Here is a 69,886-nt window from a genome sequence, read left to right on the forward strand (position 1 = left end):
TTCATCGGTCCAGGATCTCTCTCGGATATCGGCCCTTTACTCCAAAGTTTGTCCCCTTCAGTTCGCGGCCCTGGTTCTTCACCTGCTCCTTCTGTTTGAAGCTGATGAACTTGTCTACAATGGGTCTTGGTCTGCTGAAGCCTGGCGTGGCGCATCGTTAGCACATGAGGTCACTCAGAGCACACGGCATAGAATTACACAAACAGATCTGCACCTATGGATCTGGCCCATTGAAGAAATTTCTTCAATATCGGTACCGATACTGATACCAATAGCGGATAGGTGCATCCCTAGTTTTGGTTTTACTTTAAGGAACATGTTGCGCTGCGATAGCGTCACGCTAATCGATCACTATCTTTCTGATACTCTGGCTCTCAGGTAAGGCTACAGTTGGCTGCAAAAATGCAACGAGATTACAGTTTACAAATCAGATCCGCACCTTTACTGCCCTACTTTTCCTACTAATTTTGAAGTTTATCTAAGACTGACCTTTAAATAAAATCCCAGCTACCCAAAGCATATTTTATATATGTATATATATATAAATCCACAAGGTAACGATTAAAATAAATAGAATAATAACATAGTTGGTCGTTTTTTATTAGGACTGGAAATGGTGGAAAAATATGAATTTATAATGTTTTATAGCAGTTTTTGGAAGAGGACTTCTTTGTCCTCTAATGAGCCAAAATCGTAGGAAATGAGGGTCACTTTTCATTTCCTACAAGGATTTAAAGGACTTAGAACGTGGCATGGTTGTCGGTCTGAGTATTTACTGGGTTTCTCACACACAACCATCTCCAGGGTTTCCAGAGATGGTCTGAAGAAGAGAAAACATCCAGAGCAGCAGTTGTCTGGACCAGGATGCAGCAGAAGACACACCGGGTGCCTCCTGCCAGCTAAGAACAGGAAACTGAGGCTACAATTCACACACACTCACCAACACTGGACAATAGAAGATGGAGAAACGTTGCTGGTCTGGTGAGTCTCCATTTCAGCTCCACATTCAGATGCTCGGCTCAGAATCTGCTGGAAACATCATGAAAACATGGATCCATCCTGCCTTGGATCGAAAATGCCAAACAGCTGTTGTGCTGCCTGGGCTTGTTGATGCCACAGAAACAGCATCTCTAATCTTAAACTAGGATTAGCAGTGACAAAAATATAAGCCTGTAATGGGCTATTGTGGAAACCTCAATGGGAACATGTGAAAAGACTTGAAATGAAAACAGACAAAGGTTACATGATAATGAGTTAAATTTATTCTTATTATTGGTAAAGTACACTCATATTCATGGAAAGGTAGAGACAACATTTAGAATGTAAAAAAGTTTCCAGATACATGGTTTCATTTCATGCAACCCCATAAACTTAAAATACTTTGGTAAAAACCTGGTCAGAAAAGCCTGAAACGTAACCTAACCTAACTTCCTGTCCAACATGGTTGGTGAGTGAGTAAATCCCTAAAGAAGACCCAGTCTGATTTTACCTTACAGACGTCAACATTTACAAATTCTAAAACCTGGTAGTGAAAAAAACCCAAACAGCAATAATTTTGATCTCGATGGTCGCCATGGAAACCTAGAAGGATAACCAAATATAAGTTATGGATGCTCAATAATCTGTAAAATGCAGATGGTTTTTCTATAAACTCATCCATCCCATGATCATATTTTACTGACAACTATATTTTTTTCTATACCCAGCCACAGTGAGGGCACCAAAATATCTACTAAAACATTTGCGTTTGTGATGTTAAAAGAAGTGGTGGTTACTTTCCAGGGTCTGCCTTGGATTCCCTGATACGAAGTCTGAATGAGTTCTTTTCATGTTGGCATAACCAGTTAACCAGCATAAACTTGCACTAAACATATGACAAAGACAGAATTATATAGTCTTGATAATATAATCTGATGGTCTAAGTAGCCGTCTTTTATGCTTCTGATTTTGATTTTAAATAGTTTGGAGACTACATTGCAGACATTACACGAGGTTCAAAGTTCAAAGAAACTTTATTCCTTGAACCTTAACCCTTGAACCTGGTGTAATGTCTGGAGTGGTTCTCAAACTGGGGGACATGACGGGGCAACGCATGGGATTGGGAAGATGTATCAGAGGAAAATGTTCTGTCAACTCAGGTTTTTAGAAACAGTCTGGTCCACACTCCACACCAGTTGGTGGAGATAATGCACAAAATTGTTTTTGCCAAGCAAAGAAGAATGAGACGGAGAAACGAGAGAGAGAGAGAGAGGGGGGGGGGGGGGGGGGGGGGGGGATGATGGAACTGGAATAGATAGATAGAAGTACTTTATGGAATGGCCGAGGGTAGAAACCTTTGTAAATGTGTTAAAAGACGTTTTCATGAAACTCCGTCTGCAAACTTTATGAAGCCCAACAAATTAAAAAAGAGACATTAAATTGAGACATAACATCCCTGTCATGTCCATAAGCTCCTCGAGTTTTTTAGGATAAAACTTTTACGATGGAAATCTGCTTGGTTCCCACTAGATTATAAAATTTGCACAAGCATTAGGAGTTGACACTAATGTGAAGGTCTGAGACCAGCGCAGTGGCAAACCGCTGAGGGATCAGCGACTGCTGGTGGGGAGTGGCTTTGGTCGTTTTAGAGCAGCGACAGATCATCTAGGAAATGCTGCTGTTGTCTTGCAGCTGGAGCAAATTTTTGCCAAAATACCTGCACTTACCAACCTGAACCCATACAACTTGTAACTTGTATTTATTTCTTTCTTTTAGCTCATATTTCCATCAGATGGTAAATGTCTCAGTTTCACCATCTGACATGTTGTTGATATTCTACTGGGAATAAAATATGGGTATGCAAACAGTTGCATTCCTTTTTGTTTTGTTTTGTTTTTACTGAAATTTTACACAGCACCCCCACATTTTAGGACAGTTGTTTTGGACTAATCAAACTATGGCTTTCTCTGCATAGTGATAACCAAGTTGGTTGCACTCACCTAATAAGTCCAGGCCACAGAGATGAAGGCAGAGTTTTTATCCAAGTACTTTGGTGCAGCAGACCGGCGCCGTCTATGAGCCTGGCTGCAACTCTAGAGAGTGGTTAAATAACACAACCTGTTTTCAGGAATGGTTCAGGGTTGGGTTCATGAGATCCAACAATGGTCCAAAAAGTGACCCTTATCAGACATACCTTGATGCAGGTATCCTCATGTTTGACACAAAGCTCTACTTTGCAATGCAAATAAACTTCACCGTTCTTTCCAGAGAACTGGAATGTGTTAAAAGAAAAGTGGTTGGACATTCCCATGCCGTTTCCTTCCACCGTCACTGTCTCATCATTAGGGTTGGGACAGCTGCTCAGACACATCAAAGCAAACATGGCAGGGATTGGCCGTGAGCATGAATGCAGGTTAGCACCGTTAGCATCACTGTGAGACTTACCCATCAATGATGAGGTCGTATCTCAGGGTTCCAGCTGGTAAAGGCTGGTTGGTCGCCCAGCAAGAGTCCGTTACCATAGCGAGCATATTTTCATCTAGCCCATCTGCTTTAAGCTCCACCCACAGTTTCTCATTCAGTGCAATGTCCGTGTTGGAATCAACAGGCTCCGTGCGGTCGGGGTTCGTGTAGGCCTCCAAGGTCAGATTGTATTTCCATTCTCCAAAAGAAATGTGTTGGATGACAGAGCTGGAAAGCAGAGAACACATATTTCATGTCTTAAGGCTTTACTGTGCACAGAAAACCAGTCTGACCCCTCTGGAGCCACATGCAGGTTACCCACCTGTGTCTGAGCCTGATGGCCAAGCTCTTGACGTCTGGCTGAGTGTAATAACAGGAGAAGTCCATGTGCACGTTGTCGTGACGGACGATCATGTCTGATGTGGAGAGGTTCTGTGTCATGATGGTGTTTTTGTAGATGATGTGACTGCTGTTCGCCTGCAGGTTCACATGGACGCAGGTATCGTTACTGCACATTCAGGTGTGCCTTTATTTTTTATCTGATTAGATCCATAAGGGAGCTTTAGCTTTGGTTTATCATTTGATTACTTTACGTTGTTCATCTAGACCTTTTTTATTTTCCCGTTATTTATCTTAGTTCTACTACCTGTTTTAATCTGACACAACTTTGCTTCCATTTTATTTTTAATTCATAACTGTGTCTTGTTTGGTTATGTTTCATTTGATGTGATTTGACAGCAGCTGTGACCGTTTATTGGACAATTTTCTTTTTAAATTCCCAGAACCTTCAGGTTTACCTTTAGAAGCACAGTTTTATATACTAAGGATCAGAGTTTCTGTGTTTCCCTCTTTCCTCTGATACATGACTGTATGTAGGGCCACCAGTGTAAAGTCATGCTTCAAGGCACCTCATGGTTGCGCTGCGTCATTGCCGTGGAAGGGTTGCTGATTTGCTATGCATGAGTGTGCAGTGCATTATGGGTAATGTAGTGTGAAGTCGGTGTAGCACAGTGGAAATGTAGGCAGAGACTGCTGCAGGACCTCACATAACCTAAACAAGTTTACGTTTTTTTTTTTTTTTTCAAATACATTTTGTTCAGTTTAACGTTCACAGAAAAACAAACGTGTTTAACGAACTTGTTCATGCATGACACTGGAGGCCATCTACAAACCTAATGAGAGGATATGTTTGAAATTGTTGAGTTTTTCTGTGTTTTGGAAAGAATCTGAAAGCTGTGATGGCACTAAGAACCAAATGAGGATAACTCACCATGATAACTGTTCCACAGGCGTTCTCGCTGTTGGAGCTAAATGTCACCATGTGGGTCACGTTGTCCATCTCACCTCTGCAGGTCTGGTCATTGAGTGTTAAGATAGAGTAGTCAATGCCTTTATCCTTCAGCAAGCAGTTAGCCAGAGTCACTGATGCAGACTTCTTCTCACAGACTATCGGCTCACCTGAACACCAAAAACAAAATATATAGGTTTTCTTAGTACTGTGCACGATACAGAAACCTGCTTTAAAAAGCTTAAAAACATTGGGAACATGGTGCAGTGTTTGAGGAGGTAATGTTTTCATTATTGCACCACTAAACAAGCAGCAGAGCAGCTGTGTGATTGGATCTGTTGAACATTAAAAATGTTAGAGGTGCTGATTACGACAGAATAGGAGGACATGGATGGAAATGACAAACAACATCACAATCCATACATCCATCGATTCCTTCCAAGTGTTTGTTGTTGTTTAGAATTTATTGCCAAGAAGCACTGTTACCAAGAAAAAAATCCACCGAGTACTAATATTCTTTCCATACTGCATCTTTAAGGACATCACTTTCAGATCCTGTTCATCTCCTGTAAATAGTTTTTAGTCCTGAGTCTTCCAAGTTTAAACTTTAAACAAACTGCTTCTTTGCTAAGTTGTCTGTTATATGTCGACACAACTCTGCCTTTTATCTTCCTGAATGATTAATAGGTCAGAGTTAAGTTCCTCTGAAACTGGTCCAGTACCAGGACTGGACTAAAAATGTGGGGAAAAGCAGAAAAAGTCCAAAGAAAATCTTTGAAAGACCTTCAGAAAGCTGGAGAACTATTGATCATGACCAGTTAGAGATGAAGCAATGAGAACAGGATTGGGAGTTTAACAAAGCATGGTATTTTAGAAAGCATACAATTAAACAACAATTGTGTTTTCGTTGTTCTTTAAAGATGGTTCTTTAGTGTATTACTGGAGCAGTGTTTTGGTCTAATGCTCCATGTGAGGATTCTCAAACAAGAAATCCTGCTGTGTCTGCTGATAGCTGTTCAGACATCTCTGACCTTCTTGGATTGCATCCAACTCACCATAGCTGTTTGTTGGTTTGTACTTTGAGGCAAAAATGGCCCTGCAAAGACAGCGGGTTTCCCCAGTAATGCTGTCCACCCCACAGAACTCGTGATCACTGCAGAACTTGTCCCGACATATGGCCTGAAAACCAGCAGCTGCAAACATACATGCATGAAGAAAACATTTTTATCATCCTAAATATTGTGCTGATGTTCGTTCATTCACTGCAGTGCTATAGTGTCACAAACTATTTGAAGAGGACTTATAGAAAAATACACCTGGGTGGTCACCCCCCCCCCCCACACACACACACACACACACACGCACAAAAAAAAAAGATGTTTATACTCTAAGAATTAAAGTTTGGTCATTTTTCAAGCATAAAGAGTTGTGAAAGATAGCCGTACAGCAGCCAGTCTGTGACCTCCAGCCCTCCACTGTAACATCTCCGTAGTGCCTGCAGGTCTGGGCGTAGGCTTCCAGGAACTGGCACTTAAAGTCGTCCTCTGGAGGGTGTTCACACAAATTTTGTGTGCAGCCATCTATGAAGGGTTTGGGGTCAACATATGAGTTACATGCAGCGAAAGGACCCTCCTTCAGGAGATTACACCTGTTCCAACAAAGCAAAAAGGAGAGTGTGTGAGTGATATTGAATCTGTATTAGATTCCAAACAGCACTGTGCAGCAATATTCATAGACTGAGCAAAAGCCTTTGAGTTTGGGATAATTCAGTTTTATTACAAAGACTAGACTGTACTGGAATCTCTGATCAGTCTTTGCAGTGGCTCCCATTACCTCTCCAACAGGATGCAACAAGTAAAGCTAGATCTCCATCTTCTTTAGTGCCTTCATCAGATGTCCCACAGAATTCAATTCTTGGTACAACACTTTTTGCTATATTTACAAATGAGCTGTATTCACCTATATGCTGACGACACAATCTTATACACCTCTGGGCCTTCTTCAGATGGAGTTCTTAAGTCTCTTTAACATTGTTTTTAAGAAATACAGCAGGCCTTTACAGACATAAAACCTAGTCATAAAAAGTTACTTGGTTTGGTCATTAAAGATCCCTTTTCCACCACAGGAAAAACTGGGAAGGGCGCCTGAATATTAAATCCGGAATATTCAGTTCAACCCATCCTACTTTTTTTTTAACTTTCCTTTGGGGTCCCAATCTTACTGAGCTGACCCAAAAGGCCCAAAAGGGTAGGGCCATGACAACGTCTGCAGACAGTATCAGCACCAAGTGCCACACACTATCTTCATTTTATCACGCTACACATCAATAAGCCTCTGTCTCGCTGTGGACAAGCATCCTTTTCATTTGCTGCATCACATTACAGGAACCTGTTACTGAAACTGAAGGCTTTTATATTCCTAAAGATTTACTGAAATGTATGTATATTATTGTTCAATGTGTTTTCTTTTTCTTTTCCCCTGTCCTACAAGTGTTTTCTGGCACTTGCCAAGCTAACATTGTAAATAAGAATCTGTTTTTAATGTTTTACCTGGTAAAAAAACAAAACAAAAAAACAAAGGTTAAACAAAATTAAACAAAAAAAGTTACCCCAGTCAAAGTTACTCTCAGTAGTATTGTGAAAGTTAATTATCTGTGTTTACCATGCAGTTGTAGAGTGGCAGTCAGTTGTACTGTCTTCATATTGTGTCCCACAGCTGTGGGGCAACAAAGAACATAAAATAAAGAATCCCCGCCTACTGTTGCTGTGAAAGGTAGCAGAAGTCCCTCAAACATGGTGTATGAGGTCTTACTCTGTGGTGCTGTGCTTAGTAACTCTTTCTTGGTTCAGAGTTGCGCTTGAATCGGCACATAAACCATGCATCGCTGCTCCAGGTGGTCCTACAGAGCCAAGAGAGAACGTAGGAAATTACAAGAAGCTTCATACAAGGATGTGCACTTCAAGTATCAAGCTATTTTTATCTGGAGAGAAAGCAAGTCATAAAATTAGGGATAACATCTTGTATGACAGCAGAACATGAGCTGAGCATTACTGATATTGAGGGGATGGAAAGCTGGGAATCTAAGCATCCGTGATCATCCCGTACAACTAAACCACGATGCATCACATTGCTACTTTCTTCATTAATGAATGCAGTCAGTCAGATAATTATGAACTCCCTGTTTATTTTTAATTATTTGAGAGATCAATCTGAATGTCCTGATGTTGACAAACATCATGAACGTCTAAACAATTATGCTATGTTCAGCTTCATTTTTTAAATTTATTGTTCCATTGCCAGAAAATCAAGAGACATCACTACTGTACTGTGATGTACTGCTAATAAATGGCTTCTCCTAGTTTCTCCTCTTCAAGCAAACCACACAAACAAAGTGTCAGATGAAAGCAGAGACTGAGAGAGAAGAGTCAGCATCAGACTGACTTTTACTATGCGGAGAGATCTCAGAGAAGAGACAGAATGAAGATGATGCTGAATTAACTTTGTTAGGGGGCAACTCAGTGAGAAAATCTGCCAAAGCTCAGTTTTGACCTAAAACACTCTCGTCCCACTGAATGTTATTTTCAAACTTCAGATGCAGTTCCTTCTACGACCACTAGAGGTCACATGACTACATGTCTTTACAGCCTCCATGGACTTGTTTTTAGGGGAAGTCCAGTCTCCTGGACTCCTGTTCTAGAGTTGGGTGTCAGCCTGGGTCGCCTTCAACATGATTAGCTTAATTTGTGCATACCTGTCATGTGGATGATGGCGGTGAAGCCATCAAAGAGGACCGACAGGTTGTAGTTGGAGTCCGTTATCTTTACAGTTACACCTGTCTGGTCTTTAGAAAGCTCAACACCGTGGACCAACTGAGCCGTGGCATTGAGCATCAGCAGAGTGTCGTCCAGCTTCATTACAGCAGGGAAACAGAGAGGAGGACACATAAGAAGATAAATGAGCTTTTACTTGTTGTCAAATGCACATAGTATCAGTAACCATACATCATGGTAGTGTTCAGAATCTCACTCTGATTGTTTTCTCTAGCAGCATTTGGTGGGTTTTACTTTCTATAACAGGGTTTCTATAACATTATTAATCTTACACTTGTCTTTACCTGATCTATTATGTCTTAATTTTTTCTGACTTAACCACAAACACAAACTTAAACATGATACCGGGCCTGGTTCAAATCCTGTAAGTTCCAGGTTGGCTTAAGGCGGCTTTATGCTCGCGCAGCCTCTGCATGCGGTAGGCTATGGCGTAGCTGACGCTGGTGAGTTTGCTCTCGTACTCGAGCGTAGGGGTACGTGTCGTTTTGGTGTCGTGTTGCAGTTTTTTCTTCTAATCTGAAGGTGGCAACAGGGGCGGTATCGGCCGGTAAACTCACCAGGTCGGAGAATTTTGATGGTTCGGTAGGTATTTTCTGTTTTAAAACAACAATGGCATCCAGTATGGTTCAGTGTCTTTATTAGCTTGTGGAAAAAAAAACTAAGAAATAATTCTATCAGCCTCTCATCAACTTGATCCACTAGTTATTGTTTTTAAAAATGGTGGTTACCACACAAATTCAGCGAGAAGATCCAGATATCTGGCAACATGTGATCCTGGACTGATCACAACGGAGTACCTCCACGAAACCGTCTGCGTAGCAGGGGTGCACGACAGGTCTGGAGCAGTCACGGAGCTACGCAGAGCCCATGGCGGTCATATACGTCCTCTATTTTCACACTTCACAGTGAGAAAATAGAGGACGTGCAAACCTACAAATTTTTTGTTGTAAACATGGGTGGTTGGTGTGAAATTTGGGTATTTGGTATTGGGAGCTGGCACTAATGTGAAAAGTCTGTGACCATCCCACAGTGGTAAATCGCTGAGACTGTTGAGGAAATGGCATATGATCAGTCATTCAATTCGATTTTGTTTGAGGCATTAAGCTACTTTTTGTTTTGTTCTTTTTAGTAAAGCCAACATGTGAGATTTTAGTGTAGCACACGCCCTACATACAGCCTAACCAAGCCAAGGATCTTTGTTGCATACCATCCTTTGTCTGCTGAAGAAAGGCTTTAGTTTAATATAATTTATCACAGTCATATCACAATTATGTCCAACCTCGCACAAGTTAATTGTGCTGCTGGAAGTTATACTAGCTGAAATCACTGGACACACAAACATACTTATACTGATACTTTGCATATTTATAGGTTTTACTCATATCACCTCCTAATGAATCTGCTCTGTTCTGTCTTTGGGTTTCAGCTTGCATCGCTTTGACTAAACAAAGGCAGACACTGATATCTAACATTACGCACATACTATGCTGCTGTCAGTCCAAACATGGGAGATGCTTCTGCTTTTTTTCTCTCATATAAGCACTGTTAATCTGCCTTACACCCCAACCACTTAGAACACCAACAAGCACATTGTTCAGGTTGTTGGAGTCATTAACTCACCTGAACTCTGTTGCCTTGCTCCATAGAAATCTCAACGCCTTCCCCATCCAGCTGCAGAATCACCCGCTCCAAAAAACTCACACTTTTACTTCGTCTTTCTTTGAAAACTCCCACCACCTGAACTCCAGAGAGGGCGGGGGACCTCAGCAAGGCGTAGCCACAGCGATCAGGTACAGGCTGATGTCCGCCCATGAAGTCAATGACGATGGAGCCGGCCACAGTGCAGACGGCGTTCAAGGCACAGCTGGAGGACGGGAAGCATCATAACAACAAATCCATGAAATGAAGGTTTGAATCTACACTGTAAAAAACAAGGTGCTGTGAAGTGAACTTTAAAAAGTAAGGCAACCTACTTTCAGAGTAACTTGGTGTAGAATCTTAACTCTAAGTTAGGAGAGATATTTAATTCTAGTCATGTCTGAGCTGAAACAAGTCATCATATTACTCCTGTCTTGGCCTCTCTGCACTGGCTAACTCTGCATTTTACAACACATTTTAAAGCTTTAGTTCTCACATTTAGAGCCCTATCTGATCATGCCCTGGCAAACATTACGGGTCTCTTACAAATTCACACCTTTTTTCGCAGTCTGAAGTCAGCTGGTCAAAGACCGCTAGAAGTTCAGGAGACAAGTGGACAGGGCTTTTAAAGATGTGGCCCTCAGACAGTGGAACTGTGTCTTTACGCTGCCTCGGTTATGGTCTCTTAAAAACATCAGACCCATATCTAATTAAAAGTCGGCCTAAATAAAAGGGTTTAGCTGCTTTTTATGTCTTGTTTTATGCTATATTTTGTGTTTCCTCTTATATTTGTGTTTTTATGTACAAGTTGTGTATGTGTTTTTCTGTGTTTTATGTACAAGTTTTGGACACACTTTCCTATCAGATCCAATGGGAAATTGTGTCCAAACTTTTAACTGGTGCTCCAGTCATTGCTTTTATTCTTTGCTTTCTGTAAAGCACTTTGTGGCTTTTGTGAAAGTGCTATTTAAATAAAATTTACTTAAAGGCAACTTGTATTTATATAGGCAATGTTGCTAACCGCCACAGCGCCGTACAGCCCAGGAAGTCTGTGTTAAAGGAATAAAACAACTTCAAAATCATCTATTTATTGATTACAACTAAACATTTTGATTGCCACATCATCCTAGGCTTTTTTTAAAGCTATAGTCAGTTATATCAGCTAACAAACTGTCCTTTAGGGCTCAAAACCCTGGCTGAGTGGTGGATACAGGTTCATGAACAACTGTTGAACTGCCTCAAAAGTGAACTCCAAGTCCTTTGGATAGTCCTGATTTAGAGCATGTGTAGGAGAAACCTGTACCTTAAGTTGTGTGTAACCTTTTAATGCCTTATGTACCATATTTGATATAGACTTGCAGCTGGTTACCTTGCTTTAAGTTCATTCAACTGTAACTTTTAACACTGTAAAAAGTATTCCATGACAAGTGGTAAAATATAGAAAATTTTCCATAAAAAAAGGAAAACTTTTCCACTCACATATTTACTGCAATAATTGAGTTAGGAGTTCAGGTTTCTATCAATTTTTTGCCTCAGAAATGTTCTTTTTGGTGGTTGGTGGTGGCTCATTGGCTGCAGTCCCTCTATGTCCTGGTCGTGGGGGGCGGCCTCTCCTGGCCTGTCTTGCCCTGAGGGACCTCCCGGGGAGCAGGGCTGCCCAATGCCACCAGAGGCTCAACATCTTACTTACATCCCTAGACCCCTCTTCTTTCCTGCTCTCTCTCTCTCTCACACACACATGTAGGGACTTGGGAGGCGTGCATGGCATGCGGGGTGGAGCAGAGGAGGCCATTTAGTGGCCTCCTCTGCTGCACCCTGTGGCGACTCGCCTCTCAGTTTTAATTGCACTTAGACACCAAAACACAAGAAACACAACACACAAACAACATCTGGGGGGCGTGTCATGCAGTACATGTTGGGCGGGGCCACTTGGGCGGGGGGTGGGTGGGGGTGGGTTGCTGGATGTGGTGGTGTGGACTGTGACTGGGGCTCGCTGCCCTCTGGTCCGCCTGGGACGTCCCCCACGGGGCATGGTGGGTGAGTTATGTGTGACAGGGAGGGGGGGGACTGGAACATCGGGGTGTGTGCTGGCCCATGCCAGGTGGTAGTCTGGGGGGGCCTGGTTATCCTAGGCATGGTGTGGGCCCTTTACCTCCTTTACCTTTGAGGGCTGGGGGGGCCACCTCTGGGCTCGGGCCACCCTGGATGGCCAATCCCTGGAAGGGCCGGCAGCTGCCAATCTTGGGCCACAGGGGCCTTTGCCCCAAGACCATGGGGGGTTTCTGGCTGGGGCTCTCCTTTGCCACCCTCCGGGTGGGGCTGGAGTCGTCTTAAGGGTGGGGTAGCTTGGGTTAGTGCTCCTGCGTTGCTGCTGAGGGCCCGGGTCTCTGGGCTGTCCTGGTCTGCCTGTTGCCTCCGTAGAGGCGTGGTTGCATTTGCACGATCTCACTCACCACTCCTCATCACTGATCACTCCTCTTCCTCATCCTCTGCATGCTGACACAGTCACTGAGTTGTCCAGTGGGTTTATATACTAAGAGATAATTCTTCTTTTTATTCTGAGTTAGTATCTGGTTGTTGTTGTGCTTTTTTGTGACATGTCTTTTTGATGTGGTTATTATTTAGGAACTCTTAATGACTAGCAGGTCTGTTTTTCAGTAAAAGCCGTAGGAAACTTTCTGCTGTGTTCATGTACAGGTGTAACAGTTTGTTGTCTGGTGTGGATTGAAGGGTTGTTTCCTTCTGTCTGTAGTGTTTTTGTCTCCTCCTTTTTTCTGCTTTACTTTTTGCTTTTTTTTGCTGTTTTCCTTCTTTTTCTGTTCCCTCCGGTCAGGTGCAGCAAGATTACATAGACTCCATGATTCAAAGTAAATAAATAAATAAATAAATCAGAGTATCACGAGGAGCCTTACCCACAGGCCTCCCCTTGGCAGAGCAAATTTGTTCGGCACAATACAGTAACCAGACTGTCATCATTCTGCTGCTATGATGCTGGACAGGACAGGTTAAAAAAAAAAATTTATTGCAGGATTTCTCTGCTATGTCTACCTGCCGTTGCCCTGGCAACGCTCCATGGAAGCACAGCCGCTGACTGCTGTTGCGACTCCACTTGCCTGACAGGTCACCGTGGAGCAGATGCTCGGCTCGTAGACCGTCGTGTTGGTCTGATAAACCATACCTGGGAGGATGGAGGAGCGAGTTGGTTCGATGACAGCTTTTTAAAATCTGATTTTCTTATTGAAGCATGAAACCACACCTGCGAATCTGCATCCGCTCACATCTGCGATGACACCACTGTTTGTTTCATTTGTCTGGAATATGTGGTTGGAAACGATCAGACCGTTGACCAGAGCGTCTGCAACCTGGAAAGTATCAGAAAAGAGTCACCTCCTGCAGCTGTTTCATGTCATATTCGGGGTTTATGACCTCAAACCACAAGCGTGTGCATGCATCTCATATGTGCTATTAAAACATTCTGTTTTGATTTGGCTGAAACTGTCTCATCATTTGGAAAAATGTCCCACTTACTGACATTAGTTTACTGTCTTATGAGAAAAAAATTCAGATTTTATTCATTGATTTATTCTGGCATGTCAGGCATGTATTTTTCAAGTAATTCCTGGTGTTATGGTTCAGTCCTTCATCCTTCAGCCTGTCACCCTGTTCCCGGCTCCTCCGCACCTGTTCCCCATCTGATGATCATAATCATGTCAACCTGCAACACCTGTGTGCCATTGTTTCCCTGGTCCTTATAATCACCAGCACTTCTGTCAGTCCCCGTCGGACATCGCTACACTCTGATGTTCACCCTTCTGGACTCACTCCCTGTTTGTTTCTGTATGTTTACCTGCATGACTACCGGTACCAGTATGACCTGTCTGATGTCTACTTCCTGGTAATAAAGTCCGGTAACTTACTCTTGTCTCTCTGGAGTCCATCATAACACCTGGGTGGAAAAGGTCTCCTAACATTTGTTTTAACAGAATACATTTAATGGATCTAACTATTATTAAATTTTATACCATGGTCTGGGTGAATATTCGATTCTAAATGGCTGTAAGGTGTCAATAAAAAATGAAAACGGACACCTATATAAAAAGTTCCGGACAAATTGCCTTATTGTTGAAAATGATTGTGATGGCTAAAACACTAGTTGGTAACCGTGGCAACAGAAACTCAGAACATACGTTATTTCACCATTTATTTTTCACAACGCCAATCCCTCCACTGATCAGGTCTAATACAACAGCTGTGGCCGACCGAGCGCCAGCTTCTGTCAGAGCCGGTTACCTTGGCAACATGTCACAACAAAAGATATTAAATATTTCACTCAGCCAGATTTTAACTGTAAAAAAACAACATTAACGTATTGTTAATTTATTTCTTTCGTAAGTGACCATGGTGTAAGCTGGATAATGCCCTTCGAGGTATCCATTATCAGAAATGAATGGACAAATTTGTATACGTGTGCGTGTGAGTACAAAATATTGGGATGAGTTGGGTTAAATGACGATGTCTGTTGGAAAGCCGGGTCTTCAATAGGGTTGGGACTTAATTTTGATGAGTACACCATGCAGCCTATGATATACAAGGACAGACTTGGATCATACTAGATCATTAGACCACAGTGGAGCATCTTCTGATGCTACTTCCAGCAGGATAATGCACCATGTCACAAAGCTCAGATCATCTCCACCTGCTTTCTAGAACATGACGATGAGTTCACTGGACTCCAACGGCCTCCACAGCCACCAGATCTCAGTCCAGTAGAGCAGCTTTGGGATGTGGTGGAACGGGAGATTCTCATCATGGATGCAGCCGACAAACCTGCAGCAACTATGTGATGCTGTCATGTCAATATGGAGAAAACCTCTGGGGAAGGTTTCCACCACCTGCTTCCATCTATCACACCAGGATTAAAAAGGTCTGACCCGGTACTGGAAGGTGGACTATGAGTCTAGACTGAGCTTTTACTATTTACTAACCATTACTGTACATAAATAATGACTTTTCAGTGGTGTTTTGCTGAATCGCAGGTTTGTGGCAGTGTGATGTTCTAAAACTGATACGTACCACACTGACATTTGTGTATCCAGAATATGTCTTGATGGCCACGAGTGACTGCATGTCAAAGTTGGCAAGTTCAACTTGATGTATCTGGCAACAGGAAATGATTCCATGTTATTTCCATGTTTCAGTAAACATTTCTGTCATTCTGAAGCAGATTTGAACACAGGAAGAGAGGGAAGCCTTACTTGAGACAGCTGACTGTCTTTCAGCGGTATCACGTTGACACATTTCCCAGGATGCTGCAGGTTTGGCAGAAGTTTGTGAACTCCAGATCCAGTTGGTATTTCCTTCATGAGCACCATCAGCTCACCTCTGTCAGCCGTCCCCCCCGACATCAGGATGCAGTCATTGCTCGTTCCAGGTGTGTATGAGCCTTTGAAGCAGACAGCAAATCTGTTTGCACTGAAGCTCACCTGTTGAGCAGGAGGAGAGACAAGAAATAAAAACTAGTGAATGTGATATTTAAACCCAACTACTTGCTGTTCTTTATCACTAAATGTTTTCATCTCTCATTTTAACAGATTCATTGTCACCTAAATCATCCCTTTTCCCACTTTTTCTAACTTGTTCCTGTTTGGGAAGCTGCTACTGCAGGCTAATGCTAAAGGTATCAATGGTTACAGTAACATCCATATGACTAACAAAGGGCAGGTTCTCCAACCCTCACCTGGTAGTGGTTTTCATGTTTAGTGTTAAAGAAAAAGGCTATTTCTTTAATATGCTGCTCCAATGTGCAACTGTGGGTTAATGGTAGAAAATCTTCATTTCTATTTCATTTTTATTTATTTAACCATAAAACACAAAGGATAAAAATGTGGAGATTTAATAATTTATTCTACTTATAATAATATAATATAATATAAAATAATATAAAATAATATAATATAATATAATATAATATAATATAATATAATATAATATGTATTGTAATCTGTAGTGGTGTTAAAAGCTGCTGTTAGCATTATGCTGATGACATTCAGCTCTATTTTACTGTCTCACCAGGGGACTCAGGTTTCAGGCGGAGCTTCAGTTTTTGCCCAGATCAAATCATACATGGATGTTTCAGAATTTCCTTCAGATACATGAAGAAAAGCTGAAATTATTGTGTTTGGAATCAAAGATTAGTGTTCAGCATCAGTCAGCAATGTTTAAGCCGATGGATCGATCCAGAAATCTTGGTGTCATTTTGGACTTTGAGCTAAATTTTAACATCCATATTACAGCAGGAACCAAACAGCCTGTTACCACCTGAAGAACAGATCTAGAACAAATCTGACTGATGGCTTAGGATAATGAACTTCTTCTTTATCTGTTTTCAGTAGTCTTGACTACTGTATTGGAGTTTTTACTGGTTGCACTCTTTTGCACTCTGCTGTAATGTTTTTGATCTTTTATGTAAAGCATGAGTGGTCTTGCCTTGCCAATACGCCACCAAAAACTACTGATCTAATGACAGAATGATTGTCATCACTAATTAATAATAATAATTTATTATGATTATTATTAATTTATTAAATAAATAAATAATGCCCCCTAAACAATCATTTGTCGAACAAATCCAGAGCCAGGCTTCTGTGGCCCCGTGGGGCCATCAGGGTGAGGTTAAGCCTTAAAACAGTTTAACATGTGACTGATGTGGCGAGGGATTCATCTTTTGATAATATTTTTATTTCAGGATTAAATCTTGTCTTAGAAGCTGGTTGCTGGTCATCTCAGAGTCCACCTGCTCCGGGGGTCATCACTAATTTCAGATCTCTCACTCATCGCTGGATGTTGTATGAGGACGTTGGAAGGTCTTTAGTTGTGATAGATTAAGACACTGGACAAGGCAGCTGTTGGTCTTCATCTTCTTGGGGTCCTCTCATCAGTCCCCAGCATGAGAACAGAGATGGAAACAAGGGGGAAACTAGAAAACTACCTGAAGCTTCATGGCTGGATGCTTTTAAGAGGAAGCTGGACGACTGGAGGCAGATCTGTTTGCTCTGATTGATCTTTGGGGTTTTTATGATTGTAGGTTTTTAGCTGAGCTGCTTTCTGTTTGCAGAATTCTGTTGAATAAGGGATCTTTAATCTCAGTGAGGATCTTCCTGGGTAAATAAAGGTTAAATAAAATATATTAAATTTTATAACTCTGAATTTCTATCAAACCCCCCCCCAACAGTGAGGGTGATTTTTCCTCTAAGGGATCAGTTGATGCTAATATTTGAAAAAAGGATTATACATAGTAAGGTCCTGGTGGATTATCTCTGAAGATAAACACTAAGGTTAGTTTAAAATGTACTTACGTATGCTTTGTCATATCTCTGTCCGAAGTAAGTGATGGGGCACAGGGTGATGTCCATCTCTCCAGAGCTGGTAAAAGGCTGGTTTGTTGTTGCTGCACCTGGTCGTACGGAGACAGACACCTGATCTTTAATGTCTTCTGTGGAGCCTTGGTGACAGGCTGGATGGTTAATCTAACCCAGACACTGACCACCAGCCGTGAAATTAACAAACCCACCTTCACATTTTCTCTGGTATCACACGCAGCTTTTACTGGTAAATGTGAGCTTTAAAACAGAGAAAGGATGTAGGAGATTTTTTACCTGCCAGCAGGCTGAATGCAGCCAGGTAAAACCTGAACATGTCCGCTGGCCTGAAACACACAGAAAGCACATGGTGATCCACATTTCTCCCTTTTTATACTGGATTTGTCTCATTTTACAGAATATGACTTGATCAGTTCTTTGCAATTGTGATTCAGGGATGTAACTCAGGAGCAGGAGCAGTCATCGACCAGTCAGAGCAGACTATGGGTCAAAGTCCTCTTGGGGTAAGAAACTGAACCTGATGTTGCCTCTGATGTGTCCGTTGGTGTGTGAATGTGTGTGTATGATGAATGAAAAGCATGTGGAAGTGTGTGATTGAGTTCAGTGGTTGAATGAGACTAAAAAGTGCTTTATAAAAAGACTAATCATTAATTACTGATGAGACCCTTAATTTTAGAACAGCAAAATAAGCTGTAAATAATTCAAACTCTGTTTGTTTTAGTATAAATTATCCAGATGTTTACATGTAATGATCAATCCTTTTAGAAAACATCATGAACAACCAGAAATTTATGGAGAAAATTAAGTGAAAAAATAATAAGTGTCTCAGTTACACATTTACATAGTTTATCTGTTTGATTCCAATTATTTTTATTTACATTGTTTTATTTATTCATTTTATTTAATATTTCTATTCTAGAAATATATCTAAATGTTTTAGGTTAAATTTATAGTATTCCCGTATTACCTACACATCCCTTTATTTCTTTTATTAGCTGGAGATTATGCAGCAGCTGCTCTTCCACATTCAACAAGCATAACATGCAGCATCAGTAAAACATGAAAACAATATGGAACACACTTAATATAAAAATAAAACATGCATATGATTATAACATATCAGTATGTGCTGCACAAACTGCACCAAATCACCAGAATTCCTCAAAAGTCTTCAATTAAAATCATAATGTGTTTTTAGTAAATTCTTATAACTGGCTTTATGTATATGTTAGTCATGATAACGTTTTAAAAGCTGAGCTTAAAGTTTCTTACCTTGTGGAAACTCTGTGTCTGAGGAGAAGATTCAGCTCTGGTTTATCTGCCTTATCACGCAGTGGAGAACTTACAACACTCAGCTGAGGGGTAAATCTACATCTACAGCCAACAGAGCAAAGACGTTCTCACACTTAGCTGTTTCACACTTTTGTCCTCCGAACCTGCCTTCTGTCAGGGAACATTCCAGCTGCAGAAGACTGTAATTAGACGGACTTATTGATGGAGGTGGAGGTTACAGCTCCACGGTGTTGTGTGTTATATTTATCAATGCACTGGTATGTATGACGTATGTTGTCAGGCTGCAGGATTACACTAAAACTCCCACAATGCAATGAAATTTCATGTCCTAAGATGTTGTGAAGAGGACAGTCTGAGGTGGGCTGATCTTGGGCTGAACTTGCTTGGACGTCCACTCCTGGGAAGATATCTAGAAGATTGGAGACTAATGGACTCCAGATAGTTTAGAAACAGACCTTATAACCCTCCCAGACTGATGAGCAGCAGCAGTTGCTTCTCTAAGGTCATGGCTGATGTCTTTCCTCCTTGGATTTGTGTTCAATGCTGCAGCTCACACTGATGATATTTATTGAATCATATTAACAATCTCTTTTTTTTTTAACTTGACTGTAGTTAACTGGTTGGACATGTGCTGTGTTTTAAAAGCAGCACATAACAAAGACAAACATCCTGGAGCTTAAAAGGGTCAGCTTAAATTAAGAAAGATGTGGTCTGGAATGTAACAGGGCAGGAATGACTTTGACAGTTTCTTTGTAAATGTTGTCACTGATGATTTTTTACCTCCAGGGAAGAACAGACAGGTCAGGTGTGGCTAACCACCTGAAAGATGAGCTCAAACTAAGTAACAAAACTCCACATTATGAAACACAACAGCACATATTGTTCAACTTGCACGAATATGCTGAAACAAGAGGCTGTGTATGTGTGTGAAGCTACTTTTGACCCAGTGGGTTGAAATTATTTTCTGTTTGTTCTCCTAAAAGAAAGTGGGGGGGTCCCATGGTTTTGTTTGCCTTAGGCCCTAAAATGACTAAGTCTGCCCTTGGTTAAGGTCTGAACGTAGCATGAAACTATACAAAACTTCGAGTAAAATTGTATTGATTACACACAACATGACTTAATGTGTAATAACAACCCTTTTTTAAGAGAACATGCTGATCAGGAAACCTCCATGTGAGACCTCATGGTTGATAAATGTGAGTTTCTATAAAGTTACAGCACTCCGCCCATCTACTAAAGAAGAATCGGATGAAAATATGCTAATCTCTTGCCATAAATTAGGAAGTTATACACTATACCCGGACTTGAGTCGAGGTGTATAGCACCTGAGCACCTAAGTCTTGAGTCCTGGTATATAGTGCACATTTTTTTTTCTCTGGTTGACCCTCTGATCACACCAAAGATGTTGACTATTACCCGTCTGTGGACATGAAGGGGAAGCTTCTGTTGCCCTTCAGATGTGTGCAGGCACACAAGATGTATGCATAACTTACAAAAACAGGCCATACAGGGAAAATTTAAGCTGTAATGGTAAAATGATCTCTATCTCCCTATAGTAAAGAATCCTTTAAAAAAATTCCTGGATCCAGACGGTGATCTGGATCACCTCCAAAATGTAATCACTTGTTCTGGATCAAAATCCGTTCATAATATTTTGAGTTATGTTGCTAGACAGACAAACTAACGCAGCTGAAAACATAATAAAAAAGGACCCGAAGCAGAAGAATGAAAGCAGAAGAAGCTTTGGCTGTGCCAAATGATCAGTTCTTCTCATCCGGAACTGCAACTAGAAAGTGGACCAGGCTGCACTGAATGCAGGGTCCTCCTGAGTTCATTACTGATACAATAAATCAATATAAGCTGACATCCAGCACTCTGTTTCCTTACTTTTGTATTATATGATGCTTTTTTTCTAATGTTCTAACATTTAAAAATAAATTTAATTTTGTTATATGTTAGCTGATACATGACTGTTGCATTTTCTATTTGAAATACATGCTGCATCGGCAAGTTGTCAAAATGATCCCTCTGGCAATTCTAGTGTTAAAAAAAATTCCTGGATCGAGTCGTGATCCGGTGTTCTGTCGAAACGTGTTACCATGTCGCAACGTGTTACTGTGTTGCAACGTGTTACTGTGTCGAAACGTGTTACAGTGTTGAAACGTGTTACTGTGTCGAAACATGTTACCGTGTCGACAACGTGTTACCATGTTGAAACATGTTACTGTGTCGAAACATGTAACCGTGTCGAAACGTGCTACCGTCTCGAAACAAGTTACCATTCGAAACGTGTTACCATGTCGAAACAAGTTGCCGTGTTGAAACGTGTTACCATGTTGAAACGTGCTACCGTGTCGAAACGTGCTACCGTGTCGAAACAAGTTACCATTCGAAACGTGTTACCATGTCGAAACAAGTTGCCGTGTCGAAACATGTTACCGTGTTGAAACATGTTACCATGTTGAAACATGCTACCGTGTCGAAACAAGTTACCATTCGAAACAAGTTGCCGTGTCAAAACATGTTACCGTGTTGAAACATGTTACCATGTTGAAACAAGTTACCATGTCGAAACGTGTTACCATGTTGAAAAGTGCTACCGTGTCGAAATGTGCTACCGTGTCGAAACAAGTTACCATTCGAAACGTGTTACCATGTCGAAACAAGTTGTAGTTTCGAAACATGTTACCGTGTTGAAACATGTTACCATGTTGAAACATGCTACCGTGTCGAAACGTGCTACCGTGTCGACACAAGTTACCGTGTCAAATCGTGTTATCGTATTGAAACGTGTTACTGTGTCAAAACGTGTTACTGTGTCGAATCGTGTTACTGTGTCGAATCATGTTACCATGTTGAAACATGTTACCATGTTGAAACGTGCTACCGTGTCGAAACATGCTACCATGTCGACACAAGTTACCGTGTCAAATCGTGTTACCGTGTCGAAACGTGCTACCGTGTCGAAACAAGTTACCATTCGAAATGTGTTACCATGTCGAAACAAGTTGCCGTGTCGAAACATGTTACCGTGTTGAAACGTGTTACCATGTTGAAACGTGCTACCGTGTCGAAACGTGCTACCGTGTCGACACAAGTTACCGTGTCAAATCGTGTTATCATGTTGAAACGTGTTACTGTGTCAAAACGTGTTACTGTGTCGAATCGTGTTACTGTGTCGAATCATGTTACCGTGTTGAAACATGTTACCATGTTGAAACGTGCTACCGTGTCGAAACATGCTACCGTGTCGACACAAGTTACCGTGTCAAATCGTGTTACCGTGTTGAAACGTGTTACTGTGTCGAATCATGTTACCGTGTCGAAAGTGTTACCGTGTCAAAAGATGTTACTGTGTCGAAACAAGTTACCGTTCGAAACGTGGTACTCAGGCTGAATTAATAGTGTTATCTGTCAATCCGTGCTACTCTATGAGAATAGAATGTCGTGCATACAATAGTCACTTAGTTCACTTTGCACTACATTTACAGTTAACTGTTTAACATATTGCTAAAACTGTACATATTACTCAAGGCAGGTTTTATTCTGTATCTGTTTATATAGATATTAGTAACTGTAATTTGTATTTTTTCTTATTGTGATTTCTCTCTTTATCTTACCCTTTTTTTATTTGGTATGGAGCAACTGTGTGTGCTCAGTTTCCTCCGGGATCAATAAAGTATTTTGATTCTGATTCTGATGATTCTAAACATCATTAATCCACATATTTGTGGATTAATGATCTAACTGTCAAACTAGCAGACAGACGGACAGACACATGCCACCAATGACACAACCTCTGCCTTGGCGAAGGGAATAATAACAATGATATGACAAATCTAAACCAGGTCTCTATCAGGTGGGCCTAACGGAGTTCAGCAGGGAGCCCTCAGACCCGGCGAGGAGTCTGATCTTTTGTGGTACTTTCAGTCTGTTGTGACTTTTCATGCAAACACATCACAGAACATCTCAGAATCCGTTCCAGTGAACTCAAACCTGCAGAGTGTCATCATGCTAAACACAGTGGAGATCATCTCTGCCAAACACTCCGCTATTAAAGGATCAAGCAGCCGCTGATAATAGCCGGCTTAACATGCCATGGTAATTAAGACGTCTGACAGGTTTATACTTGGCAGGTGATTTATCTGGTTCATCAGATGTTTTCTTCCCATGATGTAAAAATGTTTTTCTATCTGCTTTCTTTGTTAAAACAGGTTTTGCTTTCCTGATGTCTGAAAGAGCAATGAGATGAAAGGGAGCTGCTGGAGGTGAACCGGCCTGATTCCAGTATAATCCCTGAACCAGATAACTTTACGCTAACATGCTGATTTACTTTTATTACGATGGCTTTTATCTAGGATGCACATACAGTGGTCAGGGTGAGGAATATGTCTGTGGGACATGAACCGACATCATGTCGACACAGTTTCTATGGTACCTTCTCTAATTTAAGTATATTTTCTTCCTTCAAGCGTTTCTTTGAGATCAGGTTGAAATTTTCATGCGTTTTCAAATAAAATACAAATGAGATTCAGCCTGATTTATTTATTTAGTGTGTGTGTCTGTTTTGTCTGCCTCAGAACAGAATTATTTTATTGTTTACATTTATTTTCAGTATGTATTTTCCAGGAGTGGATGTCCCAGCATGTTCAGCCCAAGATCAGACAATCAGATCTCCATGTCAGACTCTCCAGGAGGAAAAAACAACATGGCAGCACAGCTTAGGTTAGCAAAGCTGCATCTGAACAAACCAGCAGATGTCTGGAACAATGTTGGACAGACCAGACCAGAGTAGACATGTCTGGTCGGAATGGAGCTAGTTGGCATTGTAGAGGTGGAAACTGGCTCACGCAGCAGGAAAATGGGCAGCATGTTGGCAGGGACGAGGCAATGTGATCACATGACCCTGTTACAGCTTCTCCTCACTTCCTGTTTGTTTATATGGAGCTTTAAATGATTTTTATCAGAGCTGCTACACCAACATGTTCCAGTTCCAGCTCTGAAGTACAACTTGCTTAAATGTTTGGTTTTATTCTCTTTATTACATGTTATTTGTGTTTTTTGTTATTTGATTTTACAACACTTTGGGTGACTGGGGTTGAAGTAAATGTGCAACACACATATAAATAAACCTGATTCGCTTCAGTTTGCTTCTGAGTGGGTTGACGTGAACGTCCCAGCTTACCCTAAAATTAAAAGAGAAATGTTAAACCAAAAAATCAATTCCTCAGAGGTCACAATTCTGGGTTTTCTTTTAGATTCACGTTTTAACTTTAGGTCACATAGGAAGTTTCTTAAACACGCTGGTTTTTCTGTGGACTCAACGAAACGTGTTTTTTTTTTTTTTTTTTTTTAACCTGTCTTGTCCAGCATCGTTGCAAACAGAATGATTGTCTGGCTGCCGTCTGATGCTGGGCAATTTTACTCTATCAAGCAGGGATTTATACTACATGTATAAAGTCCCTCTTGATGACATGAAAAACTTTATTAAATCAGACTCTTAATGCTGGACTCGACCGGAGGGGACAGAGAGAGAGAGAGAGACAAGAAAGTAGAGAGAAGAGGGAGGGGAGAGAGAGGGACAGAAAGGGTGTGGGGAGTGCGGGTGGGGACTTGAAACATCATACAGAAGACCATGTAATCCATACTACTTACAACATATATAGCTAAGATCATCCTAGCCAGTAGGTCATTACACAGCTAGTTGATAATAGTAACAATAATAATAATAAGAGTAAGAGTAATAATAATAATAAGAACAGAAATAATAAAAAAAAAAAAAAAAAAAAGGAAAAAAAAATATGATAATAGATATAAGTGAAACTGCTGTATTCAAGAACACGCGCAGAGAAACCTGTGTGGATGTGTTGGAGAACTCGGCCACACGGCGACGCAAAGACTGTGTGGAGACGTTCAGGAAGGAGTGACCATGCAGAGTGATCATGCAGATGCCACCTCACTTGAACAGAGGCCAGAGTCAGGCCAGCGGTCCCGAGACCCAGGCCACCAGCCCCCCCGCAGGCAACAGATCCCGACCGGTCCACAGAGACGACCACTCGCCCGCCCAGGAAGGCAGCAGCAGGAGACCCCAGCAGGAGCCGCCCCGCGGACACAGGGCACCGGCGGGGCCGAGGCCAGCAGTCCCCGACCCCCCCGGGCACCGGCCGCCCGGGACAGACGGGGCAGAGGGCCCGGGCCCAGGAGCGCAGGGACATCCCCCCCCCCCCCCCCCCACAGGCCGAGGGCCAGCACGCCACCCGGGGGGACCCGGCCCACCCAGACGGCCACCACCAGAGGCCAGCCCCACACCCCAGCGCCCAGCCGCACACCCCGAGAACCAGTCCTGCCCCCCCCCAGACCAACACACACACACACAAACACACACACTCTCCTTCCACTCCTCCATTCATCCTCCCACGCATACACCATTCAACCCTCACATACTCTGTTCTCCCACACACACACACCATCCTTCCACCATCCATCCTTCCACACACACACCATCCTTCCTCCCACACACTCACCATCCTTCCACCATACACTCTCCCACACCTACCCCATCCTCCCACACACACATCATCCCTCCACCACTCATCCTCCCACACATACACCATCCTCCCTCTCATACACCATTCATCTACCTTCACACCTCCCACACACACACACACACACCATCCTTCCACTACCCATCCTCCCACACATACATCATTCTCCTACACATACACCATCCTCCCTCTCCTACACCAAACATCCACCTTCACGTACCCCATCCTCCCACACACACACACCACCCCTCCATCACCCACTCTCCCAAACATACACCACTCCCCCACACACACACCATCCTCCCTCCCATACACCATCCATCCTCCCGCACACACACCATCCTTCCACCATCCATCCTCCCACACACTCCCCCATCCCTGCACCATACATTCTCCCACACATACCCCATCCTCCCACACATACATCATCCCTCCACCATTCATCCTCCCACACCCACACCACCCCCCCTCCCACACACCACGCATCCACCTCCACACACCCCACCCTCCCACACACCATCCCTCCACCACCCATCCCACCACACCCACACCACTCTCCCACCCACACACCACCCCCCCCCAACACACACACACACAAACACCATCCCCCCACCACCATCCTCCCGCCACCCCACGCCGCGGGGGGACAGCCCCAGCCAGGAGGCGAGGAGACACGAGCCAGGCCCCCACCCCCCCCACCCCGCCCCCGCCCCCCACTCCCCACCCCCAAAACAGCACCTTCCCCCCAGGGCCAGCAGCCAAAACCCCCCGGGACAGCCCGCCTACGCCCCGGGCCAACGCGACAGGCCACCCGGCCCGCCCCGCCCCCGGGCCATCCATGGAGACAGGGGCGCTTGAAGACCCCATCCCCCCTCCCTCCCTCACTAGTGATGGAATATATTATGTGCTGTTTGCAATTTAAAAAAGAGGGTTAAAATTGGGGGGCAGTAACTGCATTGAGGAGGGGGCGGGGCCACCTGAGCAGTCCCACCCACCTGACCTCGCATGTTCCACCCCCCAAAACGTGTTTGTATGTTGCAAATGTTATTTGTGCTCAGTGACTAAGTGGAATTAAAAGCTGGGAGGCATGCTGCCGCTCGGCGAAGCAACGGGGCCACTATGATGACCCCCCCTGGAAGACTACCCGCCAGTGGCCTAGGGCGCCCCCGTCCACCGCCGGCCCCGAAGGGCGTCACAGGCCCGGAGCAGGCACCCCAACCCAGGCACGCCACGAACCCCCCCAGGGGCCAGCCACCAGCCCAAGGGGCCACTTTGCTCTTTCTGAGTGGGAGGGGGGCGAGGCAAAGGAAGGGAACCCCAGGCCCACGCCCCCAACACCCGGCCAGGGCGCCCCCTCAGAGGACACGTCCTAACCCCCTGCAAACGCACACATACTCTTTTTTTTTTTTTTTTTTTTTTTTTTTTTCCCCCCCAGCCACTCACACACCCTCTCACACACCTCTATACACCAACACCTCAATACGTGCACATACCTCCACACACACACTTCACGCACATACCTATAAACACACACACCGGTGCCCACATACACACACACTCTCATACCCCTCCATACACATACACCACTACATACGCACTCACATACATACCTGCATATACACACAAGCACCTCCATACATACTCACGCCTCCACCCACTCCTTCACTCCTCCACACACACCTCGACCTCCACGTGCACACACTCATCTATACACACCTTCACACACACCCACACACACCTCCCACATAGACCTCCACACACACACCCGCACACCAGTCACACACACATACACGCACACACCTAGACCTTCATACACACCCACACACACATACAGCACACACATCCCTCTACACCCACCCACACACCAGCATACCTACAGACACACACACACACACACCCACCTATATACAAACACACCCCCACCCAGGTTCCGGGGCTGCGACCAAGCACCAGGGCACGGACCAACCCCCCGGCACGGCACATCCGGACGGGCCCAGCCCCCCCCAGCAGCGGCAGACCCCCCACCCCCAGGAGCGGGGGGAGACCCGACACCCCAGAGCCCGGGGCCCCCACCCGGCCCACCCCGGGCCCGACCGGCCACCCGGCCAGGGGCCGACGGACACCGACCCAGGCACCCCGGCAGCCACCCCCCACCGCCACGAGGCAGCCCCACCCCGGGGCTCACCCGAAACGTGTTTGAAACATTCTCGGCCTACATTTCCCCAGTGCTACACCTACATCACACTACATTACCCACAATGCACTGCACACAGTAGCATAACTAACCCAAAAGTTTCCATGGCAACGCCGGTGCAGAGAAGCTGCAGACGCAGCGTGCACATCAGATGCCTCATCTGCATATGACTATTTACTGGAATATTATGTACTGTCTGAAAGTGAAATCTAATTACTGTACAATTTCTGTCAAACAAACAACCAAAAGAAACTTCAACATGTCAGTTTCTAATCAGAGAAGACGTGGAGTTGAAGCATCAGTCCAGTGGGAAAAGATTTCTGTTTCTATTTCTACACTTTGCAGAACTTTTTAGGACGGAAGCTGAAAAAAGCTGCTTAACAAAAAAAAAAAAATAAAATAAACTTGTTACACTAAAAAAAAAATTTGGCAAATAAAACAAAAAATAGAAACATTCCTCTGTTCCACATCCACATTTATTTTATATGATAAAATTTTCACTTCCAACCTTAAAGAAACTGAAATGAACTGAACTACAAGCTAATTCAGAGTAGAATAGAAATTTATTTTAACCTACAACTAATTCATGGGAATCATGAACCTGCACAACACTGACAAAATCATAATGAAGCCAAGAAAGATCATTTATCGCTCAAAAAGATGCCGAAGGTCTGATTCCTGCGTTTTCTTTCTTTTCTTGTGGTCTTTAATATCCTTCTGAGGACAACTGCTGCCAGGCTTCAGCTCATTCTGAACAAACCCGGCTACTAACCAGAAGTAAAGGGAGCACATCGGCCCGACTTTACACTGACTTCCTGTTGCTTTCAGGACTGATTTTAAGTGAAGAAGAAGAAGTGCACAGCGACCATCTGCTGCTGCTTTACTAGTTTCCTGCAAGCCAGAGGAAAACTGGAGATGCAGCAGTTTTCAATGATGAAGTCTGTTGGAGACTAACCAGACACAAACTACCCATGATTACTTTTTAATATTCTGTTTTTACTTGACATCACTCTGTGTTTTTCCTTCAGTGTGTTGCCAGATATTCTGATCATAATCATTATTATTTATGTTATTACCTGGAGATGATTTCATGTTCTATATGCCCGTTTTTTTACTTGTGATGCTACTTTTGCAAGATATTAGATCAATAAATATTTTCTTACTTACTTCCATGTTAATTTGCCACAAGCTAATTACTGTATTTTGTTTCGCTCCAAACGTGATGTAACAGGAACTTCAGATTAATTGTCACGGAAACACGCTGACATGGAGAACATAGGGGGTGCAAGAGTAGAGGCAAACTGGACCAACATCCCATCACACTGATTATATACTTTGATCTTTAATAAAATATACTGCAGTGTTAAAATCCAAGAAAAAAAACACTTAGATGAAAGAAACTTTAGCAAATCTTTAATAACATGTCAAAATGAGTAGAAGATGCTTTATTTATTTAATGTGTCTGAAGTTTAAATTAAAATGAATAAAATGGCTTCATGCTGTTACAGTCTGAACTCCATGATCTTTCAGTTCTCCTGCAGCTGGGGGTCCCGACCCCCACAGGGGTCCCCAGATAATTTCAAGGGGTCTCCACATCACGGTGAAAAATTAGACATTTATTAAATAAATTTGAGATGTTTTTCAGGGCTGTCAAAGTGAATATGTTAAATATTAATCTGTGGAATTCTTAACACATAAACAACTAATTTAACTGACGTTAAACCCAAACTGCATCATCTCAGTGGGAGAAGCAGTGTTTTAACACAGCGGAGAAGCCAGTCCACCAAAGACTACGTCATCCTTGCTCATGAAGATTCTCTTTTCAAACTTCACATTTTGGGGAGTTGCGATGATTAATGTGTGTAATGTTGGGTGCTTGAAGCTGGAATGGGTTTGGGGAGCACTGCTCTACAGCGTTCCCTCACAGCAGGACAGTTGCTGGTTCGAGCCTCGGCTGGGGGGAGGGTGGAACAGCAGCCATTCTTCATGAAGTTTGAATGTTCTCCCCATGTATGCGTGGGTTCTCTCCAGCTTCCTCCCACCATCCAGAAACATGATGTTAGGTTAACTCTGACACACACCTAAATCAAACGTGATCTGCATGTCATTCAGCTCTGCAGAGGCCTGGTAACGAGCCAGTCATTTGATTCAGGTGTGTTGGAGAAGGGTTGCATCTAAAAATTGCAGGATGGTAGATATCGAGGACTGGATTTGGGCACTCCTGGGTTAACTGGTCTCTCTAAACTTTCCCTTGGAGTGAGTGTGAGTGGTTGTTTTTGTTGTGATGGACTGGTGACCTGTCCAGGTGTACCTGACTCTCACCTGCCAAATGCTGGGATAGGCTCCAGCTTCCCTGCAACCCTGAATTAGACTAAGCGGATGGATGGATGGATGGATGGATGGATGGATGGATGGATGGATGGATGGATGGATGGATGGATGGATGGATGGATGGATGGATGGACTACAGCATGTTGGCTTCACAGGAATCAGGCTGCAGAATCTGAAGTGTGACAATGAGCTTAATTGACTTTCTAAACCAGGGGTAAAAGAACACGTATATGATGGGGTTCAGGCAGGAGTTAAAGTAAACCAAACATATAACAAAGGCTGCAGATGAAGCATTGAGGGCGTCATCCTGACCTGTGAGAGCAACACAGTAAAATGGACACATGCAGAGTAAAAACACCACAACCACAATCCCCAGAGTCCTGGCTGCTTTCAGCTCAGATTTCTTCACGGTTGCTGGACCCTGGAGAGAAAGAGCTGCAGTGGTGGAGCGCATGGCCCGAGCCTGAGACACAGCCACCACAAACACTCGGAAATACAGAACTATGATGACAGTAATGGGAGCAACAAAGGAAAAAGTCACATCAACAAATCCAGCAACATAGTTAATGACAAAAACACACTCTCCAACGCAGGAGTTATACCTGCCCGGCTGCTCCAGGTTATCCATGAGAATAAAGCTTTGATATATCACAGAACAGACCCAACACACACACACACACATCTGCACTCTTTTCTGTGTAACTTGGCTGGAGTAATGCAGAGGGTAACAGACGGCTACGTAGCGGTCAATAGATATGATGACCATGGTTCCTATCGATGCAGAGGTGATGATGTAGGCTGAATACTGGTACAGAGTACACATGACGTCCCCGAGGAACCAGCAGCCGTCTATGAGCATCATCTGGAAGAAGAGAAAGAAGCCAACAAAGAAGTCTGAGACGGCCAGAGAGAGGAGGAGGTGGTTGGTGGGAGTGTGGAGCTGCCTGTGGAGGAAGAAGAGAAACCAGTTTAACACTATCTGTCCCTTTACATCAGTTTCATTCACCAGAAAGCCAAGCGAAGCCTGAAATATGAAAACATTAAAAACATTGTGGGGCTACCTGAAGTGTGAGATGGAGATAATGACCAGCAGGTTGAGAACCGCAGTGAGACCAGAGATGGAGGGAAGCATCACATAAGACAACATGACCTCGAAGTGAGAGATCTCCAGTCTCCTGCAGGAGGAGTTGGAGAGATGTGGGAAGCAGAGCTCAGTTTCCTCCATCTTCACAGGAGGGAGAGGCTGCTGAGCCCTGAAAGGGCGTCTCAGTCATACGGAAGCTTTATCTCCTCCCGCCGTCCCTCCTTTTCCTTGGAGATTAAAGAAAGTTCTTGGCTCAGCTGCTTTGTGGCGCCACCGTGCATCAGAAACGTCTTCTTGGCTTTATTCCAGCCATAGAGGAGCATTATTTTTCTTCTTTTCACACACACATAGAACTTTCTGCTCACTGGTTGATCTTTGGCTGCTCCTGATTGGACGTTACCGTCAATCTAAGCTCTCTGATTGGTGGAAAGTATGACAGGAAGTGGCTTCATCATCATGTCCAGGTCTAAATAGAGGTCTCTTAGCAACATAGTAGTGATGGTGATGTTTTTATGGTGAAATGTGATAAATAATGCTGTTATCATGGATCATGGTGGATTTACCAGATAGAGTCTCTGAATAAAACTACATTTAGTGGCTGGATTGTAAACCTCCTGGACGGGATAGAAATGCCACAGGGTTACACACCACTGCTCCTGAGACACTGATGATATAAATGATGTGCTCGTGGAGTTTAAGGGTTAATCAAGAATTATGTACGAGTTGAGATAAAGTATCTGGGGTGGTATTATGATGGGTCAGATGGAGGAGGTTCTGGATGAAGGTACTGTATCAGGTTATCAGCGATTTTGTCTTGAAGGACCAGCAAAAAAATAGAAATGCATGAACTGTAACCTTGAGAAGAGCCGCAACTAATAATCAGGATGAGCTGGCCAGAGATGCTGAGTCAGGATGCTTTGGATGCAGGGGCGATGCAAAATGAATAGACTGAGTAGTGCTCTGGAGATACCGGTTTGAAGAACATTGCAAAAATGTTTGTGAACCCAAACCATGAATTAGAAGCACAGCAAGCCAGAAAAAGCTAACAGGAACACGGACTCTAAAGTCAGGTCACCGAAGGGAGAGGAATATCCCTGAGGAAGACAAGGTGAGGAAGGTCAGGTGCACGGCCAGCAGTGGTAGCTGCTGGTTCTTGTTTGCGCAAGCATTTTAGCAGCATGGACTCAGGGCAGTGAGTGGTAGGTGGAGGCTGGTGCCGGAGATCGGGTTAAGATCAAATATGCCAGACAGATAAGTCTGAATGGTGGAACAATGAGTTTTTAGAAGCAAGCGAGCAAAGTGATGAAGCTGCATGTTGCCATGGTGTCGAGAAGAGGAAAGGCAAGTCAGTGTGTGACATGATCGGCTTAAACCAGTTCCGGCCGGTTAGATGAGAAGGAGTGTGGAAAGGGTGGCTTCTCATGAAGCGTACGAAAGCGCTGCCAGCTATGGGGATATCTGGTTGGACTGGAGCAGCACGACTGGCTGATTCTAACGGGATGAGTCAGCATCGTTGTAATGTCCTGGAATGTGAGCTGCATGGAGGAGGAACTGATGCTGAGCTGAGACCAATGAGAGCCTCCGATTGGATGAATGAGGCCGGCCTTTTTTCATCATGTCCATCAATCAGCAGTTAAATCAGAATGAATGAGGATGGACTTCATTCATGTCCCAGTGAATGGCAGCTATGATGGAGTACAACTCTTAAAGAGAGGAGGAAGGTGGAACAGAAGCAAAAATGGATCCTGGTGGTCAACTACCTGCTGCCATGGTAACCCCCGAATCCCAGGGGATGGGTGAAAAGCTGGATGTCGTCCATATGGGTGAAGTAATTGTTTTGTAAGAAGGAAATGCGTCTCCATGAAGAAGAAGCACTGCCCTTAGTCGCTTTTACTGAGCTCTGTTGTGGAGAGATGGGAAGGAGGCCCCTTTGGTTAACAGGCCTAAAATGAAAGATTTGTCCTGGGAATGATGCAAATGGCATGATTAGAATGACCAGTAAAGCCAGAAGCTGCTGTTTGGTACACCTGAGTTCCAGCCACCTGCAGGTAGCTGGAAGGATGAAGTGTGACGCGCTGAATCTTGTCTAGAGGCAAAGAGGCTTGGAAAGAAATGGAGTTGGGCTTGATGCCCAGAAACTCTGCCAGGCCCTAAAGCAGGGGTTCTTAGTCTTTCTAACACTGGGGCCCAAATGTTCCAGTACAAACTGGTCTGGAGTCCTTTCAAATATTAACTATATTAGTTTAATTGACTGCGATGGACTGGTGACCTGTCCAGGTGTACCTGCCTCTCACCTGCTAAATGCTGGGATAGGCTACCCGCGACCCGTAATGAACAAAGCAGTACAGAGAATGAATGAATCAATAGTTTAATTGATCTCACTCTTGGTTTTTATTTATTTATCATGTACTCTTCAGACTCAGAAGGCCTTTGTTGTGCATCTTTTGGTAAAATCATCTAACTTTTTTTTCCATGTGTTCTTTTGTGCATGAACATTAATGCACATGCACACAGTGTGACACCCCCCCCCCCCCCCCCCCCCCCCCCCCCCCAGATCCAGATCCAGATCCCAGAGGAAAAGATTCACTTCAGACACTAAACCAAACAAACATGGACGTGAGAACAGTTAATGGCTCCCTCGTGGATCGTCATGGCTTCACACCTTCATGTGACGGCAACCCTCGTCCAGGTGGAAAGTTCCAGGTGTTAACGACACATCTGTTAGCTAAGGTAAACACCTGATGTAAAATCCTCCTGATGTGGAGACAGAAGGTCGAACATGATGCAACCTGACATGTTCCAGATTCTTGTCCTTTAGTTGCCGTCCTGAAAGCAGCTCAGCTTCACTCTTTACCTGCTGGTTTCTGACACGACGGACAGGAACTGTTAAGGTCTAACACTAAGCATCATCGGCTCACACGTTGCCAGAGAAACCAGGACACACAGAAACTACTCCACCAGGTCCCAGACCTCGCTAAACCACAGGACCTGGGCCAGAACTGATCCCGTTAAACCACAGGACCTGGGCCAGAACCGATCTCACTAAACCACAGGACCTAGGCCAGTACGTGGACCAGAACTGACCTAACTAAACCACAGGACCTGGACCAGAACTGATCCCCTTAAACCACAGGACCTGGGCCAGAACTGATCTCACTAAATCATTGGACCTAGGCCAGTACGTGGACCAGAACTGACCTCACTGAATCACAGGACCTGGAACTGAACTGATCTCAGTGAACCACAGGACCTGGACCAGAACTGACCCAATTAAACCACAGGCCCTGGACCAGAACTGACCCCGTTAAACCACAGGACCTGGGTCAAAACTGACCTCAGTGAACCACAGGACCTGGGCCAGAACTGACCCCGTTAAACCACAGGACCTGGACCAGAACTGACCCAATTAAACCACAGGCCCTGGACCAGAACTGACCCCGTTAAACCACAGGACCTGGGCCAGAACTGACCCCGTTAAACCACAGGACCTGGACCAGAACTGACCTCAGTGAACCACAGGACCTGGGCCAGAACTGACCCCGTTAAACCACAGGACCTGGGCCAGACCTGACCCCACTAAACCACAGGACCTGGGCCAGTACGTGGACCAGAACTGACCTAACTAAACCACAGGACCTGGACCAGAACTGACCTCACTAAACCACAAGACCGGGGCCAGAACTGATCCCGTTAAACCACAGGACCTGGGCCAGTACCAACCTCACTAAACCACAGGACCTGGACCTGAACTGATCTCAGTGAACCACAGGACCTGGACCAGAACTGACCCCGTTAAACCACAGGCCCTGGGCCAGAACTGACCTCAATGAACCACAGGACCTGGACCAGAACTGACCCCGTCAAACCACAGGACCTGGGCCAGAACTGACCCCGTTAAACCACAGGACCTGGACCAGAACTGACCTCAGTGAACCACAGGACCTGGGCCAGAACTGACCCCGTTAAACCACAGGACCTGCGCCAGACCTGACCCCATTAAACCACAGGACCTGGGCCAGTACGTGGACCAGAACTGACCTAACTAAACCACAGGACCTGGACCAGAACTGACCTCACTAAACCACAGGACCTGGGCCAGTACGTAGACTAGAACTGACCTCAGTGAACCACAGGACCTGGACTAGAACTGACCCCGTTAAACCACAGGACCTGGATCACAACTGACCCCGTTAAACCACAGGACCTGGACCAGAACTGACCTCAGTGAACCACAGGACCTGGACCAGAACTCATCCCGTTAAACCACAGGCCCTGGGCCAGAACTGACCTCAATGAACCACAGGACCTGGACCAGAACTGACCCCGTCAAACCACAGGACCTGGGCCAGAACTGACCCCGTTAAACCACAGGACCTGCGCCAGACCTGACCCCATTAAACCACAGGACCTGGGCCAGTACGTGGACCAGAACTGACCTAACTAAACCACAGGACCTGGACCAGAACTGACCTCACTAAACCACAGGACCTGGGCCAGTACGTGGACTAGAACTGACCTCAGTGAACCACAGGACCTGGACTAGAACTGACCCCGTTAAACCACAGGACCTGGATCACAACTGACCCCGTTAAACCACAGGACCTGGACCAGAACTGACCTCAGTGAACCACAGTACCTGGACCAGAACTGACCCCGTCAAACCACAGGACCTGGATCAGAACTGACCTCAGTGAACCACAGGACCTGGACCAGAACTGACCCCGTTAAACCACAGGACCAGAACTGACCCTGTTAAACCACAGGACCTGGATCAGAACTGACCCTGTTAAACCACAGGACCTAGACCAGAACTGACCTCAGTGAACCACAGGACCTGGACCAGAACTGACCCCGTTAAACCACAGGACCTGGATCAGAACTGACCCTGTTAAACCACAGGACCTGGGCCAGTACGTGGACCAGAACTGTCCTAACTAAACCACAGGACCTGGACTAGAACTGACCCCGTTAAACCACAGGACCTGGATCAGAACTGACCCTGTTAAACCACAGGACCTGGACCAGAACTGACCTCAGTGAACCACAGGACCTGGACCAGAACTGACCCCGTTAAACCACAGGACCTGGATCAGAACTGACCCTGTTAAACCACAGGACCTGGGCCAGTACGTGGACCAGAACTGTCCTAACTAAACCACAGGACCTGGACTAGAACTGACCCCGTTAAACCACAGGACCTGGATCAGAATTGACCCTGTTAAACCACAGGACCTGGACCAGAACTGACCTCAGTGAACCACAGGACCTGGACCAGAACTGACCCCGTTAAACCACAGGACCTGGATCAGAACTGACCCTGTTAAACCACAGGACCTGGGCCAGTACGTGGACCAGAACTGTCCTAACTAAACCACAGGACCTGGACCAGAACTGACCTCACTAAACCACAGGACCTGGGCCAGTACATGGACCAGAACTGACCTAACTAAACCACAGGACCTGGGCCAGTACATGAACTAGAACTGACCTCAGTGAACCACAGGACCTGGACTAGAACTGACCCCGTTAAACCACATGACCTGGACCTGAACTGACCCCGTTAAACCACAGGACCTGGACCAGAACTGACCTCAGTGAACCACTGGACCTGGACCAGAACTGACCCCGTTAAACCACAGGAACTGGATCATAACTGACCCTGTTAAACCACAGGACCTGGGCCAGTACATGAACTAGAACTGACCTCAGTGAACCACAGGACCTGGACTAGAACTGACACCGTTAAACCACAGGACCTGGATCAGAACTGACCCCGTTAAACCACACGACCTGGACCGGAACTGACCTCAGTGAACCACAGGACCTGGACCAGAACTGACCCCGTTAAACCACAGGACCTGGATCAGAACTGACCCTGTTAAACCACAGGACCTGGGCCACTAAGTGGACCAGAATTGACCTAACTAAACCACAGGACCTGGACCAGAACTGACCTCACTAAACCACAGGACCTAGGCCAGTACGTGGACCACAACTGACCTCACTAAACCACAGGACCTGGGCCAGTACGTGGACTAGAACTGACCTCACTAAACCACAGGACCTGGACCAGAACTGACCTCATCGAACCACAGGACCTAGGCCAGTATGAGGACCAGAACTGACCTTTCTAAACCACAGGACCTGGACCAGAACTGACCTCGCTAACGTAGGAACCCCAGATTGGGAACCACTGACCGATGGACCGCAGATCGAAACTAGCCGGTGGTTTGCTCTGGATCAAAGCTTCTCTAGTCGTGATTCCAGCTTTATGTTTCTTGGTTTACTTTCATGTTCTTTCACGTTGTGGCTTTTTTGTCATGTTTTTAGTTTCTGTTCTTGGGTTTTGGCCTTCAGGGTCACATTCTGTTGTTCACCTGGTCTGATGGTTCATTCAGCTCACCTGTGTAGTTAGTTACTCTGTGTATTTATAGTCCATTGGTTTCAGTTCCTCTTTGCTGGTTCATTGCTTTCTGTTTGTTGTCTGTTAGTGTAGTTAGTCCACGTCTTCTCACCCGTCTGATTCCGGAGTCTTTTGTTGAGCTTAGTTTTACTTTATTAAACCCTTTCACCTGCACCAGTCTGCCTCTCGGCCCCTTGACATCTTTTCTCTTCTGAGATGTTTTTTGTGCCTGATCCCAAACAAATAAAAACAATATAAAAAAATCTTAGCTCGTTCCGTATAATGTTCTAACCTGATATTTGTTTTGTTTTGTGCACAACACATTCCATCTAAACACACAAATCAGTCAGAAGCAGAACTTGGTCAGATTCTGAAAATGATTCTCTAACTCAAACATTAATAAAGAGCCATTTAGGAGATACGAGTCAGCTCTTCTAAAAGAGCTGAAGCAATGGAGTTGAATCTTTTAAAAGAGCCGGACTTCCCATCACTAGTAAGAATGAGATTTTCTGCAGAACTTGGTCACCATATTTAATTCTCTAGGTGATAGATTGGCGGCCATTTTGTTGAGGGCCAACGATCTACTAGCACCGGAATTACCACATCAGTTCCAAAACAGTTGTAAAATGTAAATTCAAATAGAATCACAACAAGTCACATTTTATTCCCAGTAGAAGATAAAAACATTTCACCATGTGATGAAAACATGAGCTGATAGTGAAGCATTTCAGAGGCAAAGTCTCTCAGATGGAAAGATGGACAGAGCTTCACCAATCTGAGACACACTGGATCTAAAACTGTGGAACAATTTCAGAAAAATATTCCTCAGACTTTGAAGATCCACCATCTACAGTGTAGAACATCATCAGAAGATTCAGAGAATCAGGAGGAATCTCTGTGTGCATTGGACAAGGCTGGATGCTGGTGATGTTCAGCATTAAAAGCAGACATGATTCTCTACTGGAAACCACTGCATGGACTCAGGAAGACTTCCAGAAACCACCGTCTGTGAACACAGTTCACCCTGAAACCCACAAATGCAGGTTAAAGCTCCATCATGCAGAGAAGAAGCCAGAGGTGAACAAGATCCAGAAGAGGCTTCTTCCGTCTTCTCTGGACCAAAGCTCATTTAAAATGGTCTGAGGCAAAGTGGAAACCTGGATGAAGATGTGAACTAGTTTGTGGAAAGCATGGACGGCGTGTCCTGCAGACTAAAGAGGAGAGGGAGCATCCAGCTTGTTATCAGTGGACAGGTGAAAAGCTGCATCTCTGATGGGATAGGGCTGCATTAGTGCCTATGGCGTGGGCAGCTTCCACATCCTGCCTCTGTATATGATAAAGCAGATGAGATCGTTGTTTTTTTACTCAAAGTGTAAATAAACAGAAAGTTTTTAGAAAAACTTGAACATTTTCATCAGGCCGGATTCTCTTTTCCATCTTTTATTGATAATAAACAACAAATCCATATGTGATAATAAAGAAATGAACAGCTTTTAACCCTCCATGTTTTCTCTCACTGTTTGTATAAAGTCAAAACCATTTTACTGTGGCTGCTTGCAGGTTTTTACATTATTTCCACCTTAAAAACTATCGTCAGGCAGGAGTTAGTCCTTATTTAAATGACATGGATTGACAATGCTGGCAAAGCCCAGTCGTACCATTAGAGACAATGTAGAGGCATCAACCAGGATCCGTAAAATGAATAATCATATAAAGAAGTAATAATAGCAATAATAAAAATAGTACTGTAATGTGTGTTAATGCATTGACATGGACAAACAAACTGTAGATTACACTGTATAAAATAAAGGAAATGCAAACAATGGAGCAGTTTAAAGAATAAAACCAGATTAAGGCCACTTTAACTCTAATTTACAAGGAATCAATCAATAAAAAGTCAGATTATTGATAATTCGTATTAATGTTCTGGGTAAAATCATGACAGACTGAACAGGTCAGGCAGTCTTTGTCTCCCCCTGCTGGTCATCCTCAGCGGTACAACAACGACCTCCATGAAGATGCTCGGCGTGACCACAGTGCTGATGGAGCAGCTACGCACAATAACCATCCAAGCCGTGTGCCAGAGGAGCCTTCCTCATCTCTACGTAGGTGGGATCCTCACAAACCTTCCTGCTGATCTGAAACACACACACACACACACTTCAGCTGGAGTCAGAGACCAGTGTCAGCCCATTTCAAGGTTTTTTTTCTGTTTTGTTCAGTCGTTTGCTTTGTTTTTGTTAATCAGCTTGAGCACAAAAAGACTCCGAACCAGGTGAAGTTTACCAAGAATATCAACAAATATTTGTGTTTACGCGTATTAATCAGTCTACGGCAGACTGAAGAAACAAACATATTTCAGGCAGAAAATTGAAGGTTTTTCCTCTCAAACCACAAAAACAGCTTATACGTGTCTGCAGTTTATCACAAACACAAGAAAAACTACTTTTCTGCTTCATATCTCAGTCTAACCCTTTAAATTTGTTTTCATAGTTTGACCAGGAAGATGCTTGAGGTGAAATGGTCTCTTTTAGGAGTGCGGCCTGAAGCTTAAAGGAGGTCTTGCTTTTTGTCTCTTCATTGATCAGACGGACTGGAGGCTTAATAAAACGTAGACGTCACTGATTCCTGCTGCCTGAGAGGCACGCCATGCCTGATGATTCATTCTGAAAAACAAGCTACGTGGCCGTAGATGCATGTACATGGTTCGATCTGACTCATTAACCAAAGAGGACACGAACATCAGATTATCTTTGCAGAGAGCAAAGCCAGATCCTTTCTGATGCAAAGCTAAAAACGGTGGACCTGTGAGCTCATCTGCAGCGAAGCTAAACTATCTCAGAAATGAGCGTCATCCAGGCCCAGGACCTGGACCATGTTCTGGTGAGTGTGTGTGAATTGTAGCCTCAGTTTCCTGTTCTTAGCTGGCAGGAGGCACCCGGTGTGTCTTCTGCTGCATTCTGGTCCAGACAACTGCTGCTCTGGATGTTTTCTCTTCTTCAGACCATCTCTGGAAACCCTGGAGATGGTTGTGGGTGAGAATCCCAGTAAATACTCCGACCAGCAACCATGCCACGTTCAAAGTCTCTTAAATCTTCTTTCATCCTCATTCTTATGCTCAGATTAAACTTCAGCATGTCTACGTGACTACATGCTGCCGTGTGATTGGCTGATTAGACATTAGTGTGAACAGGAAGTTGAACAGAGAGATGATAAAATGGACGGTGAGTGTATCCTGTGTGTAATCTCATGTGAAAATCAGGAAATAAAACCCGACACTGTGACTGTAGCGAGACGTTAGCATCGTCCAGATGATCAGATTTAACGTGTCGGAAAGTCACCATCAGTCTGATGAAGCAGCAGGTGATGACGAAGCTGTACAGGAACATGAAGCCCAGCAGACCAATCAGAATCCACATCAGCTGATCAGCAACAGGAGGATGAGGAGGATGAGGAGGAAGGGAAGGTGGGAGGGGACATTCCTTCTCTTTTTGTTTTTGACCTAAAAAAGAAAAGTAGATTATTTCCACTTTGAGCCAAACACAAAGACATCAGCCCTGTTTGAGGCCCAAAGTTTAACTTCATTCCTCCAACTCAGTGAGTCGAGAGAAGAATCATGAAATTAATGTTCACTGGCTTTAAATAAACCATCGAAGCAAGCATGACAACTTTAAAGTCCGTAACTTGTCCCTCGTGAGAGGAAGCAACTATGAGTTAGTTTGGCTGAACTCTCCTCTCATTAGTTCATGAAAACAGCCTCCAGTCTGATGTGACTTTATTCTGATTAAAACCTAGAAATCTGATTTTTTTATCAAAACATGTAAATGGGGTGAAAATTTTAAAAAGATATCATAAAGAAACTGCCCCAGTTTTATTCCTAAATATGAACCCATGGGTACCAGGTGTCCCGTGGATGGAACACGACACATAAATAAATGTATTTACTCAGGTTCCCTTCCAACTACCTCCACATGTTAGACACCACTGGAAAGCAAAGATTCCTGAGATGGGAATGATGTGTAACATTCCAGGCTCCAGCCATGACTGTAGATTCAGTAAACACTTGTTTCTGGACAGTCTCAAATTTATCTGTGAGCCGTCTTGTTCTCCAGCAAGATGCTGCAACAGAAAGGCTCCTGTTACACCAGCAGGCGTCCAGGAAAATCGCTGCTGCACACGTCTTTTATTCATAAAGACACGTCTCTGGGGAAATTTGCAGGATTTTAAGGGATTAAGTGTCATTTTAACTGATTAACTGTCAATTTTGGGCTAATTTGCCACCATGTCGAGAGTAGAAATCTGTACAGAAAGAAAAAATCTTTATTGATAGAAAACAGAATCTGCTGCAGCAACATTCAAGCAGCTCCAACTCCAAGCAGGGGCATTGCTAGGCATAAAGCTCTGCTGTGGCACAGGCCCCCTACCACATATCACCCGTCTCACACACACACACACACACACACACTGCTCTGTGCCACTGCCTCAACATGTGCAGAGACAGAATGAGCTCCTGAGTTGTTTCCTCTGTTTGGAGTTAACACTTTTGCTACGCGTTTGAGTTGAAATATAAATCTTCTCCCGTCTGAATTATCTGAATTAATGTATGATAAATATTTACTGTTTGAAATTAATGGCAGCATTTTTACTGGGGGACGTGCCCCAGTAAATGGGGTCTGGCGACGTCGATGTCTCCAAGGTCCTCCTGAGTCCATAGCCATGGTTACATGGACACAAGTATCCAGATTAAAATGCATCATGTAAACGTACCACTCAGAAGATTCTGATCCGATCACGCTCATTCGGATCAAATTTCATCTCTATCAGGACGGGCGCATCTTGCCGATCGTTGTTCCAATCAACATGCATGAAAACACGTACTCTGACATTCAGGTTGAAATGATCTTTACTGAGCATGCCTGTTACATCAACATAATCCCAGACTTTATGTTACGGCTTCAGACTCCCTGAATCTTCTCCCAACATTCTGCTCTGTAGACGCTCAAGGACCAAAGTTCTTTACAAGCCGTCGCTGAGAAACATCAGTTGAACTTGTTGATGATTCTCTGGTGGAGTTTGGAACAAAGTGGTGACCCATCTATGTTAGAAAGACCAAGCCTTTAGTGGATGCAGCTTTTATACCTAATCCTGACACCCTCACCTATCACCAGTTAATCTGCAGGATGGAGAATCTTCCAGAAACATGTAACTGAATATTCAAGAAATGTATCTGCCTTTATTTGACTCCAAATCTAGTTTTACCAAGTATGTTGCTGCATCAGATTCAACATTTTTTCTGTTTTTGAAACACAAACATGAAGTTGGTCTTAAAAAAAAAACACAGAAAATAATTCATTTGAAACTCATATAATTACTTCCTAGTTAGTCTGGAAATATACATTTCTGTCAATCTGCTGTAAAATACTTTTTATTCTGATTTAAAATAAATAAATTAATAATAATAAAAAAGATCCAACGTGCTGCATCTATCAGAACAATGTAACCTATCTATCTATCTATCTATCTATCTATCTATCTATCTATCTATCTATCTATCTATCTATCTATCTGTCTGTCTGTCTGTCTGTCTGTCTGTCTGTCTGTCTGTCTGTCTGTCTGTCTGTCTGTCTGTCTGTCTGTCTGTCTGTCTGTCTATCTATCTATCTATCTATCTATCTATCTATCTGTCTGTCTGTCTGTCTGTCTGTCTGTCTGTCTGTCTATCTATCTATCTATCTATCTATCTATCTATCTATCTATCTATCTATCTGTCCATCTATCTATCTATCTATCTATCTATCTATCTATCTATCTATCTATCTATCTATCTATCTGTCTGTCTGTTTGTCTGTCTATCTATCTGTCTGTCTATCTATCTATCTATCTATCTATCTATCTATCTATCTATCTATCTATCTATCTATCTATCTATCTATCTGTCTGTCTGTCTGTTTGTCTATCTATCTATCTGTCTATCTATCTATCTATCTATCTATCTATCTATCTGTCTATCTATCTATCTATCTATCTATCTATCTATCTATCTATCTATCTATCTATCTATCTATCTATCTATCTATCTATCTATCTGTTTATCTATCTATCTATCTATCTATCTATCTATCTATCTATCTATCTATCTATCTATCTATCTATCTATTTATCTATCTATCTATCTATCTATCTATCTATCTATCTATCTATCTATCTATCTATCTATCTATCTATCTATCTGTCTGTTTGTCTGTCTATCTATCTATCTGTCTGTCTATCTATCTATCTATCTATCTATCTATCTATCTATCTATCTATCTATCTATCTATCTATCTATCTGTCTGTCTGTCTGTTTGTCTATCTATCTATCTATCTATCTATCTATCTATCTATCTATCTATCTATCTATCTATCTATCTATCTATCTATCTATCTATCTATCTATCTATCTATCTATCTATCTCTTCTCTGTAAATTATGTTTTGCTGTTATGAAGCTTAACAGATCTGATGTTTTGTGTCGGCATACCTTGCAGTAGTTTAGTTCCTCTTCCTTCTTCTTGGTAATCCACACCATTTTCTTCCACCGAGAACTCGCACACATAAGTCAAGCTCATTTCTTTTGGTGCAATGTTGAACAAGATGAAAACATATTTCTTAGGATTTTCTTCATACATGGAAATGTTTCTACATGTTTTCTGTCCTCTCTGGCAAAGTGTGCTGAAAACAAACAAAATAAACGTGAATTAGACAACTAATCATCTTGTGTGAGTGGTGGGTGTTTAACTCGTTGGTTTAGGAGCTGTTTGGGATGTGGGAGGAGTAAATAAATGTCCTGCTGCATGCGTTATGATGCCAGTTTGAAAAAATGTTTGGAGGGTTTTTATTTCTGAAAATAGATTAAATAAACATTTTTTCTTGGCTTTCTTCTTAAGTTTTTAGGTTCTGTTTCCCATCGTTGGATCATAATATTTGATTAGTGCAAACAAGTGGAACAAACTGCCAGTGGAGATTAAACTTTCACCAAATGTAGACATTTTTAAATCCAGGTTAAAACATTTCTTTTCTCATGTCTATGCATGAAATCTGCACGGTAACTTTTTTAACTTATCTTGCTTTTAATCATTTTAATGTAATTTATTATTTTATTGTGATTATGTGTTGATGCCTTTTACTATTCTAAATATCTGTAATGTCTTTGTTTTATGTAAAGCACTTTGAATTGTCCTGTACATGAAATGTGCTGTACAAATAAACTGGCTTGTGTAAAAGAGATTTTCTTTTTAAAATTTGATCGTTTAATTCAGAAACATGTAAAATATTCTATAGTAAAATAAAAAATATTGCAAAGTATCATATCATTGCTAGCTGTATGTTCTTGTGTGTTTTTTTCTAAGAAAAATGTAAAGCCATCAGAGGTTTTGGATCTTCTAATCTTAAAAGAACCGAAACTCCTCGGACTGCTGTTCCTTTCAGGATGCCCTGTGTCTTTATGAATCTAAGTAAAGCTCTAAACACACTTGTAACCATGCCTAGTTATGATGTGCTGCACATGTTAGTGTTGCCGGTATGAAACCAGCATTTTCACTAACAGAACCATCATACACATTATGTGTTGCGGAGGTCTAAGCAATGAAATGCATGTTTTTACTTTGCAGGGAAAAATTTGGGATTAAAATATGTTTTTATGCACTAAACTAACAGTGAGTCCTTCAGAGGTTTCATATCTTCTAATTAATTATTATTGTTTGTACTTAAATTAAATAAAAAGAGTACTACTTCCAAGATTACAAAGTATTTTTCACTTCATTCATAGTTCTGGACTGAAGGTCCAGAATGTAAAAGTCAACGTCTGGCAGCAGAAACTCACCCTGAATCACGTTTTAGCTGAACATCCTTCACTTTCCCATCAGAAGTGTGCTGGCAGCTGATTATGGCTAACTGGTCCAGGCTGACGGTCTCTGGTTGGATCACTTCAAAACCTGATCAATGAAAATGATTCAAGACAATCAGGAAACAAGGATCCCAGCTGGCGTTCAGCCTCATGGTGAGGTGGGTCCTACCGTGGCTCAGGTGGAAGATGAAGACCTGATAAACTGTGAAGACGAAGCAGATGCTGGAGCTGCTAAACGCCATCTCAGCTGTGCGTCTCCTTGCTGTTTGGTTAGAAAATGAACTTAAAGAGAAAAACCCGTCACGGCTCACCACAGTTTAACAAAATGCTGAAAAGCTGAGCTCTGAGAGGAAACTGGAAATTGTGAGGCTGACGTGCTGAGCAAGTCAAACTGAGCGGCTTTGGTTTTTGTAGTTTCTGTGGTCTGAGCTCCTTCCTGTGATGACATGCAGTACTAACTCATTTTTTCATTTTTTCCTCAGCAAACAATAAGAGTAATACGCAGAACTTCCTGGAAGGCAGTAAATACTCTGTCTTTGTTTCCACCTGGGGAAAACGTAGAAATCAGTTCCAGGTGAATGTTGTTGAGCTGCTTCCAGCTCGTTTCATAAAATCCTTAAAAAAAAGCAGCTGACGTACCTACTCAGTCTTTTTACCAGAGAAACCTGATATAAGCTGTGTAAAGTGTAAATAAAACCGGAATGTAATGATTTCCAAATACCATGAAGTCATATTTTATCCCCAGTAGAAGATAAAAACATGTCAGATGATGAAACTGAGACGTTTCAATATGTGATGAAAATATGAGCTGATAGTGAATCTGATGGAAAAAGCTGGAACAGGAGCAACAAAAGGCTGGAAAAGTACCTGGTACAAACCAGAAATACCTGGAGGAGCATTTAACAACTAACCAGGTTACCTGGCAACAGGTCAGTAACATGACTGGGTATAAAAGGAGCATTTCAGAGAGGCAGAGTCTCTCAGATGGAAAGATGGACAGAGGTTCACCAATCTGAGACAAACTGGATCTAAAACTGTGGAACAACTTCAGAAAAATGTTCCTCAGATTTTGAAGATCCTCCATCTACAGTGTAGAATATCAAAAGATTCAGGAGGAATCTCTGTGTGCATTGGACAAGGCTGATGCTGGTGATCTTCTGCTTTAAAAGCAGACATGATTCTCTACTGGAAACCACTGCATGGACTCAGGAAGACTTCCAGAAACCACTGTCTGTGAACACAGTTCACCCTGAAACCCACAAATGCAGGTTAAAGCTCCATCATGCAGAGAAGAAGCCAGATATGAACAGGATCCAGAACCAGCTTCTTCCGTCTTCTCTGGACCAAAGCTCATTTAAAACGGTCTGAGGCAAAGTGGAAACCTGGATGAAGATGTGAACTAGTTTGTGGAAAGCATGGACGGCGTGTCCTGCAGACTAAAGAGGAGAGGGAGCATCCAGCTTGTTATCAGTGGACAGGTGAAAAGCTGCATCTCTGATGGGATGGGGCTGCATTAGTGCCTATGGTGTGGGCAGCTTCCACATCTGTGAAGCTCCATCAATGCTGAAAAGTACATGGAGGCTTTAGAACAACATCTGCTCCCATCCAGACAACGTCTCTTTCAGGGAAGACCTTGCAGATTTCAGCAAGACGATGCTGAACCACATCCTGCATCCATCACAGCAGCATGGCTTCACAGGAGAAGAGTCCGGCTGCTGAACTGGCCTGCCTGCAGTCCAGACCTTTCACCAGTACACAACATCTGTATAACTCTGCTGGCTGTTGCTTCCCACCATGAGTGTTGTTATTCTTGAAATCGCTGTTGCGTTATTATTGGAGATAAATATACATTTTTTTCAACCAGATGCCTTTTGGGTGTAAATATATGCTGTTGCCATGTTGTCCATATATTGTTGTATTTTGTTGTTTTAAGTCCATCTACCAGCCAGGACCAAAGATGGAAAATAGCCTCTGGTTATTACAGGGATCTCCAACTCGTGAGCAGTGGTTCTGCAGGTTTTAGATGTTTCCCTAGAACACACCTCACTCCAATGAAAAGTTCTGCACAAGCCTTTTAATGATCCATTCATTTGAATCAGGTGTGTTGCAGCAGGAAAACATGTAAAACCTGCAGGACCGGAGAGATCCCTGAGTACCAGGCCTGGAGTTGTTTACATGAAAATGTACATCCATGTGCCTGGTCCTTCTTCCTAAATAAATAAATGGGCATTGATGAATGGATGGGTTTGCATGTTTCAGCTCCTGTAGCACGGCACTGTTCTTCACTTTTACCCACAAGATGAACACAGTCAGGTGTTAGTCATTTTACTTTGTGTGGTTTGAGATTTTCATCCTGTCACGCAAATTGCAAAACACCAGACGGGGGACACGCTGCCTTCTAACCACAGATTCTGACACTGAGATGTGGAGAAACATGCTGAAGTGGGCTGGAGCAGGTGGGTTAACTAGAACCCCACATCTTCACCTTTAGAACGGTTTCATCATGATTTAGCCTCTCACACCAGGACGTGTTACCAGTCCATCATCAATTTCATCTCAGTTTGAACTTAAGTGATGTGAATTTCCTCCCATCAAAGCAAAATATTTTCCAGACCGACATTAACTGAAGCTTCCGTTCTGACGGTTTCTTTGGTAACAAACAAACATTCACTTGCATCTGCTTCTTGGTTTTCTTGGTTCTGCATTAGTGTTTTTATTAATAAAGACATTTGACCTGAAGAGATTGCAGGAGCTCGTCATAGGTTACATGAAGCATGTCCATCGTACATCCACGGCTGACGCTGCAGAGCTCTACAGGTCTGTGTGGCAGGACGTGGTGCTCGGTCTGGCTCTTTGTGGACTGGTGTGGGGGTGGCGAACGTATTCTTGATTTTCTGTAAATTTCCTTGTGCTTTGTTGTTTTTGTTGTTCCAGCTGTGGAAGTGATGGAGAATAACTCATGAAGTTATAAAACAAGAGAGAGGGAGCCAAGGATTTTACAAAACGACGTAGAGAAGGTGTCGTTTGGTTGAGTCAAATCGTGGCAGAGTTTCAGTGTTGCCTGGTTAAAGGTTTGGAGAACTCTTTCCTTCAGTGGGTTAGAGTCCTGCTCTGTTAGTGGACCAGATGTTGGGGCTAAATTAAAGATCTGCTTTCTGCTTTCATATATCAAGATTGTGGTTGCTAAGCAGCAACAGAAGAGTTGAGCTAATTTTAAGCCAAACAAATGTTTCAACTTCATCCTCCAGGATGTCCCAGCAATCAGATAGACTGGACCCCTTTAGACCACGATAGAGTGAAACAGCTGGTTGCCATAGCAACAATGCCATTAAAAACACCACAGATTGTACTTCCTGAAGCAGAAACGATGCAGGATTTGTCTTGAAGGGTCTTAATCTCGAACGCTTCCACCATCCGCACACCAGGAAGTTCTAGACTTTTTATCTGTTTTTGATCTGCTGGGCTGTAGAAGCTGGTCTGAAGCAGCAGAGGGTTCATGGTACCAGGACGCGAAGTGATGGGTAGTTCTCTGAGTCAAAGATGAAAGGTATCTAGAGCTAAACGGTGGAAATACTCGATGTCTTCAAACTTCCATCAACAACATCTGACATTTTATTGAGTTTGACCAGACGTACATAAATCTGTAAAAGTCATGTGACTGTTTACAGTCAGTTAATATCAGTGATGATGACTCGCTTGCCTTTCGTTCGAGCTATTTGTTTGCTAGCTTGTTAGCTATTTTGTTTGACTATATTATTGTGGTCTGACCACCTACAAGTATTTAAGACTAATTCTTTCATACTGTTTTATTATTATTATTGTTATTGCTTTCTTATTCATGGTGCTGTTCTCCGGTTGCTGATGTTGGTGTTTCCTTTATAAGATGACGGATGGAAATTAGCAACCTGCTAAATCCAGCATATTTACGACAATAGTAAACGTTCATTAATACGCATTGACCCAAAGAAACAATTAAATTCCAGACCTGAGAAGAAAGCAGTTCAGGAACTTTGCTGATTTTTATCAAATCAAATTTAATTTCTATATTGCTTTTCATTCAGGACCAGCACAATAAAACAAACAAAGAAAAAATGAGTGTTTACAAATAAAAAATATATAAACAGTGATGAAATGGAAAGTTTTGTTTTTAATCAGACTAGCGTGTGATTTTATTCATCTATAAATTATTATTTAAAGCTGCACAGCAGTTGATAATAAGCCCTGAAAGGAGTGAAACCGTAGACTGGATCCTGTGATACGATCTGACAGAGGTACAGTCAGCAGAATCACTCCACATCCTGTTTTTCACTTTTCACTTTAATTTGTTGAGATAACTTGAAGCCACAGATTATGTTTGCATCAGCAGCCAGTTTTCTGCTCCCCGATTGGTCCAACTCAGGTCTGCTTCATCTTACAGATAAGATGCAGAAAAGAGCAAATTCAGGCTTTTTCAGGTAAAACATGAATGTGGTTTCCTTCAGACGTTAACGGGGCAGAATCACAACGTCTTTTCTCTGCATGAAGTTATGTTGTTTATGAGTCTCGACAACCAGGAGCTGCACGTTAAACATAGTCAGAGACCAAATCTTAATGAATTCATTTACTTATTGAATCCCAGCTCAGTTAAGTTATTCTGAACAGCACAGCAGCATTAGCTGAGAGAACCACTGACCTATAAATAAAGTTAGAGTTCTTTGTAAACCGTGCTGTTAAAGTGTCTTTAGCTTCTTTGAATAAAGTCTTTGTAGAATCTACCTGCTTTTCATAGTGAGATGAAGCATTGACGCTTTCCAGCAAACTGGTTCAGAAAAGGAGTAATTTCTCAAGGCTTTGTGGTCGTATAATTTGTTTATAACCATTTAGCCCTATAACTTATGCTGCATCATCCATTTTTATATCCACTTTTTCCAGATCCAAACAAAAGAAAACCTACTGATTCTTTATAAGAGTGAATAAAACCTTCCTGTACTGGACATTGTTCATGGTCCTCTGCTCCACAAGTGAAAGAGAACACAAATATTATCCCTCTTGCCATAATTACACCGTCTTACATGATACTACACCACAATATATTTTTTCACCAAATGATGATTTGCACACATTGGATGAATTCGTAAAAGAATTACAGTTAATACACGTGTATGACACAGTCAGTAAATGTAATAGTGGCAGATAAAGAGGTTCTGGAAGATTCTCCAGTTTGCAGAGTAACTGTTGATGGGTGAGGGTGTCAGGATTGGGTATAAAAGGAGAATCCACTTCTTTACTTCTGCTTCTTGGAGACTTTTTGTTTAGACCTTCTGCTTTTGTTTGGTTGTGTCATTTCTTCTGTTTACATGTCTTCCTGCCATGTTCGTGTTCTAGTGTTTAAATTTTCTATATTCTTTAAAAGATTTTCCTCCTTTGATTTTCTGTTTTACTTGGTGTTGTTACTGACCTGGTTGTCCTGACTTGTTTGTAATTAGTTCCTTCAGTATTTGCTCACTGCCAGATTCTGGTCTGTGTAGTCCTGGTCAGGTCTTTGTTCCCTGGCACTCTGTGGCTCTGGTTTTTTTGTTTGATCTCAGTTTGCTTTTGACCTTTTCTTGAACTTCCTGTTTTGCAGTGTTTGAAGGTTGTTGTTTTTTTTATAGTAGATAAATTCTTTCATAAAGTTCCTTATAGTTTACACCTCAGCTGTTTGCCTTTGAGCTGGTTTTCATCTCAGACAGCTTGCAGATGGTTTCCTAACAGTGCAGAATAAATCCACATTACTGAAAACTTTCCTCTTTGGTTTGTAGATGTCTCTGTTGAGGTTGACCTGAGTGACTGTGGCAGATATCGGCCTGTCAGAGAGAATTTCTGATGACCTGACACTGCACCAGCAGCCTCTAGAGTCGACCTGCTTTCATTACATGCAAATGAAGCTGATGCTGCAACATGATGCCACAAGTCATGTCATCAAATAAACACAGATTTCTGTTTTAGTGGTCACAAATCAAATTTAAATCTGCTAGTTTTTTTGTTTGTTTGTTTTGACTGCCGGCTTTATGCAGGCAGATATGTTGCTTCTTTTCATTTTTAACCTGTAAACACATTTATTTATCTTTTCCTTTGCTTTTCAGCATCTTATGTAAAAGTACAGTACTGAGAAATAAAAATGAGAGGTCATTTTTCCAGCCTTGGTGACGGCGTTTGCTGCTCTGCTTTCAGCGTACAACATCTGTAACCTACACGATCAGGAGGAGGCTGTACTCCTAGTACTGTACCTGCTTGTCCAAATGAAGAACTATATGACTGTGTGAGTGGGTGCATGTGTTCACGTATGAGTGGTAGTTATGAGGAATGAGTTGCGTTGAGTGATTTTTACTGTTAAGTACTTTCAATACACAAATCAGATGGATGAATATGCTCCTATGGTTCATATTCAACATTTTTCTCATTTACCTTTATCTGTAACCACTTCAAATCTACAGCCTTCTGAATTCCTCATGTCAAAATTTAACATTTTCTTTGAAAATCTGTCCCCTAAAGGATCAAATTTTTTGAGAGGTAAAGCTTAGCATTTGGTCTTTTTTCTTCCCTCTTTGTCCACCACATAAACCCAGACTTCCTGACCTTCATTAGATCGAAAACTCATCTTTAACCTAACTCTAACCTCAAACCACCAGATTTTTTCAGGAGATTATTGGAATCAACCAAGAAAGATGGACAGAGAGCAATTGAGGCAAAATTGTCTCCAAGAAGAAACAGGAAATTGTTCATTAGTCTTCGTCAACACCCATGTCTCCAATCCTCTGAGGGACCTCCTGGACTTTAAGTAAGGTAATTGAAGCCTTGCTAACTGGGCACCTTGCATCATTGCATCATGGGTTTCTGAGGGCTTTTCTTCACCCTCATAATGTGAAACATGATATATATTCTGACAGGAAATATCCCTGCCACTTATGAAAATTATGGGACTTTTTAAAGAACTAATCTCTTAGTTTATTACACTAAAATCTCTCTAACATTACTTTCTCCTTTTACCGCCTCAGTGGCTGAGTTGTGGTGTACCACAGGGCTTCGTCCTCGATCCCCTTCTGTTCTCTGTTTACACTGGATGTACAGCCAAAAGCCGAGGACATTCAGCCGAAGGCCGAGGACATTCAGCTGAACGCTGACGCTGAGGACGTTCAGCTGAACGCTGATGACAATCAGCCGAACGCTGAGGACATTCAGCTGAACGCCGATGACATTCACCCGAACGCCGACGACATTCACCCGAACACCGACGACATTCAGCTGAACACTGATGACAATCAGCCGAATGCTGAGGACATTCAGCTGAACACTGAGGACATTCACCTGAACGCTGACGCTGAGGACGTTCAGCTGAACGCTGATGACATTCAGCCGAACACTGAGGACATTCAGCCGAACACTGCGGACATTCAGCCGAACGCTGAGGACATTCAGCCGAACGCTGAGGACATTCACCTGAACGCTGACGCTGAGGACGTTCAGCTGAATGCTGAGGACATTCAGCTGAACACTGAGGACATTCAGCTGAACGCTGAAGACAATCAGCCGAACGCTGAGGACATTCAGCCGAACGCTGAGGACATTCATCCGAATGCTGAGGACATTCAGCTGAACGCTGAGGACATTCAGCTGAACGCTGAGGACATTCACCCGAACGCTGAGGACATTCAGCTGAACGCTGAGGACATTCAGCCGAACGCTGAGGACATTCACCCGAATGCTGAGGACATTCACCCGAACACTGAGGACATTCAGCCGAACACTGAGGACATTCAGCTGAACGCTGAGGACATTCACCCGAATGCTGAGGACATTTAGCTGAACGCTGAGGACATTCACCCGAATGCTGAGGACATTTAGCTGAACGCTGAGGACATTCACCCGAATGCTGAGGACATTTAGCTGAACGCTGAGGACATTCACCCGAATGCTGAGGACATTTAGCTGAACGCTGAGGACATTCACCCGAATGCTGAGGACATTTAGCTGAACGCTGAGGACATTCATCCGAATGCTGAGGACATTCAGCTGAATTCTGAGGACATTCAGCTGAACGCTGAGGACATTCACCCGAATGCTGAGGACATTCAGCTGAACGCTGAGGACATTCACCCGAACGCTGAGGACATTCAGCTGAACGCTGAGGACATTCACCCGAACGCTGAGGACATTCAGCTGAACGCTGAGGACATTTAGCTGAACGCTGAGGACATTCAGCTGAACGCTGAGGACATTTAGCTGAACGCTGAGGACATTCAGCTGAACGCTGAGGACATTCAGCTGAACGCTGAGGACATTCAGCTGCACATCCTGATTGTTTATTTGAAAAAATTAGAAAGAAAAGAAAAAACAGTGTTTTACAGTGAAGAAACTTTATTCTCTGGAAATATCCAACATTAATACATAAATGTTTGCTAGTAGCATTATAAACAAGTCACAGACAAATAAACTCTAAAGCTTTTATGGTTCACAGCGTTCATTTTGAGCAACTTAAACTGGGCCGTTTCAATCTGACCAACAGTTTGTACACAGTACTTGCAGTACAAATGTTCTCACCTGAACACAGGTGCTTTCAACAACTCAATACAATCAAAGCCTGAGCTTCAACACAGTGTGTGTTCACAATAACGTAAACATTATTTGTGTACTTAATATGTACAGATTATACAGACGGTCAAAGATTCCTCTGATGCTATATCTGCCTTTGGTTTAAAGAGGACCACATATACACAGTTACAAGAGGAAGGCATATATTTATACTTTGTTTTCATGTGGAAATATTGCACCATCCATCTTAGGAACCACAAAAGGTGTCGGCATCCTGACATGCTCCCTTCTTCCTCGTTCACACTGAACAGTCTGCAGAGTAGAAACAAGGAGATTTTAATGCCTTTAACAACAGAACAGAAGATACCCGACGTACGCTGTCTGAAACAACGGATGAACAGTTTTATAAATGTGTGATTTACTTCTTAAAGCGAGACACTACAGGTTGATGTGAGTAAAATTCATAACTAATTATAACAATGAAACTTTCCTGGTTTAATCCCTACATTACGACCATTTTTTTGTGTGTGTTGCAATTTTTCTGAAATTTTATGTTGAAATATGAAAATTAGGCATTTTAGAGCCAAAATTGTGCTAATTTTCTAGGAGAGAAAAGTTCCTTTTGCATTTTGTTGACATATTTGGGTCAAAGGCTTTGAAAGAGGAGATGTTGGATACCTTTATTTATCACTTCATAATTTATAAAACACAGTCAACAGCCAGAAAAACTTCAAATCTGGCCATGCGACTAAGATGAAATGTTCTATAAATCAGGCTGAGAAGAACATATAGGAGAAGCTTTTCCATCTAAACTGTCAGAAGAGACAGGAGCACAACTGGGACGTCTGGCGACTCTGTGGCTGCTGAAGTGGAGATTTTTGACCCGGAGTATGAGAAAAAAACTAATTTAGTAAAAACCGAATGTTTTGGAATTTAAAATTAAACACATTTTCCTCATAAAACCTTATTTACAGACAAAAGCAGAACATTTGTAGCCAGTCAACATTAAAACATTTAAACAGCATTTGTAGGAGTTTGAGTCGTAGTTTCAACTTTAAACTTAATTATGTCATAATTGTTTGTACAGTTAAATAAGAAGTTACAATATTCAAATGCTTTTGTTATTCAATGACCTTTCAAGAAAAGAATGTTCATGATTAATTGTTGAGAAAGTAATTACTGTAAATGGATTAAAAAAAATTAAGTAAATAGATTTTATTAAGTAGACCAGTACTAAGTGAAATAATCATACAGTAAATAAAAACTGTAACACTGCCATGAATGTAAATTACAGTAACACTGTACATTGAAAGGATGATCTAAAACTATAACGTGAAATAAAAATTATTTTACTATGAAAATGTGGATTAAACTTTCAGGATGCATAACAACTTTGTTTTTACACTGCATGCATAGATTACATTCAGTGTGCACTTCCATTGTTAAATTGTAACTTCAGCTAACATTTGCAGTGACTTTTCTACAGTAAATAGCACAAATAACATAAAATCTGCACCCAAATGAAATGATTTTCTATATAACTTTTTACATTAATTACAAAAAGTTTTAAGTAGAAGTAAAGTGATGATGTTCTGACCTGGAAGTAGACGATGATGATGAGGACACAGATAATCACTATCACCAGAACCACCACAGGAACGCTGACCTGTGCTTCCGTCTCAGCATCGTCCTCCTCCTGCTTCTCGTCCTGCTGCCTCTCGGCGCTCGGTGAAGGACAGGTAACACTCTCTGTGGATGGAGGAAGAGAAGTTAAAATGTGAAGGTTTGAGAGGACTCCTGAGAGGGGTGGGAGAGAACCCCTCTCACCCCTCTGTTCTCTGGGTGCTAACGGGGCAGGGGGAGGGCGGAACGCAGTGGTTGCCCATAGGTGTGTGAGAGTGAGGGTTTGTGTAGATGTAAGGTTGGAGACTGGAGGGGTGATGGTGGAGTGTGTATGGGGATTGGTGGTGGGTTAGGGCACAGCAGCCAGACCATTATACTGCCACCACCATGCTGGACAGGACAAGTTAAAAAAAAAGAAAGAATGTGAACATTGAGCTCTCAGCTCTGCAGGGTAACGAGCACACATGTGGGCGCCTCACCTACTACATGAATCAGCGTGCCGTTGCCCATTAACCGCAGGTACGGTGGTGGGTAGAAGACCTGAATCTCACAGCGATAGATATCTGTGTCTGTGGCTTTCAGTCCAGACACCGTCACCTCTACGGCGCCATCTCCAGCCTGAGCTGAGCACTGCACCTGAAACACACAGCACACCAGAAGGTCAGGTCAGGTCATGAAAAAAATACTGCTTTTATAAATACATGTATAAGCTAAAGCTTTTAATCCCAGTCAGACATGATGTTTCTCAGCTGTCAGATTGGGAGGTAAAATGATGTAAAATGAATGTATGAATAGATGTAGCAGCATAAAGGTCGACCAGAAGAAGAAAACAGAATTTATTACTAACAGAACTTTGTAGAAATAACACACAGATCAACAGTGACCAAACCTTTTCTCATCTCATCGTTCTCTCAAGTCTTGGCTTTCAGGAGAAAAAATATTGTTATTGAAACAAACACACAACAGAAACTATTTCCATGTTTCCACTTTTTCCTCATTTCCAGTTATTCCTGCTACTATTTACCTGCTATCCTCACTAAACCAACTCCAGCTCAGCTGCTTTGTGGCGCCACCGTGCATCAGAAACGTCTTCTTGGCTTTATTCCAGCCATAGAGGAGCATTATTTTTCTTCTTTTCACACACACATAGAACTTTCTGCTCACTGGTTGATCTTTGGCTGCTCCTGATTGGACGTTACCGTCAATCTAAGCTCTCTGATTGGTGGAAAGTCTGACAGGAAGTGGCTTCATCATCATGTCCAGGTCTAAATAGAGGTCTCTTAGCAACATAGTAGTGATGGTGATGTTTTTATGGTGAAATGTGATAAATAATGCTGTTATCATGGATCATTGTGGATTTACCAGATAGAGTCTCTGAATAAAACTACATTTGAGTCACTCAGGGCAGATCTAGTCAAAACTAACATACATGCATAGCCTTACCACTCTTTTAATCTCCTCTGGCGTCTCTTTCTGCTCTTTGAAGTTGATGGATGAACAGAGTTCTTGGTTGCCATGGAGACCTTTCAGCAGTGTCACCCGGAAATCTGGTTCATCCTTGGGCATCAGCAGGTGTTGATCATTAGGGTGTTGGGATGTTCGATGCTGGAAGACACACTGGATCTGTGCTGTACCATTGATGCTCATCACTCTGTAGGGCTGCGTCACCTTCACCACTGGGGAAAAAAAAGGAAAATTGATATGAGAAAATAACAAAGTATTCATGTTTTATGTAGTTACTTTCATTTGTCACACTGCTTTCCATTACTCTGTGCAGACCTGCTGAAGATGCCTTACAAAAAGCCAAACACCCACACATCAGGAGTTGTGTTAAACTGATGAGATTAATGGCTCAACGGCAGACTTGTGCAGAGCTTGTCAGAGAGCCGTTTAATTTGAATCAAGTGTGTTGCAGTAGGGAGACATCTAAGACCTGCAGGATTGTGGTTCTTGATGACCAGGGTTGGGGACCTCTGCTTTAAATGAAATACCAGTTAAATCGAAGTACTCAGAACAAATTAAACCTAACATGTCAGAACAGTCAGTTGTCAGTTGCGTGCTTATATCCAGTTCATAAAAGCTATGGCTGATGGGCTGATATTAAGCTGTAAGGGGGGAAATATTAGCCATACATAGCACCTTGTTCCTGCTTATTATCCATCTTGATGTTTTTCTTCACCACAGGATTGAGACTAAAGCACAGTAAGCATCCCAACGTTACTGGGAAAGAAATTAATAGATGAGTTAAGCTTACGAAACAAAGCCAAAGTGACGTCTATCATATAATTATATATTATATAATATATATAATATATAATCCAATTTTTAAAAGAAAAACTCCATCTTATAATCCACATTTGTCCAATTTACAATAATATGTCTTCATATAAACCGATTCATAAAAAAATAATGACCTAGCCAAGAAAACCACCAGATTGCATCAAATGTCTTCGATTCAGTCCTTCTTTTCCAAATTCCTTCCTCTAACTCATCCTGAGATGCAACAGTAGAGAAAAAAACCTCCAGAAGAACCAGAACCAGGAATTGCTTTAATGTTTGGGAATGTTTGGGATATCACAACATGTCTGGGCTGGATGGTCATGTCTGGAGCTTTTAATTTTATGGATCGTCCAGCCATTGGCTGCATGGTGTTGTTTACGAGCTGTAAGTGCAGCTAAATATGGAGAGAAATTTAAATAAAGTGACGTAGAAATCAGAACGTATCAAATGTGGCAGTTGTTGGATGGTGGAAAGAATGATGCTGAGAGAAGGTAGAGGATGATGTCCACAACCGAAGAGGAGGTGAGACAGAAAAACAAAATGTCTTTTGGGTCGTGGGATGCTGGCGTTCGACTAAGGAAAAAAAGTGATGTAGTGTCAGGACTGCTGTTATTGCAACTAAAGATTTTAAGGTGGAGACGTTGAGTTTCATCTGTATTCTGGATTATTGTTATAGTGGAAACTTTGATTGGCTATAACTGAATCTATCAGAAACATTAAAAAAGAAGTTGATTTAGAGCCTTGGCCTTTGACACCTCTCGAGATTTTATTCATTCGTTTATTTATTTTACTCCAGGGCTGCTCAACTCAGTCCTACAAGGTTTGCTGTGTATTCCTGCTTCAACACACTTTAAATTAAACAGCTCGAACAGCCTATCGGGTTCTGCACATCGAAGCATTCATTTGATCAGGTGTGTTGGAACAGGGAAACATGGAAAACCTGCTGGATTGTGGCTCAGAGGACCAAATAGATTTTTTACTGTTTGATCCCCCAGATTTAATCCAGCCCAGCTTTGGTTTCTGATCATTTTTATTCATCATTTCTTTAACAAGCAGTGATCATGAAAGCTCTTCACCACCACCGGCCCCTTCTGATCCCAATTACCTAAGCTTTAAAACTTCCCATAATGGCCACAACATGCATTCACATACCTAAAATATGAGGAATCAGGATTATCTGGCGACTATTTTCAACACTGGATCAAAGAGTCAAACAAACATTTAGTTTCTCTGTACTGGACTAAAGAGTCTGTAAGTCTTTCTAAAGCTTCCAAATGACCTCTCATATATGTTTATAGATCAATCCTAGTTGTTTTATTAAACAGAAAAAAACTGCCCTCAGATTGGATCTTTTGGTGCCATCTGAGAACTCAAAGATTCATTATCTGATGTTTTTATGACTCTTAAATATCTGCAGTTCTTCCTGATCTCAAGAGTCTAAATGAGCATCAAAATAGTTGAAAAAATCAACCTTTTACCCATTCATCATCACACAAGAAAAGTCTGGTTATACTCACTGCTCCATGCAGGCAGACAGATGCTGAGGACCAGCAAGGCAACCCATCCCATCACACACTGCGTCAGGAACATCCTACAGTTTTCACACAACTACAGAAGAAACCCACAGAGACTTCAGCTTCACTGTAGTGGGCACAAACCCCGACACTGATGAGCTAATTTCATAAAGATGCTGCAGAAACAGTGGAACTCACCTTTATAGCCCTGCCTCGCTGTCATGGAAACTGTGGCAACACAGGAAATGATGATGGTGTTTTACCGGTAAAGAGAGACAGCAGCTTTGAGCGACTGTGGTTCTGCAGGAACGCTGAGAGGAACAAATTTCAGATTGTAATAATAAACCAGCTCATTTAAATGTACAAAATGGGGTTTCTGGGAAAAAATGACCTAATTTTTTTACTTAATGTACATTTTTTGCAATATTATGACTCCTCATATATTTTTATCCTAAATCGTTACAGTCTGGCACCAAAATAACAGAAGAAATTCCTTTTCTGTGTGAACTAACGTGGCTGTAAAGAGAATTTGGATATTAACATGTTGAGCTCATGCTGCATCAGACTTTCAAATCAAATGAAATATGTCTAAAACATTGTTTTCTTAGACATTCATCATGAACACATCCATCCAGCCTCTTTCTCCAGAAGCTGCAGTAAAATGAACTTTTCCTACTTCTTTTCAGAGTTTGGATCTCGGAGATGCTCATCTGGAACATGAGCTGATATTTTAAAATGAATCACAAACACTTCCTCCGAATCAGCCTGAATCTCATCAGCTTCTCTTTTTTTTTTTTTTTTTTTTTTTTTTGCAGACAGGCGTCAAGTGGAAAAAAAAAAGCAGAAACGACTTGTTGAGTGGAAACTTCTTCTAGTTGAATATTTGGTTTAAAATCCTGTGGTTTAAAAATTTTCCCTGTACAATTTAAATAGCAGCAGCAAGTATTTGTTGTTGTTTTTTTTTTTTTAAGTGGGGTTTTTCTGATTTAGCTTTTTCCAGTGAGCTTTTCTTTTATTATTTCTTGTGTTTTTACAGCTCACTTCTGAGCAAATTTTAATTTTTCTCATGATCTGTGCTGAAACTGACAAAGATGAATCTCTATTATTTCTCTTGTAAGTACAAATCAGAATTTTTGTCACTGAGTCACTTGAGTGGGATGTACAATAGAAACTATCGCTTTTCATAGACAATGAAGACTGTCATGAATACTATTGACTACAACAGTTGTATGAGGATGATGAAGGAATCATTACTGAAAATACTTCACAGACCACCAGGAGGACCACAAAGAAGATTAAAAGGATGAAAATATTACATCAGATAGCTGATTCTGTGATGTTTCCTGTAGAAAATAACCCAGACAGCTGCCAATCTTCCCAGGAGTCGACATCCCAGCAAGTTCAGCCTGAGGTCAGACCATGGACAAAAACCCAAGAGCTCCATGTCAGACTGTCCAGGCCTCGGTTCGCTGAATGAATGTTAAAATTCATGGCTGTCCAGTTAAAAAAAAGGCTGAACCAGTATGGCTTGTTTGGAAGGGTTACAGAAAAAAAGCCTATTTAAAAAAACAAACAAAAATAAAAAACAAAAATAAAAACATAGCAGCACAGCTTAGGTTAGCAAAGCTGCATCTCAACATGTAATGAGACTTCTGGAACAAGGTCCATGGTTCAGAGGCTAAACTTCTAAGTAGTAGCTTTTAGTTGTTCATTTTCCTTGTCTGAAGGTTTAAGTTCTCTGTACATTTATTATGAAAATTTGTGTTTTTATGGTGTCAGTAAGGTTAAAATATTGTTTTTGACGTTAATATGAAATGTTAGCGTTGGCATGCTCAGCCTCTAACATCTATTAGCATGTTAGCTAGTTAGCGCTATTTGGCGTTGACTCACTTGTAATCTTTGTGGATGTCATGATCTGTGTGTTTTCAGTTTAGTTTTCCCTCCTTATGGGTTCATTAGGTGTGATTGTCTGACTGTCTTATCTGCTTTCCTGATGTGTTTTGTGTTTTGCTTCCTGTTCGTTAGATCACCTAGTTTAATTGCAAATGCACTTCATCTGTTCTTTCTGCTTAGTTTGAGTTGTCCTTTGTCAGTTCATTCATCATGTTTCCCTGTTTTATGTCCCTGTCATGTGGTTCCTGAGTTTCCAATTCATGGAATAAACCTTTTTACCAGCATTCTGCCTGCCTCCTGTCTCTCTGTCCACCATTTGGAAGTTTATTTATTTCAGTTTCATTCATAAAGAGGAATTACCATCATCACTGGTAGAGTTAGCTATCTGGCTAGCTGCACTGGGGAAGCAGTGAGGGGACAACAATGATCTTTGGACAGTCCAGATCAAAGTGGACATGTTTGGTCAGGATGGATTACCAGGTCCCATAGCAGCTGTTAACTCGGTGGTGGAGGGATGATGATCTGGACACCTTGCAGTCATTGAGTGGACCAGAAACGCCTCTGGATACCAAAATATTCTAGAGTCAGATGTCAGTCCATGTGTCCAACAGCTAAAGCTTGGCTGAAACTGTCTCGTGCAGCAGGAAGATGATCCCAAACACAGCAGGAGATCTACGACAGAATCGAGATGTTGCCCAAAATCCAGACCACAACTTGACTAAAAGCTGCTGGATCATGTGGTGGATACAGTTTTTCACACAATTCCTCCATTTTATTCAGTTGTTGTTCAGTAAGTAAGCTGTCGTGTCACATTTCCTCTGACGCTGAATTATTGTAATTTAGGACCTGATGATTAACAGATTATTTTTATCTATGCCCTCATGTCATGATGTTGACTGTGATGCAATCAAAACTAATTAAGTTTTTAACCCTTAAAAATAATCAAATGTGTCATCACTGGTTGTTCTTCTCTGGAATGAAACAGTAATTTCTGCAGTTTCATTTTGTCTGCATTCCTTGCAGGTCTGGTGCACACAATAACATGCAAAGAGTGGAAAACAGCCAATTGTGTGCTGCTCTGGGCCTGATCACAGTGAAAGTGCTGATGTTGTGAAATCAGGTGTCTTTCTGACGTCACATCTGTGTTTTGCCTGGAAACTGTCGGTGTGGGGGTTAAACCCTGTTTTTGCAGAGTTACAGTCAGAGCCAGAGTCACCCGGAAAACAGTGGCTGCTTTCTGCTGCTGTCATTGTTTCACAGGACCAGAATGTGATCAGGTGCTGCAGGATCTGCATGCCAAGCTGGTTTCAGTGCTTCGATAAAGCATCAGAAACACACAGCACCACCTTGTTTGGTGTTATTGTGGTTTGGTGACAACATGCAGGAAAATACAGCATGAAATTATGTTTCTGTTGTTTTTGCCTTTTCACAGCATGAAGTCTTGAGAAAAGACCTTTGACTCTGATCATTTTTTGTCTGATTTAGCGGCTTAAAATCCAACAATCTTCCATCGTTGACATCGTTGCTGGAGTCATCTGTTATCAGAATTTTAAACACATTTAGCTGTAATTATTTAGATGAATTGTCAGTAAATTTATTTTGAAGAAAATTTTGTTTTTATTTAACAAAAATCTTCATATAAATTCTGATGGAAATAAATTAACATAAACACTCAACCTTGATGCAGCAAGAGATAATGTCTGCCTCCTGAAGCTAAACTTTAAGCTGGTTCCACAGTCCAACAGCGGAAGGTTCTGCCTCCCATTCTACTATTAGAACCTCTAAGAACCACCATAAACCTGCAGTCTGAGAGTGAAGCTCTCTGATAGAAAAAATTGGAACTCAGATCTTTATGATCCAGTGGACTAAGCATGAGAAGAAGAATTTTAAATTGTATTCTGGATTTAACAGGGACCTGATAAAGAGAAGATAAAACTGGATAAATATGATCTCTGCTGATGATTCTCATCAGAATCCTGGCTGCAGCATTTTTGATTCAGCTGTGTCCGAATGTGCACCCTACTCCCTACATAGTGCCCTATAAAGGGGCCGCACCATTTTTTAGGGGTGTCCGAATGTCCAGAGAGAAAAAAGTAGGGCGCTCAAAATTACCCACAATGCATCTTGAAAAGTAGTGAGCATCGATGGTCACCAGACGGGTCAATATAGACCACAATGCATTGCAGGCAGAAGCTCAACATGGCGCAAGGAGGCAAAAAAAAACATTTTTTTAGTGAATAGATATGCAACAAAGAATAAAATACAACATAAGGAAAAAAAATAAAATTATTTACACACAACTTTGGATTGGATTTGGAATGACATCTTGACGCAAGTTGTGGTTGCCGTGGTGATGGCTGGTAGTCATGTGGTCTGTGGCAAGGGAAAAATAGGCAGCTTTGTGTCCAAATCACCAAGAGAATGAGTCAGTATGTAGTGTGATATATATAGTGCAGCCCTATGTAGTGAACGAGGGGTTAGGGAGTAAGGTGGACATTCGGACACAGCCAGTAACTTTTCAGAACAGTTCTGGGACAGAACAGTAATCAGGAATTACAGCCGTCTAATCTGGAAGTAACAAATCCATGGACTAGTTTTTCTCCACCACTTTGAAACAGTATGTCAGTGCTGCGTTTGATACAGTAGATCACAGAATCCTGTTGCACAGGCTGGAAAACTGGGTTGGACTTTCTGGAGCGGTCCTTAACTGGTTGAGGTCTTTTTTAGAAGGCCGGAGTTATTTTGTTACGATCGGCAGCTATGAATCCGAGCGAGTGGTCATGACTTGTGGAGTCCCCCAGGGGTCAGTCCTTGGACCTCTTCTGTTCAACTTGTATATGCTCCCTTTGGGTAAATATTACAGAACTATAACATTAGTTATCAAAGTTATGCAGATGATACACAACTTTATGTGTCTCTGTCACCAGATGACTGCAGTCCAATAGACTTAATGTGTCAGTGTCTGGAGCAAATAAACACCTGGATGAAGGAGAATTTCCTACAATTAAATGAAGACAAAACTGAGATTATTCTGTTTGGTAGCAAAGAGAAGAGGGTCAGCATTAGCAAACACCTGGAGACTCTGGCTCTTAAAACCACCAACCAAGTTCGTAACCTTGGAGTGTTGATAGACTCAGATCTGACTTTCAGCAGCCACATCAAAGCTTCACTAAGAAGCTTTTTACCAGCTCAGAAACATCAACAGAATTAAAAGTTTAGTCTCCCAGAAAGACCAGGAGAAACTCATCCATGTATTCATCTCCAGTAGACTGGATTACTGTAATGGTCTTTTAACAGGACTTCCTAAAAAGCGCATTAAACATCTGCAGCTCATCCAGAACGCTGCTGCTAGAGTTTTAACCAGGACTAAGAGATCTGAACACATCACACCAGTTTTGAAATCTTTACACTGGCTTCCTGTCAGTCACCGAATAGATTTTAAAACCCTTCTGCTTGTTTACAAATCCCAGAATGGTTTAGGCCCAGAATACATCTGTGATATGAGAATATAAACCTAGCAGAGCTCTTAGATCCAAAGACTCTGGTCAACTAGTCCAGGCCAGAGTCCAGACTAAACATGGAGAAGCAGCATTTAGCTGTTATGCTGCAAACAAATGGAACAAACTGCCAGTGGAGATTAAACTTTCCCCAAATATAGACATTTTTAAATCCAAGTTAAAAACATTTCTTTTTTCATGCCCCATGCATGAAATCTGCACGGTAACTTTTTTAACTTATCCTGCTTTTAATCATTTTAATGTAATTTATTATTTTATTGTGATTATGTGTTGATGCCTTTTACTATTTCTAAATATATGTAATGTCTTTGTTTTATGTAAAGCACTTTGAATTGTCCTGTACATGAAATGTGCTGTACAAATAAACTGCCTTGCCTAATTTCCATATTTTGGGAATATTATGTAGGTGAATGAAAGTGGTCCTAGCAATCTGTTTTATATGAACTGTAGGTTTCTGGTGAGGCAGAGTGTGGAGAGCTTAAACATTGTGGGAAAAGGATCAGATGGATCCAAACACTAAATGTAATCACATTGTAGGACCAATTCATCAAGCTTTTTTCCCCCCCAAAAAAGGCAGAAAAGCAGAATCACCTTTTAAATTAGCATTTATACTAAATCAAAGTTAGCATTGGAGAGTCTTACCAGCCTTGACATGCTAGTCGTTAGCCTTTTTAAGGCTAATACTTGTATCTTCTTGCTAAAAGATAGCAGAGGGAGTATCCAAGCCAGTAGATGACCATTCAAGAGAAGCTAGTCTTTAGCCTCTCCAATGCTAACACCAGCATCTCTTTGCTAATAGATAGCAGATGGAGTTACCAATCCAGTGGGTCACTAGCCTAGAGAAGCTAGTCATTAGCTTAGAAGAATCAGGGCAAATTATAGTGTGATGGAAAAGTAAATCCAGATCAAAGGAAGAATTTTAAAGCTGATATGAGTCACGGATGTTCAAAACAGTAAAACAGTATTTTACGAACCTGTAACAGAAGGAGTGATTGCAAGTTTTAAATGGTGAAAACAGTAAACAAGAAATCTGGTTGAGTAGGGTTAAAAACCATTAAATTCAAATGCTCTATCAATCCTCAGTTGCCTCACAGAAAAATAAGTGTATGGAACTCTATGATCAGATTTCTGTTCTTTCAGATTCCTCTGGTCGATTCAGTCAGTAGGCTTTAGTTATTTTACAACGCAAAGTAAGTTCTTTCATTTTTTTATCTAGTAAAAAACTGACAATTCTGTCCACCCTCTGCTAAAAAAAAAAATACTTTAAAAATAAAACGTACCTTATCAGATTTATTTGAAAAATTTTGCAATTTCGATCAAACGTGATGTTTAAATATTTCCTGCAGAAATGCAAAGGTGTTATTTAAAATAATAACACAATTTGCATGTCATTATAGATAAAAATGTCTTTCGGTTAGCGCTGAGTAAATCACACCGTGCATGACACATTTCTGAACAGCTCGGGTTTAATTTGACTAAACATGATGGAAAATTCTCTTCACATTAACAAAAGGGAAATCCATCTTCTGTACAGCAGCTTTGTAAACTAATAATGTTCCTCTAAAAGTCATTACAGTCAAATTAAATATACATTTGACATACACACAATATTTCAAAATTAATATTTTATTTTACTTTTCTAGATAAACGATTTTTACAAATTAGCTGCACGGCACAAACTGACCATACAAAGTGAAGGAGATGCCATTTGGTTAATATCTGAAATATGGACTCGTCTGCATACAAAGCTGCGTTGGATATAAAATACCAGGTACTTTTAGAGTTATTTAGGAACTACATTATTTTTTCAGACTCCAAGTGTGACGTTTCCACTTAGGTTAAAAGACCTACTGTGAGTAGATCGTGAAAATTTTCTACTTTCAAGTTGATGCAGATTTGTCTAAGAAGGAGGTTCCAAACGGTGTAAAATGTGTCAGTCATGTAATAGATCCTCCAAACATTCCCAGCTCCTGGTGAAATTTTCTGTGGTCAAACTGTTGGCAGTGTTAGCTGATGGACTACTGGCATGGGGCAGCATTACTGCACACCTGGTGGTGGCCACGCTGTAGGCGCAGGAAGCTACTGTATCATTGTTGGTAATAAGATGACTTATTCTACTTGGGCAGTAACATCTGCAGTAAGCGACTCACTGGATTGTCTTTCATACTAGATGTGAGTTGTGGTGCGTTCCAGGTGTCTCGTAATTCCGAGCAGTCGAGACAAGGTGACATTACCAGGTAGTCAGCGTTCCAGTTGCACCAACTCTGAAATAGGCAATTTGTGAGCATCTACAAATGCTATATAAAACTAGACAAACAAGAAACACCAATACTTAACACAAACACAGACACAAACATATTCGTACTAATTTTAATGAAAAACAATGGACTGTAGTACTTTAAATCTGGAGTCTCAGGGTCCTCTGCAATTTATGAGTGCGTCATTGAGAAAATTGGATCACTTTGTCATTTCCGGCAAAAATTCCTTAGATTTGAGGAGTTCTGAGAACTGGAAGGCATGATTAGCATTGGAGAAGAGAAGCTAGTCATTAGCCTCTCCAAGGCGAACACCAGCATCTCTTTTCCAATGGATAGAGTATCCAATCTAGTGGGTCATCATGTCACAGGTGGCAGCATGGCCCTGATAAAGGCTGCCACCGCGGGCTCCTTTTAGATCGGGGGGAGAAGAGTTAAAAAGCCACAATAAAAGTAAAAAGGTATTAAAACATTCTAATATAAAAAGGTGCGCCATCTCCCAGACTCAAATGTTCACGTCTTGGGCCTTCAAGTACTTCACAGAGTGTCCAGGCATGGAGCTTCTGGCAGCCTTCTGGGCGGGATCTTGCCGGCACTTCTTCTGTGTCCACTCGCCTCTTCTTCGTAGGGCCTAGCCCACCAACAACCTGGGAAGAAAAGGGGACACACACGGCAGTCCTCCGTGTCTCTGGGGGATACCCCCACCCCTTTCCGCGTGCCCTACAGCCGGTACCTCACTTCAGGCCAGGACACATGACAGGAAGATGTACTTACTTTTCCCAGGCCGACACGGTGTTCCTGCGGCCTGGGGCTGAGTAGCTGCGCAATGGGTTCCGGGTCGGCTGTTGCGCTCCTCCACGCATCTGCTGCCATTTCTCTAGCGGTCCCGTGGCACCTCGCATTCTCCCGCCTGGTTGCCCACTTTGTGGCCTCAGACACCGACTCGCAATCCTGGTCGTCCTCCCTCGTTCTCTGTCACTTCCGCTCTCCGCCACCTTGCGGACCCGACTGCCTCGCAGCCTTGGCCGCTGCCTCCAATCTAGCCCCGATCCTCTGTCTGTGTCTCTCTCTGTCACTGCGGGCTCCGCCTAAATCCGCTGAGAGCTGCCCACACCTGTCTCTCGTTGGGCTAATTAAAAGGGCTGATTGGCTTCCAGAGGGTGACAATAAAACCATAAAAACCAAGGTCTCAAACCAGTAAAACATGCGGTAAAAACAACAGATAAATTAAAACATGCAGTTAAAGAAAATAAATAAACCATATCTTAATTAGAATAAATCACGCACCCTCCTTGGCCCCGTCACAACCCGGCTAAAGAAGCTAGTCGTTAGCCTCTGCAATGCTAATGCCAGCATCTCCTTGCTAATTGAGAGCAGAGGGAGCATCTACTCCAGTGGGTTACCAGGTTAAAAGAGCTAATCTTTAGCCTCTTTAATGCTAATGCCAGCATATCTTTGACAGCAGTTTTTACTCCAGTGGGTTACCAATCTAAAGATGTCTGATGGAACAGTATTGTTAACTGCTTACAAATGCAAGACACAATCAATGAATTTATGATGACAGACTTTAATGCAAAGTAAAGAGTTGGAGACATCAGACAGATAAATGAGACCCAGTGATATTATTGGGGGTGTTAAGTGTGTCACATCATGTGACCACACATGTGCCATGCTGCTTTGTTGACTCTCAACCTCCCATCCTTCATGCCTGGGCGTGCTAACCACATCCTGACAGCACAACTGCAGTGCACACCAGAGACAAAAAAGGATTCCCAGCTTCTGTGTTTGTTTAGATTCACATGAATTTTTTAATTAATTCACTGCATGTAAGTTATAAATCTATACAGACAGACATGGAGACAAATAAAATGACATCAGCTGAAAAATCCTGTTTCACTGACAACATGCAGATTCAGGTGCAGGTTGACACTGTTCAACACAGGTGATATTTTTAATCCTAAATTCTGTTCATTGCTGCACAAACAAGAGTAGGTTTTATGCTGAGAGTCCCTGTTTTAAAGTGGACAAATAGACTCAGTGGCTATTTTATTATTGGCAGCTGCCTGTTAACACAAATACGTAATCAGCCAATCACATGCAGCGATTCAACACATGTAGTCATGTAGATATGGTGAAGACGACTTGCTGAAGTTCAAACTGAGCATCAGAAGGATAAAAAAGGGGGATTTAAGAGACTTTGAACGTGGCATGGTTGCTGGTCTGAGTATTTACTGGGATTTTCACCCACAACCATCTCCAGGGTTTCCAGAGAATGTTCTGAAAAAGAGAAAACATCCAGCGAGCAGCAGTTGTCTGGACCAGGATGTCTTGTTGATGTCAGAGGTCAGAGGAGAATGGACAGACTGGTTGGAGATGATAAAAAGACAACAGGAAATCCAATCAGCACTGGTTCCAATCAAGATCTGCAGAACAGCATCTCTGAACACACAACACGTCCAACCTTGAAGCAGATGGGCTACAGCAGCAGAAGACACACCGGGTGCCTCCTGCCAGCTAAGAACAGGAAACTGTGGCTACAATTCACACACACTCACCAACACTGGACAATAGAAGATGGAGAAACGTTGCTGGTCTGATGAGTCTCCATTTCAGCTCCACATTCAGATGCTCGGCTCAGAATCTGCTGGAAACATCATGAAAACATGGATCCATCCTGCCTTGGATCAACGCTTTGTTGAATCTATCACATCAAGTGGTGAGCGTTCTTTCTATGTCTACTTGATAAAATTTAGGTTGCTAGTTCATCACAGAGAAAATATAGAGACAAATGAGAATAAATTTTGTCTCCCTCAAGGGGAAATTAGTGACCCCTAGGTCACTAATATGGAAGCTTTTGGACAGTGAGCTGCAGAAAACCCATGCATATGCAGAGAGAACATGAAAACTCCCCACAGAAAGAACCAAAAAGATAATAAATTCAT

At 42.4% G+C, this 69,886-nt stretch overlaps 4 protein-coding genes across 4 annotated transcripts; all 4 read right to left on the minus strand.

The window, feature by feature from the left end:
* Positions 1 to 1,308: 1,308 nt before the first annotated feature.
* Positions 1,309 to 15,583, minus strand: LOC121650479 (alpha-tectorin-like). The gene is made up of 16 exons (XM_042002014.1): positions 15,453 to 15,583; positions 15,271 to 15,354; positions 13,454 to 13,559; positions 13,246 to 13,375; positions 10,180 to 10,423; positions 8,481 to 8,637; positions 7,541 to 7,628; positions 7,391 to 7,444; positions 6,175 to 6,377; positions 5,785 to 5,922; positions 4,712 to 4,899; positions 3,764 to 3,918; positions 3,424 to 3,669; positions 3,173 to 3,335; positions 2,979 to 3,071; positions 1,309 to 1,581 (listed from the first exon to the last, which is right to left on the minus strand). The coding sequence occupies exons 1-15, from the start codon at positions 15,567 to 15,569 to the stop codon at positions 2,979 to 2,981; spliced, it is 2,166 nt and encodes a 721-aa protein (XP_041857948.1). The 5' UTR covers positions 15,570 to 15,583; the 3' UTR covers positions 1,309 to 1,581.
* A 14,489-nt stretch (positions 15,584 to 30,072) lies between these two features.
* LOC121650492 (trace amine-associated receptor 13c-like) lies at positions 30,073 to 31,164 on the minus strand. The gene is made up of 2 exons (XM_042002033.1): positions 31,001 to 31,164; positions 30,073 to 30,883 (listed from the first exon to the last, which is right to left on the minus strand). Exons 1-2 carry the CDS (start codon positions 31,162 to 31,164, stop codon positions 30,073 to 30,075), a joined length of 975 nt encoding a protein of 324 aa, XP_041857967.1.
* A 7,681-nt stretch (positions 31,165 to 38,845) lies between these two features.
* On the minus strand, positions 38,846 to 45,710 carry LOC121649825. The gene is made up of 5 exons (XM_042000918.1): positions 45,481 to 45,710; positions 45,288 to 45,399; positions 43,947 to 44,137; positions 40,768 to 40,928; positions 38,846 to 39,564 (listed from the first exon to the last, which is right to left on the minus strand). Exons 1-5 carry the CDS (start codon positions 45,551 to 45,553, stop codon positions 39,478 to 39,480), a joined length of 624 nt encoding a protein of 207 aa, XP_041856852.1. The 5' UTR covers positions 45,554 to 45,710; the 3' UTR covers positions 38,846 to 39,477.
* Positions 45,711 to 53,677: 7,967 nt separating this feature from the next.
* On the minus strand, positions 53,678 to 59,436 carry cd28 (CD28 molecule). Its single transcript, XM_042001642.1, has 5 exons — positions 59,282 to 59,436; positions 56,928 to 57,160; positions 55,964 to 56,120; positions 55,459 to 55,610; positions 53,678 to 54,173 (listed from the first exon to the last, which is right to left on the minus strand). Exons 1-5 carry the CDS (start codon positions 59,352 to 59,354, stop codon positions 54,069 to 54,071), a joined length of 720 nt encoding a protein of 239 aa, XP_041857576.1. The 5' UTR covers positions 59,355 to 59,436; the 3' UTR covers positions 53,678 to 54,068.
* Positions 59,437 to 69,886: the final 10,450 nt, after the last annotated feature.

The sequence above is a fragment of the Melanotaenia boesemani genome, chromosome 12 (genome assembly GCF_017639745.1).
Source record: "Melanotaenia boesemani isolate fMelBoe1 chromosome 12, fMelBoe1.pri, whole genome shotgun sequence".
NCBI classification, from domain to species: Eukaryota; Metazoa; Chordata; class Actinopteri; order Atheriniformes; family Melanotaeniidae; genus Melanotaenia; species Melanotaenia boesemani.

What these genes read in the sequence shown, in the direction of transcription:
- LOC121650479 (XM_042002014.1), bottom strand. Translation starts at nt 15,569, where the DNA reads ATGGTGCTCATGAAGGAAATACCAACTGGATCTGGAGTTCACAAACTT. An exon ending in AGCAAGGCAACAGAGTTCAG is followed by an intron (nt 8,638 to 10,179) that starts GTGAGTTAATGA and finishes GCTGTAATGAAG; the next exon opens with CTGGACGACACTCTGCTGAT. An exon ending in GCCATCAGGCTCAGACACAG is followed by an intron (nt 3,670 to 3,763) that starts GTGGGTAACCTG and finishes TCTGCTTTCCAG; the next exon opens with CTCTGTCATCCAACACATTT.
- LOC121650492 (XM_042002033.1), bottom strand. Translation starts at nt 31,164, where the DNA reads ATGGAGGAAACTGAGCTCTGCTTCCCACATCTCTCCAACTCCTCCTGC. An exon ending in ATCTCCATCTCACACTTCAG is followed by an intron (nt 30,884 to 31,000) that starts GTAGCCCCACAA and finishes CTTCCTCCACAG; the next exon opens with GCAGCTCCACACTCCCACCA.
- cd28 (XM_042001642.1), bottom strand. Translation starts at nt 59,354, where the DNA reads ATGTTCCTGACGCAGTGTGTGATGGGATGGGTTGCCTTGCTGGTCCTC. An exon ending in CTGTCTGCCTGCATGGAGCA is followed by an intron (nt 57,161 to 59,281) that starts GTGAGTATAACC and finishes TTTTTTCCCCAG; the next exon opens with TGGTGAAGGTGACGCAGCCC. An exon ending in CACGCTGATTCATGTAGTAG is followed by an intron (nt 55,611 to 55,963) that starts GTGAGGCGCCCA and finishes CTCCATCCACAG; the next exon opens with AGAGTGTTACCTGTCCTTCA.
- LOC121649825 (XM_042000918.1), bottom strand. Translation starts at nt 45,553, where the DNA reads ATGGCGTTTAGCAGCTCCAGCATCTGCTTCGTCTTCACAGTTTATCAG. An exon ending in AGGAACTAAACTACTGCAAG is followed by an intron (nt 40,929 to 43,946) that starts GTATGCCGACAC and finishes TTTCTTTTTTAG; the next exon opens with GTCAAAAACAAAAAGAGAAG. An exon ending in GCTGCTTCATCAGACTGATG is followed by an intron (nt 39,565 to 40,767) that starts GTGACTTTCCGA and finishes TGTGTGTTTCAG; the next exon opens with ATCAGCAGGAAGGTTTGTGA.